We start from the raw sequence: 67056 nt of genomic DNA, 5'->3' as shown, positions 1-67056 counted from the left end.
ATGAGAAATGTTTTATAAATCTTATTACAGTTAGATTAGAAGAATTAGAATTGAATTAGAAGCAACTGCAAGAGTATGAAAATTATATTTTCTATATTCAATCATATATGAGCAGAATATAAGGAAAATCATGTCAGACTATTAATAAAATTGGAACAAGCATTAAATAATGTATAGGCTTTATTGTCTGATCTTCATTAACAGTGAAAAAGCTACATTTTTAAATTGAAATATGAATTAGGCCTATAATCAAAAATAATTACATATGTCTATTGTAATTAGTTACTTCAATCTGTAAATAATGGGGGAAAATCCCCTTACATGTTACATTCATTTTTATTAATTGTCATATTATTTGCTCTTCTTTAGCAACAATCAACGTTATTTATGCAGAATAAGCATTTAATGGTGTTAATAGCACTCCGTTAAATTGCCGTGATTGCAAAAATGAATCAATTTTCTTTGGCAGCGTTAAGTATTTGATGAAATTGTTTTTTTTACTCGCCCCCCCCACAAGCCTGGGGATTTAAAGCAAAAGGAGTCTTTGAACAAATTTCGCTTGTGTTGACTGGCAGCATTCAGACACTATAATGGTGCATTATTTGGCCGTTTTGAATACTATAATGCACATGTTGGTTGAAGCCTTTCTCTGGAAAATTGCTTTAACTTTTAAAGGGAAGATCATAGATGATTCACTTAACAGCAGGCCAGTCTTAAATTATTACCCCTGAATGTCTTAACAAGTTGTGGAACATGTTGCCTTTGTGTCACTGCGATCTTAAGAATTATTAGAAAGATAATATAAATCTAGGCCTACACAGACGAAATTAACTCTCTTTTTTATCATTTCCCCGCTTCAAGCAAATTGGAGAATTATTTTAACTCCAATTTCCCTCGCTGTTGAATCAGAACATTCCATACAGAGGTCTCTGAAACTTTTTCCTAAATAATTTATGGTCTTTAAAAATGACTGTCAGGTAAAGCAATCTGTCATTTTTAATTAACCCAACATCTCACCTCACTCCCACAACAGGCAAGCATGCATGAGGGAGTGCGTGCACCCACGCGCCCCAAAACACACACACACACACACACACACACACACACACACACGCACGCACGCACGCACGCACGCACGCACGCACACACACACACACACACACACACACACACACACACACACACACACACACACACACACACACACACACACACGCGCGCGCGCGCACGCAGGCATGCATGCAGTTAGGCAGTCACATGCAAGCACACACACACACACACACACACGCCAATGCGCGCATGCATTGAAACTGAAAGTAAGCTAAACGGCGTTATTAAAGCGTTGTTTTGTGTTGTTGTTGTTTTTTTGTCCCTTTCTAGCTGTCAAAAAATATCCCCAAACATCTTCTTCTGGTACAGATGGGAGATCTATAGGCCTTCCGTATTGTATGTAACAGTGTGTGAGGCTATAAACTTCCCATCACACCGATGGAAGTGCATCATAGCTGATATTCGGCAAGCCGAGCCTCGTGTCATGCCGTGACTAGCCAATTACACTAATACAAACAATCGTGGAATGTTTAAAAACACATTGTGTAAAAAATATTGCCTCGCATAATATAGGCTATACTGTAACCTAAATCGACCTAAATGTGCTTAGATCGACCGCAGTTGCTCAATGTCTTTCTCGGTGACGTAAGGTGTAGCCTATGATGTATGATCAGAATGTAAAGAATTAAATGACAGCCATATCAGTATACCATATAGTATGCCACATTCTCCTAAAATCTTAAAAAGTAATTTGCTTACCTTCTGGAGCACTAGGTGTTTGAACTCATTTCTATGAAAGAAGAAGACATTGAGCCTTCGTGTGAGAATACATAAAATGTATTTAAAAAAAATTACCCAAATCGTATCATGCTTGACAGTCAGAGGAGCAGAGCTACACAACAGATGATTGACGTGCGGGCGTTCGGCGTCTGTGTCCATGGGCGAGCCCTCTCATTGGTTGACTCCCATCGCCCAGCTTGGAATGCCGCCGTTAGATTGGCTGCGCGTCCGTGCCAGCTGTACTTCAAAGAACACGCTCTCTACAACTAGGTAGTGTGAGGAGCCTGCGAGAGCCAAGAGAGAAATTGCGTGGCTTGAGAAAAGCACAGTGTCTGAATCAACTTGGAAACCTACACTATTGCAATTGCGAACAATTTCATCATAGCACAGAGCCCTGGATATGGCTACGTCTATACTTGGGGTAAGTTGTGATTTTGTATTCGTGCGTAAAAAGTTACGCGTAAACTTAAAAGTTATCCCCCCCGCGATTTAGCCTATCCAGTAAAAGTAGAATGAAGCGTGTGGGGGTAGACTATACATTTTATTTCAAATATTTTAAAATCTACACTAGTTTCGCGGGATATTAATTATAATATCGCCAATTCTAAACGTTACCCCGTAGAATAGGCTAAATCTGACAGTCTATTTTACACATGGTCAACAAACTTTCGAGTCAATATTCTCGAGTTTCTGGATAGCCCTTCACTCACTAGGTCTATACTATAAGGCTACAAACTGACATTTCATAGCACCATTGCGTTATTGGCCAATTGTAAGTTATAATTAACTTTTGTTATAACATATATGCCATATAACATAACGTACCACGTATTACCATACACCACGAGCACTCAAAAAATAAAGCAATATAGTAGCTTGGAACAAAATGCCTATACACTGGCGTGTCTATTACTTTTAGAACACGTTGCACTAACGTTAACGTTAATCGTTTGTATAACGAATGAAAATGTCTGCAAGATAATCAGCCGGTCCTTCGGTTGTTAAACTGAGAGAACTTTCAGCAATAGGTGTGGTCTAACAAATGATTTTTGAGTAACCAATAACTTTTTTTTTCTCTCTTTCAGGAAGAGCCACGTTTTGGAACTACCCCTTTAGCGATGCTGGCGGCAACCTGCAACAAAATTGGTAACACCAGCCCTCTCACCACTTTACCCGATTCCAGTGCTTTCTCCAAAGGTGGATTTCATCCCTGGAAACGGTCCTCCGCTAGTTGTAACTTGGGTTCCAGCCTCCCCGGGTTCACAGTGGCAACGAGCCGCGCGTCCTCAGGACTCACATCAACCGGTGGCGGCAGCAACAGTGCGTTCTGCCTGGCGTCCACCTCCCCGACCTCGTCTGCGTTTTCCACAGACTACAGCGGTCTGTTTTCCAACTCCGCGAGTATCGCCTCTCAGGAGTCTGGACAATCAGCTTTCATCTCCAAAGTCCACACATCGGCAGAGACACTTTATCCAAGAGTCGGGATGGCTCATCCGTACGAGTCGTGGTACAAGTCCGGTTTCCATTCAACCATCGCTGGTGATGTTACTAACGGGGCGTCATCGTGGTGGGACGTTCACACCAACCCCGGGTCGTGGCTCGACGTGCAGAACCCAGCGAGCAGCCTCCAGACCTCCCTACACTCTGGGACGCCGCAAGCCATACATTCCCAGCTCAGTGGCTACAATCCAGATTTCTCCACATTGACCCACTCGGCGTTCAGCTCCACCGGCATAAGTCCCTCATCCCACCTGCTATCGACCGGTCAGCACCTTTTAACACAAGAGGGTTTCAAAACAGTCATCCCCACGTACACAGACGCATCGGCCGCCAACGCCATGATTTCAGGAGACAGGTCGGGAATAAGTAGTTCTTCGAGGTCATCCAGGAGGTATTCAGGCAGGGCAACATGTGACTGTCCAAACTGTCAGGAGGCTGAGCGGCTGGGGCCCGCAGGGGCCAGTCTCCGGAGGAAAGGACTGCATAGTTGCCACATTCCTGGCTGTGGCAAAGTGTATGGGAAAACATCTCACCTCAAAGCTCATTTGAGGTGGCACACTGGCGAGCGGCCTTTTGTCTGCAACTGGCTATTCTGTGGCAAACGATTCACGAGATCCGATGAACTCCAGAGACACCTTCGCACCCACACCGGCGAGAAGAGGTTTGCGTGCCCGGTATGCAACAAGCGCTTTATGAGGAGTGACCACTTGAGCAAACACATCAAAACGCACACTGCCGGTGGTGGAGGAAGCAAAAAGGGGAGCGACAGTGATACCGACACCAGTAACCTGGAGACCCCAAGGTCCGAGTCCCCTGAACTCATTTTAGACGGGGTACACCCCAGAATCACGTCTCCACCAGTCTCCCCACGACGAGCCCTAATAGAGTGAGAAATAAAAAATGCAACAATCTAATTGAAAGTGGCACAGTTTTGAAAACGGGTCTGATTAGAAAATGATTTCCAAGGAGGCATTTGCGAAGATAAAACATTGTTCTCCACAAGCATAACGAATGTTGATTCGTAACACCATACACAAATGGGACATAAATTAAAGAATGGCAGGCCTTGAACATTTTTTTTTAGACAACTTGAAAAGAAATGGCACGGTTAAGCGCTAAGGGTGCGCTAAACCTGTTGAACTTGGTTGGACAATGTGAGTTCATCTTGTATATGACGACAAAATGTGTTACTTTCATGTAAATGTAATGATTGTTTTATTCGTGTTTGGTATCCTGAAATCAGGGAGTTTACTTTCGACGCACTTTGTGGATATGTATGTACACAGCTTTTTAAACTTTAGTTAACCATTTTATTTCTTTGCTAAAATATATATATATAAATGTTTACCTGTATAAAGCCACACGTATAAGCCTTTCATTTTACCATAATTAAAAACATTTTAAAACATCCGAGGCTGAAATTGTGTGATGAACATTTTACAATTTGCCCAAATTATTTTCTTCAGGCCTAAATTTAGAAATGAAATTTTATTTGGACAAATATGGGGTGACATTCAGAATGCGTTTATTTTCTAAATTATATCAGGTAATCGCACCTTGACTTTGACTATTTTCTCTATGGAATAAATCAATGGTTAATGCCCCGGAAAAGACATTTCATGCCCAAATGAAAATCTTGTTAAATGGTATTAATTATGACTTGGAGCACATCACAGCCCCATGTGTCTTGTATTTGCGATTAGGGATTCGTGTCTTATCAAATATCTAATTAATCTCCGAGACATCTTTTGTTCAATTTCACTTTATCTGGCGGTTTCCAAGGGGGTTTGATGACAAAGGTCTCTGAATATTTATTCTAATTGTCCAAATTAACTGCCTTAATTTGCATACAAAACGGAGATGGTATAGCCCAAGAATAAGGCCCAGTCATCTTTCTCTTTGCTGGAAACCACTAGATGTTATGGGAACAGTTTTTTTTTTACTTTTGAAAAGAAGGGGCAAAAAGCCACATGCAAATGTTGAATTTAAAATGCTCTTTGCTCAGCGCAGTCAAATGGTGCCTGTGTGTATTTGAATATCAGTGGCCCCTTATTGAAAGGGTTCAAGGATGCTCTCTGCCTTCTTCTTTGTGCTTACCCACTGCAGCGTCCGACTCTCAAAGAGAAACCAGCCCGGGGAATAATTACAGCAGAGTCCAGGCCTGGGAATACGCATCTCATCCAGACACGCTCTTTTTACAAGGGGAAGTTAAATTGAGCAGAAGGCAATAGAGGGGAATTATTTTCATTTCCTTTTGTGCGACCGCCTTGACGGAAACGGTCAGATATAACCCAGTGAAAACTATTAAATTAGAATGACATTTTGAATTTCATCAATATAAAAATCAGAACTAGCGGCATTTCAATATAAAATGGTATAGGTTTAATTCCAATGTTGAATTCGCAGACATCAACATAAATATATCAATATATTAGGCCTGCCCTGTCCCCGTCTTGCTTTCAATTTAATTCTGAAACAAATAAAAAAGCTAATATGTAATGAATAATAATAATAAGGAAGAGAAATAATTCCCCTGTGATTTTAGATTTAATTTAATATTTTTAAATGAAATAAATGGTGTCACTTATTTCATGTCGCCCTTGGGCCAATAAAAAAAACGAACATTAGATTGCTTAAATTAAATGAACGACTTGATGAGATGGTTTCAACATGGATAGTAACTAAAGTCAATGATCTATAGTTTTTTATTTTTTAAATGCTAACTGTTGGATTTTTAAATATGATCCATGTTTTCAGCTCACAATAGGCAGATGCAAGAAGAGGAGCGCTCAAGAGACAGGACGAGAGGGACATTTTATTAAGGACTCACGCTGTTTTCCCGTCATTGATGATATGGCTACTGTATGATACAGTAGCCTATCATCAAGTCATACGTTAAGAATTGCTGTGGTGGTTATCCAGAGCATGTACCCGATGAAATCACAAATGAAATAGGCCTATTTAAAATTGATTTAGCTTCTTAGCTGAAAAGTATAATTTGATGATATCAACGAAAGATCGTTGGAATGACTAAAATTTACTAAAATTCAGCACAATACACGTGATCACTAACCGAATATGCCAAGTGTTTATTTTCATTAGACATTACACGCTGCTGATATCAATTTATAATGTATCATTGCCTAGAATAAAATACATGTGGAGGAATCCAGAACCTTCAGATATACAATTTTAACAATAATATAGGCAAAGCTGAGGAACAAATGAAAAAAAAATCAATCTAAACACACCACCAGTGGTCAAATTAACACGAAAACGAGTCTCCAACACTACAAAAAGGGCCACCGATGAAAAGCACTCATATACCACGAATCAATTAACCCATACAAGCCAATACAAAAGCGTTGTGGCCAGTTTGATGTTATTTGTAGTCCATGACTGCCATCTACTGGAAGAAAATCAGTCCCGCATATAATCTCTTATCTCACATGAAAATAAGGGACAGTCCATTCTTACATAGCTTTGTTTGTTATAATAATCATTAGCCAAAAAAAACAACTAAAAACAATAAAACAACATTGTAAACATTTAGTTTTGTGTCCAACAAATGTAAAAAAAAAAAAAAAAAAAACAGGACACACTCGTGCTTTCGCTCTGATCTGTGTTGATTCTTTTCTCTATTTTTCCAACTCCTTTCTTTCTTTCCCCCTTTCCCTGCTTCTGCTCCTCCCATTTACCACTCCATCCTTCCGTCTATCTGCACTGCTCCTGTTCCTATGGTCATCTGTACCGTGACGACCGTCTCTGCCTCCGTCGTCACTCTGGCTCCTCTCCGGACCAGACTTAGAGCTGCTGGGTCTCTGTCTGTCCCTGCTGTCGCGTCTCTGTCTGTCCCTGCTGTCGCGTCTCTGTCTGTCCCTGCTGTCGCGTCTCTGTCTGTCCCTGCTGTCGCGTCTCTGTCTGTCCCGGCTGTCACGTCTCTGTCTGTCCCTGCTGTCGCGTCTCGGTCTGTCCCCGCTGTCCTGTCTCGGTCTGTCCCCGCTGTCCTGTCTCGGTCTGTCCCCGCTGTCATGTCTTTGTTTATCTCTGCAGTCGGGTCTCTGTCTGAAGCTGCTGTTGCGCCTCTGTCTGTCCCTGCTGCCGTGTCTCTGTCTGTCAGTGCTGTCGCACCTAAGTGGTTCCTGACCTTCCTGCAGCTTGCTCTTCCTCTCTGGGCTGTGCGTTCGGCCCTCATCGCTTCCCCTTTCCATCCCTCTCCGTGTGCCATCTCCACGGCGAGGGCTCCGTGACCTGCTCCTGTGGGGAGACGAGTTGTTCTTACTCTCCGCGCCGGTATCTTGACGGGATTCATTGCTCTTGCTCTTCTTCTTCTTTCTCTTTTGGTTCTTAGATTTGCCGTGGCTGTTGGAGTCGGAGTCAGAGTCACTGTCACTGCTGCTGCTGGAACTGTCGCTACTTTCATGCTTTTTCTTGTGCTTCCTTTTGTTTTGCTTTTTCTGTTTATTGCTCTTCTTCTTCTCCTTCTTCTTCTTTTCCAGGCGATCAAGTTTCCTGGGGAATATGAAAAGTAATATTTAATGTACAATGCACAGCACTTCTGTCATAATAGTGTACTATGTTCTCAGACACACACTAACTATACGTTTCATTATTATTTTTATATATATATATATATATATATATATATATATATATATATATATATATGTTTTGTTTTTTATTATATAGACCCCACAGGTGAAAGTAAGCCAGTACAGACCAAAAGATTGGCAGTAGCGCAGTGCAGACAAATAATTCCCAGTTGTCAAGAAAATACAGTTTTAAATTATATTATCATCATATGAAATTTTGGTCCAACACAGATAACAGGCCTAACAAGTGACTTTCATGGATTGTTGTGACTGTGTAAACCCTTACTGCTGGTGTGTGTGTGTGTGTGTGTGTGCGCGAGCGTCTATGTGTGTAAAAAGTGTGTTTGATTTATTGTTACTGCTCTTGCTGAATTTTCCCGACATGACCATGCACTCCATCTATGTTGTTTGCATCGGACAAGAGCGGATGATAAATGATTGTACCAAAAGCCTTGTGACAAACTGGTCTGAATGTTTGACAAGCATTCCATACAAATGGGTGCACTCATTTAAGGATGCCCTGTAGGCAGCCAGTAAGTCAATGCTCCCGTCAAGAGTTCACCCACTTAAGGTAATGTGTCACATTTTGCTCCAATGTGTACAAAATTAAAACCCAAAACACAATTAAAAGGTTTGCCTTGCTGTCTTTGTATCCTATGTTTAGTCAATTGACTGGAAAAAAGAAAGAAAAAAAAAAATCACTCCTGTGGCGAGATCTCTGAACTAAATTATTATTATTATTACTACTATTATTTCCAATTCCAAGCTGGGCCTTAAGCATTACTACAGGAAGATAACAGTAATGTTGTTGTACTTACCTGAGGAGTTTCTGTTTTTGTTTGGTAGTTAGCGACTTCAAAAATTCCACTTCAGGATCCTGTTCTTCATCACTAGCTACATATTCCTACCAGAGAAAAACACAAGGACACAAAAATCTTTTTTTAAACAAAGAATACAAGCAATACCTAGGTAAATCTATATTGTTTTTGTCTTGTGGGAGTAAAACTATATCCCACTATGACTGCACAAATTGGTTTTGAACACCTTTTATCAAATCTTAACACATGACTAATCTTGCTTATAATGGAATAACACAGTGCTTAATGTAAATAATTGGCCACTTTATAGCAATCGCATGTAGAAAGAAGATAAAAGATACACCCAGGATGTTGGTCTTATGTCTAGACCTATGTGTGTGAAGATGGGGAGGGTGAGATTGACAATTACCTGCGATGGATCACAAACTGTAGCGTTTCTGTCAAGGACATGTTTTTTCAGGGCAAACCCACTGTTTCGCATCTCCGCCATTAACTCCGAGGGGTGCATTGACGGACCTGTTAGCACAAATCACAGCCTCAGAGTCCCATTGATGTCAGCCCATGCCAACCCACTACCTCCACAGTGGAAATTTCAGAGGTGGCTTTGTTAACAGAATAGGACACCAAATCAACTCACTCTACTTCCGGCTGAGCAAAATAATACAATATCATTTCGCCAAAGCAGCACTTATGGATAATCAGGAATATACAATAATTGCATTTTTCTCCGATCACAGGAGGGGCACCATTACTGCACTGCACCATCAACACTGCTGCACTGGACTCTTCCAGAGTAAACGCGTTACTTTAGTACTCAACTCCCTGATTGCAGGAGTGAGATTCAGCCTGAGACCCCCCCCCCCCCCAAAAAAAAAGCCAGCCAAAATACCAGAGGAATGCTGTTGTATGTTTCTTACAGCACTAACGGCTCAGACAAGAGACTCATGCTGGAAACATACAGTCAAACACAATTTTCATAGTGAATTCATGTTTACATTACAAAATATTATATTTTCTTGAAATGAATATCTGTATTAATTTTTAATCGACAATCAACATCAGTGATTAAATTAAAGAAGTGTAATTATAATTAAAAGGTTACCACCTACATCGCACCGCCGATCAGACCAATATGTCATAGTGTCGGGGGTTTTGTACACTTTTGACCACTTAGAGCCAAAAGGAACTGCAAGTAAAATTGTGTTTGTCAATGATATTGTTTATGAGGGTCAAAATGTAGGTTACCTGCTGGTTCCTCTGAAGTCGCAGAGGTGGCATTGATACCAGACAAGCCAAAGAGAGGACACTCTCTATCCGTGTTCACATGGCCCCATTTGTGACATTTGATGCATCTGACGTTGCGCACCTGAGAATTAAAAGGTCAGTAGACATAAATGTCTCTATTCCAACAATCTGTGAAGAGACACACGCAAAGTGCCGGATGTCAAGATAAAATCGAAGCTTATAGGGACATTTACTCATGAATTTAAAAAAAAATGTATAACGTGATAACTTTTAGGATCTATCAGACAGGGTCCATTTCAAAATATGAACGTATGTTATTCACAATTCATGATGGCATTGAGACAAATGAAAAAGTCCCACTATGACTTTAAACACCCACCTGGATCCCAAATGGCTGATCTCGAATAGTCATGTCATCCTTTGCATACCTATGTGGGGGAAAAAAGAAGTAAACATATAGCTAGGTCTTAATGCTGAAGGCCTACACATTCCGATGGTTAAAATGTGTGTGTAAAAATCGTATGTTTACTTCTCTCGAGGAGCCGTCTTTTGCCACTCAAACTTGCACTCTGACTCCCCCTCCTGAGGAAGAGAAAAACAGCATGAAGATATATAATATGTCAACTACCACACAATCATGTTTTACTTGGAGAATAAAACTTAAAAGGACCATACCAGTGTCATGTTTAGCCCCATTGACTACAACGACACACAATTTACTACATGGTATACTCTGACCTGACTTAAATTTTTGAGGAAGTCAATAGATGCCATTCATTTCAGTACAGTATGAAAATCAACTTGCAGAGACTTGAAACTTGCTTGAAATATAGTGAACATTATGGCACCTTTATGTTATTATCATTGCATTTTAACGTGACTGATCTGAAAAGTCTAGCTGAACAGTCCCTGGAGAAAATATTGATCTATGTCTATGACTTCTTACCTACACAATGAGGTTCACAGTCAACAGCCTCAATAATTCAGATAGATTTGGTAATGTTTTAAATGAATATGGAGAAAATGTGAACAAAGGCTAAACTTGAAAATGAAGCAGTTCAGTTGACAGGAAAATGGTCTATGTACAATACAATATATGGTCGAATCTGTGAATAGAAGACATTGTCTATCTTTATATGTACTATTCTAATATTAACCACATTAGGACATTAGTCTGAATAAAAAAATGCCACGTAAACACAATTTTCTTATCATCTTAATCCGCAAAACGGGTCTTCCAATCCCTGATTGGCAGACCAGGTCCATTGGCTTCACGGACATGTATGTCCTCAACACAACATCAGTTGTGTGGTAGTGGGTACCGCACTGTGTACTCTGAGAACAGGTACAACGGGTCCTCTAACAACAAATACAACGGGTCAGGTATAGCATAAACAGATAGAGTATGCAATGCATTCCCCAGTTGCATCGTTCCCGAGTAGGCCGGTGGCCGTGGGTACAGCACTAGGTAACAACCATAGAGTTAAAAATAATAGAGAGGGCACCCGAAATCTCCTCCCATCCACTTGCATTGAGTTGCTCACCCAGCGCATGGGCCTAAATCACCCCTTCTTCCGGGTTGGAAATTTGGTGGGCGCGGCCTATTTAGGGCCCAGTTCGTCACAGAAGTGACGCGTTTTGCGTCACAGAAGCGTGCAGCCCTGTGCGCAAGCACGTGCGCACGCTCGTGAGTCGAGCCCATTGGTCGAAACCGTTTTCGCTCGTTCATGTTGAGGCCCCAGGCCTGCAGTACCATGAATGGGCAGCATGTCCATTTGGCTTCAATGAAACCACTGGGTTCTGGGGGCTTGGTAACAACGGGTACAGCGAGTACTCTGACAACGGGTACAACAATATTGCACAACCGGGTGGGGCATGCATTCTAGAGTAGTCTATTTTAGAATAAAGCCAATAGTCGGATTATGGTAAATTTGTAACCCATGTAAATGTCAAGTCAATGACATGTACTGTATGGTGGTATGGTCCTTTAAAATTAGGTCATAACAGGTATATTGTACATATGTGCTGGTTGGCATGGCAATGTACTTTACCTCCTTTGTTTCCTCTTCAGCAAGGAGACAAATATGAAGGAGAAAAGAGAGAAGAGTTCAAATAAGTGCTATTAGTGATATTATAATAACATATAGGAGGATAATAATCATTCAATAACCATCAGCCTGTGGCGATAGTGATTACTAGTGAGTTACCTTTGTCTGCTCCGGGGGGAGCTTCATACATGAAATTGAGGCCATTTTTAACACGATCATCCCCCATCAACACTCTATGGTAGAAAGCAAATTATATCGATCAATGTCAGTACAAAGGTAGATAATAAGAGAAGCTTTTTAAGCTATGTATTATCTGACTGTCTCCTTAGCAAAAAAGCAGTGATCATGTGAAATGACCATCACGGTTATCTCTAATGCTGCAGTTTCATAAAACCTTGTTTAAATGATTCATGATCTGAAATTGCATAATTCCAAAAAGAAATTCAGTCAATTCAAAAAAGGATGCTGTTATTTAATAAAGAAATGTAGTTTATACAGAAGCAAGCAACTGTAACCTCACCTGTTGTTGTAGACATCCTGTTCTTTCATATAAGCATTCACAAGGTCTTCTTCCTTCTTCTTCTCGAAGGTCAATTTTTGTTCTGCTATCCATACCTGTAAAATAAAATAAAAACATACGAGATGCTTCATAATCTCAAGACATTTCTGGTCTGGGAAAAATATACATGGCCAAGTAATAACAATATTTTTGTGTTTCGAGAATTTCTTAAACGGTAACATGTTACTAGCTCTGGTCCATAGATAGCGTTATGAGTTCTCTTTAACGCTATGTGACTCTATTAAGGAATTTGTTTTCATACCACCGCCATTTCCATTGATCAGATCTGTAGGTGTCGCACTAGAGTAACTAAAACATTTTCCCGTCCGGTGGAATATTTTATTTTCTGGCCAAAAAGTGTACTTTAGACGGAAGGTGTGAGGGGCTGAGAGTGTACAACCGGTGAGAGTTGGCTTTCAACACCTTGAACCCGTCTTTGTTTTGGTGAGTAGCGAAAGTGTATTCTTTATTTATTACTGAAGTTAGTCGAGAGACTGCGATACCTCGGCTGTACATGAAACAAATACCTTGAGAGTCACATAGCACTGACCTGTTATTCAATATGTTAAGTTATGTCATTCGTATTTTGACTATAGCCTATAGATTTACAAGTGTCGTTTTAGTGTTATTATCGTTTCAACGTCTAATTCTGCGCTCTAATCAATGTTGCCTTAGCATTAGCTTAGCTAAATCCACGGTAAAGTAGGTTAGCATACAATTAGCATAGTTTAGAGGGCTATCCTGTGTGTAAAACTCTCACCTTTTTGATGTTTGACTTCGACGCAGGATGGAAATCTTTCTTGCACATGAAATTAGCAAACGACTTCCCCATGTTTGAATTATAACTGAAGCTTAATAGCCCCAAAACCTTGGTTCAAGTGAGTAAGTTGCTAACTTACTAGCTAGGGCTGACGCTCTGTGCTTCCGCAGCACACAAACTCTACTACCAGGGTTGCCAGATCTGCTTATTATAATTTGCCCGCAAGATTTTATTTGAAAATAGCCGATCTACAAGCTCACAACGCGTCACGATGCGACGCGTTGTGAGCTTGTAGATCTGCTATTTTCAAATAGCTGATGTATATGTTAAAGTGCCCATGTGGCCCATAGTTGCTTCTTTTTGGCTGGTTTTCCTAGATCTGGTTGCTTGTTTCTCTTACAGAATCTGGCAACACTGTCAACAACGTGTAAATAAATGTGTCACGTGACACGTCGTTTTCTTGGCCTTGCATACAGGCCAAGACATCTTTGATACAGTGGTGTAACAAAGTACATTTACTCAAGTACTGTACATAAGTACAATTTGAGGAATTTTTTAAAACTTAGTTTAGTAGTTTACTTAACTGGAGTATTTCCAATTGTTGTTTTACTTCTACTCCACTACATCTCAGAGGCAAATATTGTACTTTTACTCCACTACAATTATTTGAAAACTTTTGTTACTACTTTACTTTCCAGATATAAATTATTAGATTATATTAAAGTATATTTTGATGCCAATACTTTTGTACTTTTACTCAAGTAACATTTTGAACACAGGCCTTTTACTTGTATTACAGAGTATTTTTATGTTGTGGTAAGCCAATATAATAATTATTATGATGACAACAGTTAACTGCGCACTCGGTGGTTAACTGTATTGTTTCCGGAGCAAGCAGTCACGTGGCGTTCTGAGAGGAGGTGGATTATGTGGAATGGAAATAGAAAGTGAGTGTGAACATTGGTAAGAAAGAATATCTCTCACGATAGATATTAGGACCTGACGTGCAGATGTCTGAATATCACAAACAGAACTCAAGACTAATGGCTGTAGACCGTAGCTCTATAATGTATGGCTTTGATATTTGGCATAATATAGTGTTTGTATTTGTTGATGACATGTATTATTGTGTTAATTTCTTATGCTATATGTTGATTAATTGAACACATAGGACCACAATGGAAACAAGTCCCCAGGACTTTTGTTGTGTTATCCTTTTAATAGCCTTAATGTCTTACTGCACCATGTGCTGTTTACATTTCTGAATAATAAAGTATTCAATCAATCAAACAAACACGTTAGTTTATCCCTGAAAGTGTATACATTTTAACTAAATAATCCGCAAACGTAAGGGTCTTTAAAGGTACACTCTCAAGAGTTACAAATGGATGCATTAACAACAGAGAAGATTTAAATATGTACCTGAATGTTTCAGCTACCCTGTATATCTGACAATACCAGGAATGTAGAACAGGGGTCTTCAACGTTTTTCAGTCCAAAGGACCCCTTAGCTGAGAGAGGGATGAAGCAGGGACCCCCACTACATACTGTATAAAAAAATTGACGTAAACTTTTACATAGATTTCATTGATAGTTTCATAGACTTGTTTGTCAGCACTATCATCAGTGTTGTGAATTTTAACGCTATTTCTATTGATATATATGTTGGATTCATGTTAATGTGTACTTTCAGACAGTTAACCTTTTAAACCCTCATTACTTGGCTCTGTACTTGTCTGCTGTCTGCTCTTTCCCCTCTACACCAACCCTCAGAAAATAGCCGATCTACAAGCTCACAACGCCTCGCAGCACGAGGCGTTGTGAGCTTGTAGATCTGCTATTTTCGGGCTAATGTTCCCCATCACACAATGTTTTGGTGGACCCACTGTAGTCACTCTGAGGACCCCCTAGGGGTCACGGACCCCCCGTTGACATTCTACATTGTAGAAGTGTAGAATAACGGTTGTTCTTTCCTTTTATTGTCATAGTTATACCTGCCCCTGCCACGATGTACCCATCCTCTTGTGATACTTTCGTGGCCCTGCCCCCATCCACAGAAGGACAACATATTGTGTTTGGAAAGAACTCTGACAGGTAGGGCTGTCACAATTATTTATCAGGCGACATAATCGCCTGATGATTATTATTTATTATTTGAGGTCATCACAATTATTTTTGCATAATCATCGGAATCGTTTGCATTCATCTCTATAAATTCATCTTCAAAAATGTTCATACATTTACAAAATCTTCCAAAAATAGCTGAAATAGCAGATCTACAACATGATCTACAAGCTCACAACGTGCCATGATGTGACGCGTTGTGAGCTTGTACATCTGATTTTTTCCTAAAAAATCTGAAAGTAGGAAATTATTACAGTAAATATGACCCGTTTTGGCCATAGTACGTTATTCATTTTTTATTATTCGTACGAGATGGGCGAAAATACATTGAAAAGTATTTTGATACAAAATACAAATACTGGGTCAAACAATTTATCAAAATACAAAATATAAATACAGGTCAGAGAAATGTATTTGAGATACAAATACGTATTTTGTATTTTGAAAATACAAAATACGTATTTTGTATTTTGAAAATACAAAATACGTATTTTGTATTTTGAAAATACACAAAATACATTTCATAAAAAATTCTGAAATGATTAGTTATTTAATATATTGATTGCCAAATATTAAATCAATTGCCTGTCAGAATTTCTAAGAATAAATTTACCATACAAGCAGAGTGTTTTTGATGGTGTTTGGCTTTGGAGCATGCAGCCTAAATGTTTACCACTGTGTGTGAGAGCGCATGCCAGAGTTACCGTTATCATCAAAAACTAGACAATAACTATGGCATGAGACTGAATGCACAGCTGCCTCTACATCTGTACTTCAAAGCCTGCAAAACCGCTCTGCCAGCCTAATAATAATAATAATGATTAGGAGAAATTCTAAGCAAATCAAAGTGCTATAACTGTATCAAACATCCACCACCACCAAATTACATTGAAAAAAAGTGGCAATTATCTTTGAACTGCATGCTGTATATACATAGCATCACAAATAATATTAGGCTTCTCTGACCATTTGTGTTATGCAGTAATTTACAAAAGTAAACTATCTTTAATGCATAAGGAAACCAAACCTTGTGGCTGTGTTTGTCATATCCATGGACATGGTGAATAAACAAAGCTGCACTGCACAGATGCCACAACGTGAACTTTATTTAGTAGATTATTTAGTAATCAATTCACATCAAGTCAAAAACTGAAACTGACTCCACTATGCTGGCTTCAGTGGCTTGTGGGGGTCAGGTTTGTCAAAAATAAATAAAAAATTGGCATGGACATATAGGCCTAGCCCTAAATGTGTAGCCTACTAGTGGACAAACATATGTATTTCCGTACTCATTAAATCAGTGTCCTACCTATTCTGAAAAAAAAAAAAACCTGGACACTGGAATTTCAATTACTGGGTATTGTGGGAAACTGACTCCCGGTTATCTCTGGGGAATTGTCCACGAGGATTCATTTAGTTGATGCAACTTGGAGGTCTGATGTGAACTCTGTCTGTCTCAACTCAAGGCCCGCCCTACTCTGCCTCTCATTTGTGGTTCAATTTGAGGGTAAACCAATCAGAGGCGGAGTAAAAGTGACATCACACATTGTGTGTGTGTGTGTGTGTGTGTGTGTGTGTGTGTGTGTGTGTGTGTGTGTGTGTGTGTGTGTGTGTGTGTGTGTGTGTTTTCTCCTACAGATTAAACCTGTGTAAATGTTTAAAACGTGTCAATTTGTGGGGAAAAAAATAAAAGTATTTTATGTATTTCAAATACAGAAAATACTACATTTGAAAGTATTTCATTTTTTCCATCCCAGCCAAATACAAATTACAAAATACAAAAAAGTATTTCAAATACGTATTTCAAATACATGTATTGCAAATACTGCCCATAAAATAAAATAAAGTATTTTATGTATTTCAAATACAGAAAATACTATTTGAAAAGTATTTGAAAGTATTTTGATACAAATTACATTTCATTTTTTCCATCCCAGCCAAATACAAATTACAAAATACAAAAAAGTATTTCAAATACGTATTTCAAATACATGTATTTCAAATACTGCCCATCTCAGACGTTTCTGTGTATAAGTTATTTGTTTTTTTCTTTGATTGAGCTCTCTTCCCCCTTCTTCTTCCCTTTCTTTTTTTATGGAAATAACAACAATGGAGCTTGCACAAAAACGAATTTCACCCACTGTTTTACACCTGTAAACCTGTGATGTGACAATAAAGCTGATGCTGATTCTGATTCTATATCTGCTCTGTGAAGTTTTGTTTACAATGCCTAAAAGGCAAACAAATGTCATTTTGATTGATTGGTTCCAACGTTCAATGCCAAAAACACAAGTTGTTTATCGCAATGATTTGTATGACAATTAATCGTTAACTAAAATGTCATGATCGTGATGATAACTTTTGACAGGCCTTGTGATGAAGTGCAGGAGGTGGTTTACTTTCCTGCGAGAGACTATGAAGCTGGAGAGAAGGTTGAGGTAGGTATAGGAAAGGAAATCCTGACTTGTTTGATGTTTCGAAACTGTGATCTTTCAACATTGCTGAATTTATAATTCAAAGCTGCAATCTGTATGTTTAACCTGAGATTTGAACCCAGGTCTCCCACATGAGACCATATTTCAGCCAAGAAGTAGCCTGGGGTCAATACCATTTTCGGTCAGGCTTTCCTCCGCTGTGGAAAGCCTGATGACGCGAGGTTAGCCAAGAAGCAGTTCCCGCTTTAAGATATTATGAGCTTCAGGCAATACTACTTGTACTACTTGACAACCAATAGGTGTCACTAGCTACCCAACAGCTCTAACTTTCTCAATGGAAGAGCAGGGAGACCACTTCCAACTACTATACTGCAGATGTTCTAGTTATATTGTATCAAAATAAGTTCTGGATTGCAGGTTTAATTATATCCATTGACAGCTTTTGCTCTTCTTTGTTCTTCTTCAAAGTGCACGTACATAGAGATTGAGCAGGCCAGCCACACGTATGCTGTTGTGTTGAGCAGACCTGCTTGGCTGTGGGGGGCAGAAATGGGGGCAAATGAGCACCAGGTTTGTATTGGAAATGAAGCAGTTTGGGGCAGAGAGAATGCTGACGACGAGGAGGCTCTTCTTGGCATGGACCTGGTCAGGTAATAATTGCTCTCCAGATGGATCATTTATGCTTTTTGTACAACCATGTTGCTCGCGGTTTTTAATTATTCATTTTTGTAATCATTTATTTTCTTTCGGTGAGCAGCACAGTCGTAAAAAGTTTTAATTTGACTTTAAACATTACCATGCAATACATCACAACTATTATCAAGTTGCCCTTATTATTGCCCTTTATCGCCTTAAAATTGTAAATGCATAGTCATGCAAATATACATTCTTAACTGACATTTCCTATTAAACTATTATTCCTATTCCTATTAAACTACTATTATAAACAGAATTCACCGTGAGAAAAGATCACAGAAAAGGCAAAGCATGAATCTGTGTCTCTTAATCTTTCTAGACTTGGACTTGAGAGGGCGGACACTGCCGAGAGAGCTGTGGATGTCATTACAGAGCTGCTGGGAAAATATGGTCAGGGAGGATCTTGCATGGAGGATGAGAGTGGCTTCACCTACCATAACAGCTTCCTTATCTCAGACAGGAAGGAGGCATGGCTGCTGGAAACATCTGGGAAATACTGGGCGGCAGAGAAAGTGGAAGGTAATCACATGCAACATCTTCAACACAGCATACAAGACTGAGATCACAAAGCATGCCATCACATGCCCAACAAAATTCCAAAGTTAAGGCCATGGTTACGGTTTGTCATTAGGATCAACCATATGACCCTGCAGTCATGGGACATTCTCTGACTATCACACAAAGCAACTGAGTTGTCATCTAAAAGCACTGGTTCTCAACTTGGGGTCCTTGAGGGGGTTCCCCAGCTAAATGATTCATAGTTAGGAACCAAATGGATCCATTTCATTTGTACTCTCAGACAAATGGAATGGGAAAACAATTTTATTTTAATATAAATAACATACATTTGGAGTGGTTGGATTTTGGTCTCCCTTGACATTTCCTGTGTCTGTTTGACTCAATCTGGTTTTGAGAGGTACTGCCTGCAGGTCAAAATTCAATTTCTCCCTGGTATAAATGTCTGTGCTTTAAAAAGTTGGGAATCGCTGATCTAAATGGTATTATTGCATGTATAGTAGTAGTCTTAATCTCTTATGTTTATCATGTTTTACCCTGCTAGATGGATACCGTAACATCTCTAATCAATATGGCATAACAACCAAGATAGACAAGGAACATCCAGGAATGAGGGAATATGCCCGGAGCCAAGGCTGGTGGGATGGAAAGACACAGTTTAACTTTGCTCAAGTCTATAGCTTCTTGACTACAGCCAGAATCGAGGCTTCTGGCAGCCGATACTGTGAGGGAAAGAACTTGTTGGAAAAAAGCAATGGTCAGTCACACAATGCAATTCATTGTAATAGTAATAATAATGTTAATATTTGATGAAGAGATTGTTCATGTGACTAAAACCACCAAATACTTATATTTACTGAAGGCCACATCACTCCTGAGACGATGATGGATATCCTAAGAGATAAAGAAAGCGGTATCAACATGGAGGGGATGTTTATGACAACAGGAAGTATGGTGTCAGTGATACCCAAGGATCCTGCGTTGCCAGGGGTCCACTACTTCACTGCAACTCCTGACCCTGAAAGGTAGTTAGTACAGCAAAACCTTTTGGTTTAGAAGTAACGCATTATTTTATTATACATTTCATTCACTGAATGATCCTTTTCTGTGACAGGTCTGTTTTCAAACCTTTCGTCTTTGTGAATGACATTAAACAGTTGAAGCTGACAAGCTCTCCCAGCTATGGTCTTGATGATCCTGTGAAGAAGAAACCCCGCTTCCAGAGCAAGCCTGATCGCAAACATCCGTTGTTCATCAAACATGAAGTGGTGGCTGCCATCATTGAAACCACAAAGGTTAAAACCACTTAGTAAACCCTCTTAGTGAACTTGGTCCGGTCTCTTTTTTCCTTGAGACTACACCAAATCCCTTCGCCGAAAAGAGCCACATTTCGGTGAATGTTCCCCCTAGAATTGGGAAGTGACTTATGCCTTCAGACTTATGCCTGGGGTTAAAAATGCATTTATAATTCAGAATTCAGTTCTGTCGTTACACCATTTGTTTTATGGTAATCTCTGCTGACTACTTTCCTTCTGAAGATTTTCTACCTGCTTTATTTCCCTCAGGAAAGAGGAAAGAAGATTACAGAAAATATGAGGCAGCTGGAAAAAGACAAGATGGCTGAGATGGAGAACATTCTATCAAATGGTGTTCAAGACTCTACATTGGTGGTGAATCTGTTCACAAACTCTGTTCAGGAGGAGATGACTGTGTATAGCAAAAGTTGAGAATGGGTCAGGGGTCAGGGGTTCCCAAACCTTTTCAGCCCGAGACCCTAAGAGAAGTTTGGTATCTCCCCGGAACTCAAACTTAATAAAATACATTATGAATTCATCACTTAATAGTGAAGAACATAGCTGTTCGCATAGCCACTCACAACGTGTTGCATTGACACGCGTTGTGAGCTTGTAAGTTGGGCTAAGTTTTTCTGATTCTTTTGGGGAAAAAATAAACGATTTAAATTTCTTAAATAATTTCATTGAACATTTTTGAAAATCTTTTGAAATAATATAAAACTGTTAGGGAACCACTGACATGTCTCCCAAGTTGAAAGTTTGGCTCGATTAGACGGCATATACTGTTACTTCTCAGCCAAGCACAGACCACCAGATACGTACTCATAATTTGCACGAAGAAAGTATATTAAAATCACATTACAACAGGACATTGCATTAACTATATTAAAAACAGGCACTAAATTATGGTTTTATATATTGAACCTTTACATTGATTTATTAATGTAACTACAAAATCCTGTTAAGCTTGATGAGAGTATAAAATCAGAAATGGTCTGATAACCATGGTAAGTGTTCACAAATGTAATTTATTTTTTTAAACATGATCATAAATATGCAGCCCTTGGCATAAAATGCATACGCTTTTTTGTTTTACTAACTGACAAAACAAATAAACATTAAATTAGTGTACACAATTCTGTTCCATATTTCCAAAATACGTACAGCTGTCTTGTTAAGGCTAAAGCAACATTAATCTTTTTGTGACATTTTGTCCCAAGTATAGTTATTGACGTGGCATAGTTTATGTTTCCATATAAACTGAGCAACTTAATCACTTACAGTAGCTTGGCTAATACATTCCCCTAGGCATTCAATCCAAAACATTTACACATAAAATGCATTTACATTCCCTGAGTTCTGACTGACTTGCATTTATCAGGCATTCAGGAGGTTAAGAGCCCACACTACCATCATATGGTAATTATTCTTACGGTAATATACCTGGGCTATTATTTAAAAAAAGCAATAACAAAACCATAATGACAAAACCTTCTGGTTGAAACTATACAATGTGTGCAAATCCTAAAAAGCAGCAAAATGTTCAAGTCACTTCTAAATATTAGTATATTAGTTGCCTGTTAGCTCATTCATCACCCAGTGCCAGAGCAAGGCTTTTGAGATTGGTGAGAGTCATGCTTTTATGCTGTTGCATTTCCTTAAAGTAAAAGTCAATGTGGTTCACAGCTGGTTGCATTATGGTCTCATATGACACTTATTTCTTTAAATTATCTGCATTCAGAGTCCTATTAAATAATTACAGAGGCCTCACATTTTAACATACTGTGCCCTTGGATTGTTATCCATACTGAAAAGCAAATTGGCCACTTTAGAATAAATAAAAGAGAACCCTGAACTTTTATGTGGTGAAGCAGTAGTATAAGTTACTGTCTTGGAAGTCAGATTCCTGCTTGATGTGCTGGAGTACAACACCCCGCTGTAGCCGAGTCCCATAGAGCACTGCCTCACCACGGTCCTGTGCTAAGCCCACCTGTAGGAGCCACTCCACAAGATCACTGCCTTGAAATGTGTCCACCATAGTCCTCTTCCCACACCTGTGAGTCAAAGGAAGTATTCCCCCAAGGGCCAATTAAGTTGTCTTCATCGCTGCTAGGGGCAACGGTGAGTGGGTGAGTGGGAAGAGATTGCATAAAGGGAAGGCAAGAGAGGCATGCTCAGCACAATACATGCAACACAGCTGTAATAACTTATTTTACAGTGTCTAAAAATATGTTTATGTATTTTTCATATAATGTGTAATTATGTGCATGAAAGTGACTGTATTTTGAACAGTGAACATGTGGATTAAATAAGGCACATGTTACAGACAGCATTTTCTCAAGAGGTCTGCCTTGGCGAATATCACGGCCTTTGCAGTGCTGCGAGTCCTCACCTTCTCTTGTGGACAATGTCCTTAATACATTGGTCCTTATGGTATTTGTTGAACTGAGTGCATGTCATCCTGATATCCTCAGGTAAATCAGTCTCTGGTTGCTCTGCTCTCTCCTTCCCATACCACAGGCTGTATATCCTAAACATAATTAACAACAAACAAAAGTATCTTAAACCTCTGACAGTGCAGAGGAAATGTGGTATTGTGAAAAGAAACGAATTATTACCTTTTCTTGAATGGTAGTATAACCAAAGTTTTGTCAAGCCCAAAAAGTCCAAAAGAAATAAATCCCTGATGAGAGAATACATATTTTGTCAGAGAGACAGAGTGAATATTATTACCTGTAGTCACAATCATGTTGTTTTAGAGAAGACCTACCTGTCCAAAGTTAGCCACAACACAAAAGAACTGCAGCTCTAAGTAGAGTCTCCCAGGAACACGGTTAAAGAACAGCCACAGGTAGCTCGATAAATTCTACAAAAAGCAGTGAAAAAAAAAAAACAGGGATTATATATTAAGACACAGGACCAGTAGTATTTTTTTAAAGTTATTTAAAAAGGATTCACGACTTCAAGTACAAGGTACTAGTACTACTAGTGCTTGAGAGTGTAAAATGAAACCAAATGGACCGTTATGGGTCCATTTGGTTTCATTTTACATGCTAGTAAGTAGAGCATCAGGACATTAAGCTAGTGTCATGTTATCAACCACAGAAATGTGTGCCAAATTGACTTCCAAATGCTTTTGCAGCACTATAAACTTGTTGTGCTCTGTGGATGCAAGCCCTACCCTATACCTTGTAACTCCTGTTTTGGCGCTTTATAATAAAGTTTACATACGTACGTACGTACGTACGTACGTACGTACGTACGTACGTACGTACGTACGTACGTACGTACGTACGTACGTACGTACGTACTTACTATGTCTTCAAGTATCTACCCCTACCAGAAGCAAATTCCATATACAGTAGCATTAGGATTACTTAAATGAATGGAGAGGGTATTAGCGTTGGGTTACTCACAGCGAGCAGACTGACATTCAGAAGCAAACATAATAGTACATGACGCGGCAACTGTTTATCCTCATCCTGCTGGAACTGCTCCACTTGGACAAGTAGACAGTCTGATGACTCACAGCTATTCTCACACTGACCTGAGGGGGGCAGCACAACATAAGGTTTACATATTATTCACTCAATATAATCTGTGTTGAATGAACATCAAGATAAACTGAGATTGAATAATGAATTTGACATAAATTGCATAAGATTTTCCAGTAAATACAGGGCCAAATGCAAAGACACTCCTCAAGGTTACTCTGTTAAGTTGTTTCCATAAAGTAAAGTATTGAAAAGTACTTCTGTAATACATTCCCTATCAGTCAAACAGCATCACTGTCGGTGTCCAAAATGGTTACTTTCCAGGAAATGGAAAAAATAAACGTTGTTCCAATGGATTCAATGTAGTTATGAATTAGTCACACACTGGTTAATACTTGCCTTTGGTGAATATTTATAAAACCCACAGACACGCAAGCACTTTCAAAACTAGCATTTTTTTTTTGATTTTCTCTACTTTTGCTCAACACTCTTGTATGACGAAGTAGGGCATTAATTTATGAAAAAACATGAGAAGTTGAAATATGGACATACAAGGTTTCTACCCGGCAGCAATTAGATATGGCTGTTGCTGTGTGTTGAAGAAGAACAGTTAGGGGATGAACCATACAATACCTATATGTGTGGGTGGTGTGTCATTTATACTGATAATCATATCAGGCAGATCCAGGGGCTGGGCAGGGGCGCAGTCGCATATGAGGCACTCTGCCAACACAAACGAGTGAGTGATTTCCTGTTAAGAATTTACACACTGGACAAGAATGACCTACTGTATATTGACATAGTTTGATATTTATTTAGTTATTCAATAACTTCTCTCTGTCTGACTGAAGGAAAAAACAACTACAGTGATCTTAAAACAGCAGCCCTTCCCATGAATTGATCTTTCCGACTTCTGTTGTTGTTTCTACTCTGAAGGTGAGTCAGACTTGGAAAGCACAAAGCTGCTACACTGACACATCTCATGTCATGTTATGACATGTCATAATACTAAAGCGAACCATGGCCCAACAGCGTAGTTCAGCACAAGACACAGCATATTTGTTTTCTAAGCACCTTTTTTTTGTGCCATTGACCATGTTTACATGGCAGCCATTTAGCATTTATGTCATTCATCCCAAAGGTGCTACTGTACTATATATGACACCATGTGGCATTGAGTTGTGAACTTAACATCAGAAGAGTTTTACTATACTACAATTTGTTCTTTGCAAGCACTCAAATGCTGCATAAGGTACTGTATGCAGATTTGATTGATTTGCAGATCTCTCACCCACTGCCCCCATCTGATCCATGCATTTGATTGAAACAAGCTACTTAAAATGTTGCCTATCCTCAACTCTGATGAAGAAGACACAGTGGCATTGAGACACTTCTCTCTTCAGGCTACAGTAAAGGTTAAATAAATCTGTGCACTTCAGTTAATCATCAAGTTAAACACACTACGCCGCACACTTTCTTTTTCCAGCAATGTCAAGATAAGAGCTTCAAATAATTTTGAGAAAACATTAACTGTTGTTTGGTTACCTCCATTGATGCTTCCTGATGGAACAGCTGTCTCCAACACATTTTGGTCCCCTGGTTCATCTACAGGTCCCGGGTCCTCTGCAGTGCCAACAGAGACATCTCTCTCAAGGACTTGGTAATTTGAGTCCCAGCTCCCTCTACTGAGACACACCAGAGAGCCCCCTCCAAGCAGTATGCTGAGGCCAAGGACAATCGTGGTGCAGGTTATCTGGCCAAACCACATATACAGAAGGTTATTAGGCGACTCATTAAGTTCCTATAAGTATTACCATGTGACATCAGATAATATAGTCTGATGAACTGTACTCCATTGTACGATGGATAGCGAAAATAGACGTTTTTTTTACAAATAAATAATACTTTTTTTTTATGTTCGCCTAAAACTATGAGGGAGTGAGAAGTTTATTATTACCTGTAGTCTGCCGTAAAAGAAGGCCGAGTCAATTGTGTCTGGCAATTTCTCCCCAGAAATGAGCAGCACTGCAGAGGCAAAGGCCGGAACTCTAGAAACAGAGAAAAAATGCAAAACAGCAGAAATGTTGGCATATATTTTCTGGTGGCCATTTGCAAACAAAAGCAAAATGTGGACTAAACGGTGTGCCGAGGCACACTGGTGTGCCGTGAGACAAGTCCAGGTGTGCCATGGGATTTTGTGACATCTACACATTATTATTGCCATAAATACAACTATACAAAAAGTTATGAATCATTTTAGTACTTTGTGCGCACTCATTTATAGAAGCAAATATCTATGCCCTAAAACATATTGTAACCACTTTCAACGATGTGTCCCTACTTTAGGGTTAGGCATGTATAGGCAAAAATATTTTATTTAATTTTCACCATTTTTGATAATAGTGAAAATAGCCGATCTACAAGCTCACAAAGTATGGCAATACAAATCGTTGTGAGCCTGTAGATCAGCAGTTTTGTAGTTTGAAAACTACATTTTTCATAAAATAAAACTATCCTTACTGAGTCAGCATTCCTACAAAATATATATAACCTAGTGGTTAAGGCTTTTACTACATATAGGCTCTAATGCAGCCTGACAGCAAGTCACGGTCACAGGTTTGATCCCCAAGCCTGATAACCTTTGCTGCATGCCTGTCTCTCTCTCCTGTCTTAACTGTACAATCCGAATAAAGGCAGAAAAGCCCCAAAATATAAGAAAGAAAGAAGGTGAACTGGTGTGTCCACCCTTCCCAGTTGATAGATACAGTACATAAATTACTACGAAAGGAAGAAATATCTGCACAGTGAACAATGATCTCCCAATATTGAATTTGCTTTAGTCTCGGTTATATAGTCCTTGTTCAGGCATTTAGATTAGATGTCTGTCTAATGAGACAGGTCTAGAGTAAAGGGAACTCTGCTTTAGGCATGAATCCTCTTTTTAGGACACTAAAAAGACGATTTGCAACATATTTGTGTCATGTCCAGGGGGTGGGCTTATACATCAAGCTGCCTCACGGTTACGGCACAGGATATAGAATCCTGGCCTATGTGCCAGATGGCTTAGTCTACTATCTATTTGTGAACCAAGCATAACAAATTAGTTTCATTTCTCATTTCCAGTCATTTACTCACCCCCAGCCTACCATCACCAAGACAGCTGGTGATACCTTCAGTTCCTCACCATTCTTTGTTAGCACAAGAGTAAGCGCTATTAAGGCTAAAAATGAAATTATAAAAACAGAATTATACATAGACACATACTGCATTTATAAATAAACACTCTTAATTTATTTTAAACAAATGCAAAAGATGCATTGAATCTCTGCGGTGGGAACAACAGTAACTTCGAAGTTGTTCTACAAAAAAAGATTAGTGCTAGATCCCAGCTGGTGTAGGAACGGAGGAATGATAGACAGCTCCCCCGACCAATCAAATTGTGTTTAGTATTGTTTAATTAATTAACTTTAGCTAGGCTGGACAACATGCATAAAGTGTCCAACTGGAAGTACAGAAATGTAGCCCTGTATTTCCTGTACTTCCAGATAGACACTTCCGGCAGTAGTCCTTTTCCAGGCATTATCTCCTCGTGAGATGGTGATGACTCTGGGAAAGGGGTTCAGCTTTAGTTAAGTTTAGGCGTGTATCAGAATCAGAATCAGAATCATCTTTATTGTCACATCACAGGTTTAGGTGTTAAACAGTGGGTGAAATTTGTTTTTGTGCAAGCTCCATCGTTTTGATTGTTTCCAGAAAAGAGAAAGCAGAGAAGGGGGGTGGGGGGGGGGTGGGGGGGGGGGGGGGGGCAAGGGAAGAGACAACAACGTATCTACATATTTATTGAAATGGTTAAGGCTATGCCTCATTTGTCATTTATACTTGGTTATGTGCCGTGACACCCAGCATAACACTGGATCTGTCATTTTTGGTGCTCAACAAAGGGCACAACCAAGTATAAATCACTATTTAGGGTAAGAATTTGGGCGAGGTGTTCTGTGCTTACACTTCCTGGGATCTAGCACTAAACCTAACAGTACATAAATATGTAATCCCTGTCATTATAAAATATGGTAAGAGTAAGAGGAACATTGTAAACAGTATTTATGTTGGTAGGTAGCGGCCTGACTGTATACAGTACATACTGTAGATAGCATACCTGGCCATATATATGTACTGTAGAGCGAAGTATATAACAACGCAAACGTCAAAACCTGGCCAAAGAAGGAGTCTTCTCTAACAATGAAGTTCCATAGGATCATTCCAACACATGTTGAAAACTGGAAGCGAGGAGATGCAATGTTTTTATATTGACAAAGGTAGAACTGAAAAGTAGAAGTGAAAAATAATGTATTTTGGTGTTGCTATGAATGTACTACTTACCTGCGCCAAGAACAGGTTGAATGTAAACATGTGAGGTAGACTCTTAAATTTCTTACTGAGGAGCATGACAGCTGTTGTCCATACCTATTGCACAAACAGAGCATTTAGCATTAAAAAGTGATGAAATTGTATATTGCTCATTAATTGTGATGACACAAAGGGTGACACATGTATTATTTGTAACGGCTATAAACACTTTTGATTGTGTACAGGCATCAGTTAATTTACTGAGGAGGATGGTAGACATTTTAAAAAACACTGCAAAAGAAATTGGAACCTTAACTTAATTCGAGTATAATAAAACAAAAGGACTGACACACATTGTCTTCTTTACTTGCAATTTAAAAAATATTTAGTAGGAACATGTTTCAGTACAAAGTCCAAGGCCAGTCCACACCAATGCAACTCCTTGCAACATGCAACTGTTTGCAACTATTTGCAACCATTATCCCCAATGGCAGTTGCAAGGAGTTGCATTGGTGTGTACTGGCCTTAAAACTGTTTTGTTGCAAGGAGTTGGGACTAGTTGCATTTGTGCGGTCTGGCCTGCCCTGAGGATACCTTGATGCTATCTTGATGAAGATAACCTGATGAGGGACTTTGTACTAAAGGTCTTTAGAAACGTTCACAATAAATATTTTTTTAAATTGCAAGTGAAGAAGACAGTGTTGCAGGAAGTAGTGCACACCGTCTGCCCATGGTCTTCTCCAGCACACCTGTCAATCTACAGTTGTGCAAAAGTTCTTCTCTTTTCAAACAAGTATGATAAAGATGATGAAAACATGACTCATCTCAAATTTCTATTCATTGTTCTGTGTTTCTAGTTCCTTTTGTGTTGAAGGTCAGACAAAATGAGGAAGTAAGGTATCAGTTGCCCCCAAGGCAACATCCTGCTGGGGAACTCTGAACAGATACATTTTCATCCCCTGGCAGCAACTGTTTTTACCTTGTTAAACAAAGGTGCGTCTTACTAATATTGCAGCTACAGTACTTGGCTGAATGTGTCTGTGTGGTCTCTTGTTACAGTTTTACACAATAGTATTGTGTAAAACTGTGCCATCAGACATATAAAGTTCAGCTCCACAGCTAAATTCCCTGTAATTGTACTGCTATAGTGTGAATGGATTTAAGTGAAAAAGAGCATAGTAAACCATGCCTTGTTACTGTTAGTAAGTAATAATTTACTGAAATAAAGCATACAAAGCCAGTTACGAATAACAGCAGCTGTAGGTAATGATAGTCCTCATTTCATGAAGGTGCAGGCAGCTAATACTCACCAGGGCAACTAAGCTCACAATGCTTATGTTAAAGCTAACATTCTGCAGTGAATCCATCAACAGCTTAGGATCCATCCCAGGTATTGTAAGTAACCAGGCAGAGGCATACATTATTGGAGCTGAGAGAAATGTGCTTACAACCATCCCAGAAGTAACCTGTTGAATAGTAAAACACAAGAATCACACAACAACTTATCACAAGATGGAAACTACATGACACAACTATTATTAGGTAGTTAATTGAACTAATCAATTTAAATAAAATAACCACAAAGACATTGTGATGCAGAGCTTGCAGATCGGCTATGTTTGTTATCTTTGCAAGTATTAAATGGGGTGTGTGTATGTGTGAGATATATATATATATATATATACATATATATGAAATTATAATTAAAAAAAGATTAGCTAGCGACTTACAACTTCTAGCTCCATGTTATAGTGGGCAGCATAGATGGCCACACTGGGCGCAGTGGGGAAGACTCCATAAAGAAAGGCATAGTTAGAAAGGCTAGAATGGTTCAGAGAGGTGCTGTTACTATAATCCAACAGTTCCACCATGACTTTACAAAGTAGGGGCATCAACAACCTAAATAGGAAACAAAAGGAAAACAATTAAAAACACATCTTCAAAAACCGAGGGACTGCCAGTAGCCTTGAATTAAATTACCAAATACAGTTGTCGTCATATTACATGCCTCGGATTTCACAAAAGGATTACAGTTTTGCAAGAGGTCTGAGTCATCAAAAGCTGCAAGCAAAATAGCATGTTGTTGGTACAGTACACGCAGGCCTAACCCTTTGTGACTTGTATTACAGTAATAAGGAACAGCTAGTTAGAAATAGCCTAGATGAGATCATTTATGCCAGGGTCACCAAATCCTGTGATTATGAAAATTATTTCATACATGAATTAATTTTCATGTATGAAAGCAACAGAGTAACATACAAGAATGTTCTGAACGTTCTGCATAGTAGTGTATATTTGTATGTCTTCTTAAATGTCATCATGATTTGAGTGCACGGGGATCTAATTTTAAATAAGCCAAGTGCTTTTATGAGCGATCCAGGTTAGAGGACCTTGTATTGTGAATTGTACTTCCATGTACTTTTACCATGTCTTTCTAAATAAAGTATTCAATCAATCAATCAATGAAAAGAACCAGAAAGAAACTTGAAAAAACCTTGTTGAAACACACAACATTGGCCAAATATCTCTCAATAAAAGCATTAATCTCCATTTATTTTTTGTCCACAGTAAAGTACTTACAGTTTTGCAGTAACAAGCAGTATCAGAGAGACAACCGTGGACCTGGTTAGTTTACCCAACTGCCCGACCATGGTCAGACCCAGGTAGAACAGTGCTGCTCCACCAAACGAGTTAGCTAGGCCATCCACAAATTCAACCATGAAGGCCGGAATTCTCTGGCCCAGGATGAAGTGGGCAATGATGCCAATGACAACCATGAATACAATGGGGTTCTTTAGAACCTGCAAGACGACAATCCCAAGGATCATAAGCTTGCTCTGTTGACGGTCTCTTTGGTTTTTCCATTTTTGGATCTCACAGAAGGCAAAGCCAATGGGATTCAGCAGCATCAGGGACACAGGTGCCACCAGGTAGATGTATTGGAGGTACTCTGGATATGTGTTTCTGTACAGCGCCTCGACTGAGGAAAGAGAGTGAGAGGAATGACATAAAAACTGAGGCAAGAACAATGTAACACTAGAAAGTCTTGTTTGGTTTGTTAGTAACCTACTTTACAAAGTAGGGTACAGTTTGTAATTGACTTTATTTATTTCATTCCCGTTTTGCTTTTACTGTATGTCATAATTGGGGGGTGGGAAGCCCCACGGTTTCTCACACCTGCAAATATGACCTACTGTATGGTCAATGATGGCAAACAAGCTGATGATAAATCACTATCTTTCTTTTCCCATTGTTAACCTTGGTAGGCTTTAAGAGAAAGAAAAAAAGACATAGCTCGGTAATAATACTAATTCAATTTATGTTCACAGTATTTTACTCACCAATAGGGTATCCCAAAGCAAAATCATTGCTTTGAGTGGCAAATATAGAGAAGAGGCCAGCTTTACTAAGGCGACTGTCTGGACTGGAAACCACCAACGTCAGGACAAAGACGAGGAAAAACACAGACACTTTGGCAATGAGGATGCTCCACAGAAATGGCCAGATAACATTGCTGAAGTCCAACAGAACCATGTTCTTGAACAGCAGTGCTGGCAGGGCAAACTTTGAAACAAAGTTTCCCAGTCCTTTGGCTTGTGTGGATGTAATAATGTTCGCTCTCCCTGCAATGTATCCACACAGTATTATCCCAAAACACTCCAAGAGAGCAGGGAAGAGCTTGTCAATAGACATCATGGAGGGACTGGGAGTGGGAGTGGGAGTGGAATGCGGGTCTTCCACATATGACAAGGTGCTACTTCCGTTAGATTCCATGGTGCTGCTCGTTCCTCACATGTCAGCTCTTATGCTTGGTTTATGATCAACATACTGGAGTTGTTTACACATCATGGGCAGATAGTAAAGAGGCACAGAGGGCTGTGGTGAGGGAAGACATTTAGATAGTTAATGAAACAAAAAAGAATGATTAATAATAATAATTATTATTAATTTATAGGGTACTTTTAATAGAAAACATGCATCTCAAAGTGTTTTACATTAAAGGGTAAGACCACTTTGGTAGAGGTTTGGGTTGTGTAGTTACCTTGCCATGATGTAACTCCAAAGGTGGGCAAGAAATGAAAAATAATTGCTCCATTGATTAGAAATTGATAATTCAAAATATGCTCCTCATTGACTTACATTGTACGGTAAAACAGCTCTCAAAGTCACTCTTTTAGCACATAAACGAACGCAAACATAGCTGATTCAGACAATATAGAACATCACCAAACCCAGTACTGTTTTTTTTTTAAATAAAAATGTCAACTTCCTGTTGATTTTACTATTTGAAGATCTGGATCTGGATCCGGATCCACGGATCCAGTCCAGGTTTTCTACTTATTAAAAATGGCAAAATCTACAGGAAGTTGACATTTTTATAAAAAAACAAAACAGTACTGGGTTTGGTGATGTTCTATATTGTCTGAATCAACTTTGTTTGCGTTCGTTTATGTGCTAAAAGAGTGACTTTGAGAGCTGTTTTACCGTACAATGTAAGTCAATGAGGAGCATATTTTGAATTATCAATTTCTAATCAATGGAGCAATTATTTTTTATTTCTTGCCCACTTTTGGAGTTACATCATGGCAAGGTAACTACACAACCCAAACCTCTACCAAAGTGGTCTTGCCCTTTAAAGAGAAAAAAAGAGGAAACTGTTTGAAGCGAAGCGCTTTGCATAAAAACAAAACTTGACAAACTTGAAAAACTAAATCAAAATTAAATTTCTTAAATAAAGCACATAATCGATCAATAAAAAAGTTACATGGAAAATACAATGAAATAAAATGCCTTAAAATGTGCTTGTGCTACAGGTACAGGCTAGGTTAAAACAACATGTTTTAACGTGTTGTTTAAAGATTTCAATATAGCCTGCAGCCTCTTTATGTGTTCCATAATTTGGGTGCATAATTGAAGCAAAGTGACTCTTCAATTTTTCCATGTGCATTGAACTAGTCCAACCTATTTTAGATAAAACAAGCATTAATTACCTTTTAATTATTTTTGATATTTTTTCATGAGTTTTTGCTTTGTGGCCAATTATAACATTTCTGTTTTATAGTCTACTCATTTAATTTGAGAAAGTTATTAGCCTAATCCATTTATTGATTGCAGACATGCGGTCAGAGAGATTTAGGGCAGGCATCTGCATCATTTGGTTTGACAGATATGTAGCTACATTGTGAATAATTATTATGTTCTCCAATAACCTAAACTGAGAACAGAATATGCCCAAGGCAGGCAGCTCTTTGTGCAAATACCAAAAGATGACATTTAACTTATCTCCAAGACCAGGGGAACCAGTTTAGAAGGTAACAGGAGAGGTGGGCACTAGGGACATCTGGGCACCTCAATGTAAAATTGGCTATTTTGTCCAAAATGTAGAAAATGTTTGAAAAATGTTTTTAAGTATAAGTATTTATACTATATTATATAAAATAAGTATATGTATTTTAAGTATAGGCCTACATGATTAAAACATGCTTAAATATTCGACAATTAAGGTGTAATATTTCTACAATTGCTGCAAATTGCTACAAAACCTGTATATCCACTGTATCCAGTCATTTTGGGGCATAAACAAGAAGTTGAAGGATACAATTAAGTCTAAATAATGATGTGATGTGCATGTTCATATCATACTTCACATTACTTAAGACCATCTTTCAAATTTGCATTCTTAAATTTTTTTAAATTTGGGACAAAATAGCCAGATGTGCCCAGATGTCCCTATAGTGCCCACCTATCCTATATCCGTTTAGAACACATTTTGTATAATATATATATATATATGTATAACATAACGCTTAAATCAAGCACCAAATCAGATACCTTATTAGCATCAGCGCTAACTCACACATGATTTAGGGTGCGTTCGGAAATACAGCACTGAGCGCACTGGCCAATACAAACTGATAGGCGAGTGCGCTCCGGTGCGCAATATCCGAACGCACCCTTAGTGAGAGCAGTTTCTCTGCAGCTCTATTATCTCTGAAACCTGACTTTGTAATGACATGGTACGTAACGACCATTCTGTAAGCTCACTGCTGTTTAGTTTTAAGGTTATCGCTGATTTGATTAGTCTAGTAGTTATTTATAAACGTGACACTCGGCCTAGCTGTTCCGTCAGGTGATTTGTTGTGTAAGCTCCCTATGATCACACAAATATTAACCATCACGTTGTGTCAGTACTTACGATTGTTATTGTCAGTCACTGGGTCCATGTCCCAGACATACTGTTCACACAGTAACCAGGGTTGAGGTTCACCCCTACAACTTTCATTAGTGCTCTTTTGACGCAGGGAATCCGCCAATCACACGGTAGCAGAACGACAGAAGGGGGGAGCTTTGAGCATCTACCAATGCGCAAGCGTAACAATTTATACTCTGTAGTATGATAGCCTGGGATCGATACCATTTTCGGGTTTCTGATCCGGTTGGAGCGGAAATAACTTTACGTCATCAGGTCACCGGAGCAAGTGACCAGAACCTCTAGTGCCGTACACCTCGAAAATGATTCCCCTAGTTTAAAATGTGTTTAGTTTGGTATAATCGTTTCGTTTTTGTTGGCATAATGGTCGTTTGGTATGTCCATCTTTTATTCTAACTCGTGGTGCGAGTCGTGCGACTAGCGAGACTAAACTAATTGATTCGCATTATGTGGGGAAGAAAAACAATGCAACGCCAACCGGAAAGAACTACCGGAACACGATAGTTTTTTCCCCTTTTTTCTAAACCGGATCATACGGGCCATTTTGGAACGAATACCAGGCTTTCCTCCGAGGTGGAAAGTCTGGTGACGCGAGGTTAGTAGCTAGTAGAGTATTGTTTTATGTCAATTTTGGTAAGCTTTATTATGGTACGTTCTGATATATAACATCTGGTTGCCAGACTTGCCCACTAATAGCAATAACAATATGAGTAGCCCCTGACTGGAGAAACAGTGCCACCTACTGCTTATCTCTTGAGCCAAGTCCTAATATCTGCAATATTTGCACAACACTGGTGGATGGAAACATGTAGGTTAAATGTTGTATTGAACGGTGGGCTTTGGGCAGATGTGAACTGCCCAAATCTGTGGCCTTGGACACTGACTCAACATGTACAATGCTGTAGTACATATGAGTACTGTATTCAGAAGTGTCTCTTTCTCTTTCAAACAATTAACATTTGAGCCATTCAATCCATTGAGACTGCACATTTTTCTTCTTGTTTATTTAATATAGAGGCACACAAGTCATAACACAAACATTTTCAAGTCAAAAACAATGCAATATCAGCACAGCACAATTGCAAATCTTACAGCAACTGTGGAGGCTGCAGATGGTACAAGAAAACAGACACGACAAAGTTTATATGACAAAATAAAATGCCTCATCTAAGCAAATAACCAGAGAGTCTATGTTCGAGGCGTGTCCCAAATCTCTACATAATCTTATAACGAATTCACTCCGTGACTATGTCTACACTCTCTACTGTGGCACTAACACTATCAGTTATGTATACAGTACATACAGTTGATATCAGGCACTAGAGATGGTCACTCAATACCTGCTGTTAAATTGCTACGTTGTCCTTTAACCATGCCACTTTATCCATGCACATGAAAGTTTCATGATGAAACTGTGATTTTTATATAGCCTACCTGCTGCCATTTTTATACCGCTGGATATGTTTTCCACCAGCACAAGAAGCATTTCTGCCTTCCGTAGCGCCATTTATCCATTGCTATTTTCATGCACCTTGTGAACTTATTTGTATATTTGATGTGACTTTGCCTTCCTGTTATTTGACTGTTGCTTGTTGACTTCTGTGTTCTTTTCTTTCTATTCTCTCGTTCCCTATTCAAACTCTTCCTCTAACAATGTAGAAATGTTGACAGTTTGCACAAAATATAATTGCACTCACTATTTTACACCTGTAATCATGTGATGTGGCAATAAAGTTCTGATTCTGATGTATGTATTTCTAACTCAATGTGCTCTCCTTTATCAATATACTGCAGGCCTATGCATACAGCATGTCACAAGCATCGATCTGCTTTTTAGAACATCATGTTTTCAATCTACACCAATTCATATCCTGTCTTGCCTACTTCTGTATCAGTCATGACTCACCTAATTTTTGGTTACGTAATATGGCTTGTGTAATAAAAAAACTAACTTGGGGGTGCCAAAGTACCTGCCCAACACCACAGAGTCTAGGCCCTAGACTAGGGGTTCGAATCCACCGTGGTGCATCCATTTTGCCAGCGTCTATACGAACACAATTGGCCGTGTTCGGGGGAGGGAACTCATACCTCCTACGGGCTAGGGCGGCGCCTGTCAGTGGGGAATGTTGAACGGGAGGAGTAGGATGGAGCCGCTATGTCCTCCCGGTGGGGGCTCCTCACTGGCAGGTGAGCCAGTATAACAGCAGTGGCAAGCAGTGGGAGGAAATAGTTTGCCAATTTTGGAGAAATAGGGGTAAACATAATTGGCTACTCTAAATTTAGAAAGGGAAAGAAAAAGTTAAAAACTAAAAACTAAAAGAAACCCTCAGCACAGTGTTCTGCCTTTGGTGTCATCTTGTTCTCAGAGCTTGCGCTTGCTTACAGATTAGTAACTCACCTGAATGACCAGTCATCAACTTTAACCTCTTAAACACAAACTTAGTTGACCGTTTTTCAAAGGGCTCTGTAGTAGGCCTCCCCTAAATAAAGTTGATTCTGAATTATTCTGATTCTCTCCTGTTTTCGCTCTACAATCTGAAAATAGCCGATTTACAAGCTCACATGCTTGTAGATCAGCTATTTTCACAGAATGTTCCCCAGAATAAGGATGCTAGGGTTCATGTGTTTAAAAGTGGATCACAACAACAGAGGATTGTAAATTCCCACAATCAACTTGGAGAAAAACATTCAAGTATCTAAAGTCTACTTAGCTCAATGAGGCGGCCTGCAAACACGCCTAATGTACCAATGAGACATACTGCCATGAACACACACAGCAGAATGTGATCCAGAACCATTGCCACAAACTTCCACTCCTCAGCAGCCTGTGGAGAAAAAGGAAAGAAAATGTGTTACTCACAGTGACAAGAGACAACAAAGAACAACATTCCTGCTTCCCTTCCTTAGAATGAGAAACCTCACATTGTTGGACTCCTCATCTGATCTCATGGTTTCTGCGATGTACTTCACCCCTTCAATGGCACTGCGAACATCAGGATTCTTGGTGATAGGTGACTGGTAGGGGACACCAGCAGGGACAGGCTTTCCAGAGATGTCTGAGATGTCAAAATCAGTATTATAGATGACTTTGTCTGGCTTTGTTTCCTGACTTGGGCGCTTCATGGTTGAGAAGAACATGAGGTTGGGAATGGTTTCAATAAACACCTGGAATGGAAAATACAAATTAAAAATAATAATACTCAATGTCAAAGTACCACCATGACAGCTAGTAGCTATTGACAGGAGAAGCTATTGATAAAAAACAACAAAATGCAATTAATCCTACTGCCACTAGATGGCTATAGAGTGCAAAGAATACCTAGACTGATTCTTTTTTTTTCACACTTGGAAATCAAATTGATTTCAGAGAGCCATACAACTGTCAATCTAAATCCATTTTACAACAGTATAACCCCACCTGGCGAACCCAGTCGGGCATGGTGTGAGTACTTGGGGAGCGGTGGTGGGTGTTGATGACAATGACAGTGATGATGATGGAGGCAATGACGAAGACCATGGTGAAGAGCATGTACTTCCCAATGAGTGGCACAGCACTGGAGGTGGAAGGGATGAGCTCCACAATGACCAACAGGAAGACAGTAAGGGACAGCAGAACAGAGATACTGAGGGTCATCTTTTCACCTATAGGGACACATGGTCAAGTCAAGTCAATTTGATTTATAAAGCACTTTTAAAAACAACCGAAGTTGACCCAAGTGCTGTACATCATAATACAACAGCTGTTTTAATGTTGTTACTGTCTGTTAAAAAAAGTTTAACAGACAGTAACAACATTAAAACAAGATAATTAAATCAATGGCAGAAGGAATTGGAAAGGTAGATAAAAAGGAGGGCATGGGCGAGATGGAAAACAGTTTAGGCTAGGGAGAAGAGGTGAGTCTTTAGTCTTGATTTTAGTGTCGAGGGAAAGGGCAGATCGGACAAGAAGTGGTAGGCTGTTCCATAGTTTTGGACCAGCCACAGAGAAGGCTCGATTGACCTTCAGTTTGTCACAGGTCACAGCAGGTCATCCTCACTAATAGCCTGGCCCTTATATCCAGTGGTGGACAACTCCAGTACTTGAGTCAAAGTATAGATACTCCTGGTCAAATATTACTCAACGTGAAAGTTGCTCTGCCAAATTTGTACTTGAGTTAAAGTGGAGTACTGGAGTACCTGCTTTTAAAAATAGGCCTACTTAATTATTCAAAAGTACATGCTTTGAAAAGTACAAATGACAAACTACACTTTCTTTTTAATATCAATGCATTGCTGCGATGAAAGTTAGACAATTTTCCAAAAAATCCTGAAATTTCCAAAAATCTTTGCACGGACCGTTTTTGGCACTCAATGTGTTAAATAATAGTGAAAATAGCAGATCTACAAACTCACAATGCTTTTTGAGCTTGTAGATCTTCTATTTAAATTATAGTTGAAACATGGCTTAAGTGGCACTTCTTCTCTTTCTAGAAATGTAGGGGGGGGGGGGGGAGTACAATATTTGTCTTTGAAATGTAGTGAAGTGAAAGTCATAAGTATCCAAAAATGTCCAATAATAAAACATTATTATTACATTAATAATAATAATAATAATAATAATAATAATTATTATTATTATTATTATTATTATTGTATTATTATTATTATATTTTTGTCATTTTGTTTCAATGCTGTTTGTTGTTCTGTTGTACTGCTGAAAGCATCAATCCACAGGGAAGACTCTTTGGCATCCTTCACAGTATCATGTCAGCAGCCATATTAAAAACAGCCATCTAGTGATGTATAATACATGAAAGCAAAGGCCTGCTTGCAGACATGACAGCACAGAGGGACGCTGGGTAATGAGGCAGGCTTCCACACTGGGAACCCGGCCAGATGTGCACTGGAGCACTGCAGTTTCAATAACTTAACACCTTATAAGCTGACATTCAACATGGAGGACAAGCTCTTGGCAAACAAAAGTATTCGCTCAAACTGTACAGGAGATACACCTAATTTGAATTATCAGTGTTAGAACTATAGATAATTACTTATATTCTAATACGCACCTTACAGTAATTGCCTTTGTTTGTCTTTCTATTCCTCTAAGATCTGCACACATGGTATGTACCACTCCACAGACTTTGAACATAGTAGCACACAATACAGTGCCCTAAGTATCATTTTGGGGATTAGACCCTTGCTTAAGGCCATTTAACCAATGATAGCAGCCATCACAGGAGTAATATCACCACTCTACATTCAACAACCCACAGCGGAAACACACGCACGCACGCACGCACGCGCGTGCGTGTGTGTGTATTCTATATACTGTAATATGATGATTCTCCTGCGAACTCATTCATTCCATGTGTGAACACTGAGATGAATTGGAAACAAGTGTCAACGTACCAGAGTCTGTAGGCAGATAGAAGACGAGGCCAGTCAAGAAGGAAAAGAGCATGCAGGGGATGATGACATTAACAATGAAGTAGAGGGGCAGACGGAGCATAAGGAAATGATAGGTAATGTCCAGGTAAGGTGTGTCAGGGCAACAGGCATAGTACACCCAGTGCTTCCAGCCTCGAAAGTCCTTCATCACCCACTCTCCACTTTCCATGAAGTTACTCAGGTCAGGGCGGTCACTGTCCTGGTGAAGAGAAACAGTCAGGAAGACATTTAACGATATTTAAACTAGGGCAGTCCTTAGTTCTTAGTCAACTAATATTCATAGGAATTTGTCAATCAATTCGATTAGTTAATCGACGAATCTGTGAAATTGGTTTTCAGGCTGGTGAGGCTGAGAAGAACTGAACATTCTAACATTCACAATGGCTACTGGCTATTGGCCTATAGACTTGGTAGAATTTAAGCGTTATATCGACTGTTTACAAGAGATGTGCGCATTATTTTTCAAAAATAATTACTTCATCATGGAAAAATTATAACAAATGACTACAACAAAGTGACCAAACAAACTGATTAATCAATTATTCGACTATGAGGGGACATCGATACTGAAATTCTAATTCAAGTGTCGAGCTGTTGGTTTTGATCAGTTTCCACACTCACTGTGTGATGTAGTATGCTTTATCAGTACTAATATGGGGTTATTCTACGACTATAATAACTTAAGCCCTATATGTAGGCCTACTTCCGTACATGTAGCCTACAAGTCTTTCTTTCTTTCTATCTATATTTTTCTTCCCTTTCCAGGAAATTACAAATGACTAGCAGAAATAGGCACTATAAGCTCATAATGCATCGCAGTACGACACGTTGTGAGCTTGTAGATCTGCTATTTTAGAAAATGAGGGGGTTGATGTTTGAATAGTATGGATCATTGGTATTACTGGGTTGACGACGACCAAGTTCCCATCATAGGTCCAGGTGCCCAGCTTCATACTACAGTTCTGGAGGTCAAACGGGAAGTGCAGCACAATAATTTCACAGTAGCTCTTAAAGATGGCAGGCGGGTTCCATGTGATCATCCCGGTGTGTTCCAGTAGCACTTTGGTCTCATGAACAATTGCAAAGTCTCCATCAGCACTGTGGGCACAAATAAGCACACAGGGAAATCCTCAGTAATTTATTATAATTTATGTAACTCTGGGCCTCCAGCTGAATGATTGATAGTTAGGAACCAAATGGACCATTACAGGTCTGTAACTCTGAGAGTGTACAAATGCAACCAAATGGACCCATACGGTGGTTGAGGTGCTATAGCATGCACCGCTTCCATACCTACAGCTCCTATATAGTGCTATATGACAAAGGTGCTATCAACTTTAGAAAGAGGGTCCCCTATGATTACTAGCCAATTAACCACTTTTAGTGCTATTTAGCATCATTTTTGTTTAGTGTGTGTGTGTATAGGCAGCATGAGCGTGGCAGGAGATAATGTTAACACGGGGGGACATCAGTGCCTGGGGGTTTGGCAACGTCTGGCCAGCACTGCAGTCAAACAGCCCAACCAACCAGCACAGAGCCTGGCTGGCACAGGTTGTTGTGGCAGTGGAGGCTGGTTGTCAGGGAAAAAACAGCAGTGTGTGTCAGACACAGCATATGGTATGGAGAGAACCTGCGATACCAGGGGCCAGATTTAGCCTGATGCAATCTGAGCCTTCTCCACTCAACACTACGGAGTAAAGCAAAACGTGACTCGACAACATCGTTCTGAAGTTGTTTTGAGTAGGGCTGCTACTATTGATAATTTTCATGTTTTTTTAAAATATTTATTTAATGTATTTTTTGTATATCAGTGAATCAATAGGAAAACTGTGTCGTACAACTGTGTCATGCAAAATAGGAAAAATGCTGATCTACAAGCTCGATGCGAAGTGTAGATCGGCTATTTTCTCTACTTTTGAAAATGTTTGGTGCCGTTTTAAAATTACAAAAGGAAAGAAAAGGGGAAAAGGAGAAAAAACAAACAAACTAAAAAACTAAATTTCCCCAAACCTTTCCCCAAATATTTTATTAAAATCGATAATCTTTTAGTTCGATTAACTGTTGCATGCCTAGTTTTGAGTCATTGTGTCAGACTGGATGGATAGGAGAGCTTACTTGTTGTAGAGAACCAGATCGGGCCGCCAAATGTCAGTGGATGGAACTCTTATCTTTTTGATTCCGCCATAATCGTCTGGGTTCCAATGCAAATTTATATCTTTCCATACCTGAGTAAATGAACATAGAAAGGGCATCAGGTTATGCCAAATATATTTCTGACCAACTTTCTGTTGGAAATGGACATTATTTCCAGGATTTTACATATTTCTTTACATTGTGTATTTCATTTGTACTATTTGAAAGGTAAATTATGGGCAAAGGTTTTATTTTAATGACACTTAATTCTTTGCATTCATTGAAGGAGGCCTTACACAGCAAGAAACATTGTAATGTGTCTTTAGGCCACAAAACGTCTACTGTATATAATATTGCATTTACAGAGTTAATATGAGCTCAGTGAGCTATTCTAACAACATTCACTATAACCTTTCACAATAACATTAAGTAGCAGGTGTCCCTCTGTTGTGATTAGAAACAATTATTAAACATGTTAAAACAAACCTGTTTTAATCGCACATTGCTGCTGACAATCTGGTTGACCTCATCCTGCATATGGAGATATGGAGAATTATTCAATAATTTAGATTCTTGATTACAACGAGCCTTAGAGGTGAGGCGATATGGGATGGCTTAATCTCTCACCACACTGATGAGCTGGATTAGCTGAAGTCCAACAGTAACCACAACCGGGTCCTTGAAGTGAGTGACAGGACGAACAATCTTGTTGTAACCAGTGAAAATGGTTTTAACCAAGCGCGTTTCATCCTCAGAAGCCCAGGCAATACCTACAACGATCACAGAGATCATGCATACAGGATTCAGACTAGCTTTGTTTAGAGTATCCAATGATGATACCAATGTGTCAGTGAAATGCGTTCTTACTATGAGGGGATTTTTGCACACATTTCTCTGTATGGTTCATAAATAGTCAGGCATGACATTTGGGTGTGTGTGAATACACTGCAGTGATGCCACTAAAATCCTAATTCTAATACACATAATTGAACTATTCAGCCTTGTTTTGTTCATGGTGGAACATGAAATCCTATCTGTTCATGAACAGAATTAGAAGTTGTCGTCACTACTGGAGACTACACAGGTCAACCAGGGTCACTTTCCTGGGTCTCAAGGAGACTGTCCCAGTAGCACCAGTGGTGCTGATGTCTGTGTAATATCAGATTTAGTGTGTGAAAACCAGATTGTATTTCCAGAGGGCTATGTAGCCTACTTCTTCTATAGAAATAATTTGGACATCTATACATTGTAATAAAAGTAATAAAAAAAAGTAATAAAAACAACAATAACAACAACAACAACAGCAACAACAACATACAGATTACATTCGGCATGCTGTAGCCTGGTGCATAATTTGTTGGAGATGAGAGGCGTGTAAGGGTCACTTGATAGAGATAGTGTTTCATTTCTACTTCCAGGATTTCTGTTACACATTTGACACAGGCCAGAGCAGTATCCCATTTCACTTTCCACATGACCTTGGAGGGAAGGCTGTATTAAAGCAACATGAACCATAGAATGATTCTTGACACATTTAGCTCACTAAACCCAGGACCCGTCCATACTTAACTATGGAGGTTGCCTCGTGAAACATAGAAGCGACAGCCGTACGTAGTAAAGCAACACACAAATGCTCTTGTCAATCAAAGCATGTTATAGCTGGACAAGACGAACAAGTAAAAAGTAAAATACATTTAGTTATCATTTATGTTGTTCCAACAACACAAAATGACCAAACTACTGTCATATAGTAGGCCTACATTATTCATGGAAGGGTGGTTCAATAAACTATACTTAAAGTTAAAATGTAACTTAATGTAATGTGAACACAACATATCAGTTAAGTAACACTTTTGTTTCTCTGGTTTACCAGCATGGACGCATTTCAGTGTCCATTCCTTACCTGTTAGAAATATTAGATGAAAACTGAAAAATAAAAGCTTCATTCTTGCCAAAGCTTTCTTGTAAATCCAAAATGAAGACTCAACTTCAAGTTGTTGCCTGCTGGCCCATAGGAGAATGAAAAAGTATCTCCCTGCTTAGAGGATTCTTACAGCACTGGCGCCCAATAACTTACAGCCGAGTTTTCCCGTTAACAGTATTGTTTTTCTCTGACACCGTATGTGTATGACTGCCAGCGTTTGTCATTTGAGAGCCACATTCTTTGTCATCTGTTATAAGCTCAACATGCCACAGTAATCTACCACTGAAATATCCCATCGTGAAACAGCCCACACAGAACATAACAGGTGCAATGACAACCCCTGGCTGCTTTTAAAGGAATGGCATTTGCAGTTTAGATAAACATTGAGGAGAATCGGAACAAACAAATTGGACTCTTTTGACCTTAAAATATGTAACAATAAAGCTACCTTGAACCTTGTTCCATTATTGTTGTTGATGTACTGTATGTTGATCAATAGTTGAAAACAATTGTGCTTATGAAGACATTTTCACAACCATTGTTGAATTTAGATTGAGGATTAATTTAAAATGTTCTTGTTAAGTTTTGTCAGTGTGTCCCTTTGTGTAAAGCTACAGAGGAAAAAAAACAATCGTCCTAATACTTATTTTGTCCAGTCGCACACTTTGAATACATTATTAGTCATTGACTTAATTGAATAATTCTCAAAACGTCTACTGAATGTTGCAACAGCCATGTGTTTCCAGATGGCCGGGCATATTACACCCATGTGGGCCCTCTACACCTGCCCAACCCTGCTGAGCCAGTGATGGGTCGGGCAACTCAATTTCCTCACAGCACCAATCTGTTCAATCAGCCAGTCACTCAACAACTAGTCTCATTCATCTCACTTAAGGACAAATGACCATTTTGGCAATGTCTGAATTAAGAGAGATTTGTCTCTCAACCCCCTTCTGCAGTTCACCCACCCCTTTTCCCTATCACTCAGACCACCTGAGTTCACACACTGCTCTGCCTCGCCTCAGCACTGCCATGTAAGCAAGGACAAATCATCATTGAATCGGCTCAGTCAACCCCAGTGTGTCAGTGGTGCTCCGATGTTTTACATAAGTAAAAGGTCTGTATTGAATTATTATTTGACTACACCACTACTGGTCACTTCTCGTATAGGAAGGATACTGACCAGTACACTACTGGTTCCAGTAACAGCTCTGAAGGAGACCAGTATTTTTAGCTCTATCCTGCATGTTATGAAAATGGTCATGGAATACATGAATGGTGATACCACTGCAGGGGTTGGATGAACAATGGACAGCATGCTGGATGTTGTGGAAGATTATACGGATTAGGGTTTCCATAGATAGTATTAAGTGCATTATAACCATGATTATATTATATATATATATATATATATATATATATATATATATATATATATATATATATATATATATATATATATATATTATCCATGGGTGTCAGTGTGTGTGTGCGTTTGAGTGCGCACAGCATATAAATGTATATCTATCTATCTATCTATCTGTCCAGAATGTAATTTTTCAGTAAGTACAAAGTAAGCAAAGAAGCACTGATTGTGAGATGTGTCATTCAAATTTTAAGAAATCTAATCACACAGTTGTATGTGCCTACAAGAGGTGACGCTATACACAGGCAAAGATATTGACATTTGGATTAACTGAACATCTTAGAATTTTGAAACTGGTCCGGGCACCTACAGTAGGCTTCAATGTAGCCTGACAGCGCGTCGCGGGTTTGAGTCCCGATCCCGACGGCCTTTGCCTACCTACTGTACTATCAAGAAAGGCATAAAGAAATATAATAATAATTTTGATACTTAGGTCAGCTCTCTCTGTGGGAGGAAATCAACAGACAGTAGCATGTAATCAACAAAGAAGAAAGGTCACTTATCTCATGGATCACAGACACTGTCACATTTAGACTCATTACTGTGAATAAGGCACAGCCATCACACAATAGAATTGGCAAACATTATTGGATGTGCATGAGGAGACTACTGTCATGGAGTCATCACAGCAGATGTCTAATCGGTGCATAGCTTCCGTGGTTTGGTCTATTGCCTTTTGCACCCAGTCAGTGCCTAATGTAGACGAATGTATAATATATTTGAAAAATGGCTGATTATAGCTGGTGGAAAGCCATACAGCTGGAAGACGAATTTCCATTTTGTATACAGCCAACAAAGGTAGGTATGAATCCGTCACACAATAATTTGATGTGATGCGGTCACAAAAACCTAGTGATTAAATGTCAAGTGAGGACAGCTTCTGAATTGCAATGCAGGCAATGTCGCAGGCCATGTTTAAAAAGAACATAGACTAGGGTATCGATGGGTGAACAATAGCTGAATGAAGTCATAGAAGATCACATTTTACTGCTTTTAATATTAAGTCAGGCAGTTAGCACTGTGAACAACCACTTAATAGGATTTACTTGTAATTAAGAGACAGCTGTGTCCTTCATTGAGGACAACTGTACTGTATCTGTACCAACAGACACAAACAGAGAATAGTTGCTAGCAAACACTATGGCAGCTTGGCTGAGTATAACAATCTGGTTAGCCTTTAAGCCTAGTTATCACTTGGTAGGGAAAGTAATAATGCCTTGATGTTTGCCCAGGGGAAAAACATGTTTGTTAAGCGGTTAGAACAATTTAACTCAAATAATTCAACACTCCCATCAAACTGAAATGTCCACCTAGTCAAGAAGCCAATGTCGGTATTCAAATCACTCCGCAAAACTAAATGCCCCATGTATTTTAAAAATGTGAATACAAATATATGTATATAAAAACAAAAAAGCCCTTTCAAACTGCAAAAATATAACCAAAACATTGCAGTAAGAAAAACAATCCATTAATGACCCACCAAACCCATGGTCATCTTTCTTGTACATTCCTCTTGACCAATGAGAAGCCTAATCCACAATGAAGAATCATAGAGCAATCATTCAGAGATGGTATAAATCACTTACTCCAAACTAGTCAATTCTGCCCCGTCTCCCTGCAATATCTGGTGAAAAAAATGTATGCCGACCAGTATTTCTTTATGTAGTAAATGGCATAGAGGGGAAAGCATTGTAAAATGGATGCAAGGCTGTGATTATAAACAATTATCACATAGATGCATGTTAAAGTATTTTTTTAGGCTTTTCTGCCTTTATTGATAGTATATTGTAAAGAATGACAGGAAACGAAGGGAGAGACGGGGAGTAACACGCAGCAAAGGTCGTCGGGGACGGGATTCGAGCCTGTGAGTGTGACACGCTGTCAGGCTGGATTATATACCATATGTGGCATTTGCCTTGACCGCTAGGCCAGCGGGCGCCCCACAAAGATGCATTTTAATTCACATTTGTGACAGCACCATACTAGTTCAAGATAAAGCAATACATATTTAGAACCTGCCTTTGTTGTGCAAGCCAAAACAGTGGTAACACTTTGATCTCATAATGAGCTGCCAATGAGCTCACTCCGGCATGGCTGGTTTCTGGAAATTACATGGAAAGATTGCTTGTGGATAATTAACCCTAAAATGCATAAATCCCAAGTGAGGTTGTTTGCATATATATCTAGCAATTAAAAATCTCATGGATGCACAGAGGCGCAATGCCTAAGGTACTGTGGGTTTTGATTTAATCTCACAGTGAATGACTGTGATTGACGTGTTCCCAGAGGGGTTGCTGTACAATCATATGTGGCATCGAGCATTACCCGTCACGCCGGATATGCAGATTTAAAGAAAAATGGCCCCATTTGCCTGGGTCATCTTGGAAGGTCAAATAAAATGTAGTATGTCATTAAATGACTACTTCCCCTTTTGTCAACCATTTCCTGCAATTAAAATGTACCTTACGTGATGCTCATTCTAGAGCTTAATTGAACACATTTAAATTCAGATGAGTCGTGACGTTTCTGCATTTCTCAGAGAAAGGTTTAATAAATTAAAGTGTTCATGCACAAATTATGTACAAAAGCATTACAGTAAAAAAAAACAGCACAAATAATCCTCTTTGAACAAGAAAAGATTTTTTTAAATTCAGGCAAATATAACAAAGCACACATTGACTGGTTGCTTTCTGTGAGGAAAGGCTCAAATGGTAACTTGGTAAGAACTGTAGGTTACATAAAAAGAGATAAGGAGGTAAAAATACAATGTCATAAAGGTGCTCCTCAGTACGTCAGTAGGTTTTTTCATCCAGCTATATTATGTTTCACAGAAAGAAATAATTGCACAATAGGTAGCTAGGGATCTGGACTGTAAAATCCCCAGTGTTAACTCAGAGGGTAAAGGGGGCTACATGGTCCATGCGATGTCCGAATTCTTCAGACAGGGTACGTTATAACTACAAAATTATGTCATTCAGAACTTCGGATGGGCAGTCTCAGAACTTCTTTTAGACACCCCTGCACCCCTAGATGTTCTGACTGTCCAAAAACTGTTTAGACAGTGTGATTGGTCAAGAGATGTGCGATTGCGGACATCTCCTGACCATGTGCGGTGGGTGCGATTTATTTAGTTTCGTTTCCGCAATCAGCCCAAGGCTTCATTCTGATGCCAGCCAAGGGTGCTGCACTGCGGTCTAGAAGTCGCACGTTTTTATATCAACGTCTTTAACAAGCATGTAAAATCAGTGAAGATTGTGAAACTACACGGCATATTTAATGTCTAAAATGTATAAATCATTTACAAACAAGCTGCCGTAGGCGAGCTTGGAGTGGCTGCCTATGTTCGCCTGACTGTGTTCTTGTTGCTGCGGCTCTCTGGCACCGCTACAAATCTCACGATACAAGCCAGCATCCAGGTGGTACCAACACCTCTGTAATCATCCTCTGAGTGACCATAAACACATCCTATCACAAGAAACTGCAAAACCTCCCTACCTCCGAAACACATTTCCCACAGCACGCCGGAGGCGATATCCATTTATTAAAATAACCGCTTCCAGCACTGGCTGTACACTGCTTCAGGGGTTCGAGCGGAGTGTTGCGAGGCAGAATCATTGATCAGATTACTGAGTTGGCAGAGTCTGGCGTTCAGAACACACACATTTGTGGTGCTAGTATGAATGGGCACTTGTCTGTCCAAAGTTTCTTCGGACAGGCCACCCGAAAAACGTTTGCCGATCGGATGGAGCATGTAGGCCCCTTCAGAGTTAAATGAATCAACATTGAGGTTTTACTGTGTAACTACTACAGGACAAACAAAATCAAAGTCAAAAGGTTTCACAATCTTTAACACATGCTGGGTTACTGCTATACAGCTACACAAAAACAAAGAACCTGCACAATTCATACTACTGGCCCATCAGCTTTAAGAAAAGCCCCGACAAAAATGGGGAGACATACAGTACATACAAGTGTAAGGTACATCGTCCACACCCGATACAGGGGAGGAAGAATGTTAGGTTCAGCACTGGTCCATAAAGAGGGCATAGAAAAAAAAATGTATTACACAATGTAATACAAAAGATTTGTTCAAGTCTTTACACAAAAAAATAATTATTATCAAATGGCTGTTCTGCAACAAGCAGTCCTTCCTCATCTGCTTTCAGAAGAGCACATCACAGTTTTTAATGAGCACCTCCACCACTTGTCTTTGATGGCGGATGTCATTGAGTGCTGTCATGGCGTCCAAGTTTGAGGCTCGCATGAGGGTGGGCCCAAACACAATGCCGAGGTTCTCTGCATTCATCAGGTTGTCTTTTGCATTTAGTGTCACCCTGCAAAAAGTTAAATCGTTTAGAAACATACACACACTGGAAGCAACTGATTTTAACTTATGTGGGTTTACAATGGATCACTCACCTTTTTAAGTGTGCCATGAGGTATTTCAGAGTTTCACTGTGTGATGGGGGCAACAGTGCCAGAGCTTCACGGAAAGCTTCAAGTTTCTTTTCAGGGTCTGCCACTTCTGGAACGTAGTGATAAAACATGCTATTATATGAGCCACTTGATCTGCAGATACTCAGACCTCTCTAATCATGTCACTGAGATTATTTGTACTATTCGGTAATCCTGTAAAGATGTATCAGTTGCTGTGAGGAAATGACTACACAAATCTGAATGGTAAAGTACTGTATTCAAGACTTTTAGCTGTGGCGGACCTGGGATGGAGTTATGACATTTTTCTACTGTACCATTCATCCTAGGATACCATAAGATCATAGAAAAGGTAAGAAAACCGTGGTCCAACATTCCCCTTTAAGCATGCTCTGACATTAGCCTCACGTTGCAAAAGTGCGACTGTGGTCAGAACTGTTGGTTTAACAAAAATAGAAAAGTAAAGAACAGACATTTCCATTTATCAAAATGCTGCTGGAAATAATGAAACCGTGGGGGCCTTTGTGATGTCTTCTTGACGCACAATCATTCTGTATGCCATGCCGGTTCCTGTATCAATAACAATAAGCATAATTGGGTCCCCCAGCAAAGTAGGTGGCTGTAAACACGGAGGTAGGGCACTAATGACTTAGCTTTACTAACTGCAGTACATACATTACTGGACCAGCTAATTGTTTGTGGAGGAAATGACCAAACTAACTCTTTTGATTCCCTCAACAACCACCATTAAAAATACCCACAGGCAAAGATTATGACTGTGGATCTGTTAAGCCTAATTTATACTTTGTCCTATACTTGACAATGTGGACCGAAAATAGCCAACATATAAGCTCATGACACATTGAATTCTTGACGCGTTGTAAGATTATAAATTGGTCCAAATCAAAATAGTACAATGGAGCATAAATTAGCCATGAGTCACCATCATTAATCTAGGCAATGTGGGCAGAGCATTACTGAAAAAGCGCTTGCATGCTCAGCAAAAGAATCACATGGGTATGTAAAGGGTAAAAAAAAAGAAATGTATTAAATAGTTTGACAAAACTACAGTTTGACTTACTTGCAGCCTCAATAAACCTGGGGTAGGCATCATACGAGATGATTGGAACAGGCAGATCCCTCAGATAGAGTTTCAGTGCACCCGTGATGATATTGATGTCTTCATAAGAATCCACCGAGATGTCCGTCTTCTCACCATCTGTGAGGACACATAATAGCATGATGGAGGGAACACAAAATGTGAGCTTGAAAATGAAAAAAACTTTCCTCATCAGAAGATTATGCTTATGTCTCAGAATAAAGTGAGGCAGAGATTGTGTAAGCCTCGAGGGGGGTTAAATCTAAACTATTAGTCTGAATACAAAGTGGCTTCTATCACTCGCCTGAACTGTTTTATTCTGACGTTGTCTTCATTTATGCATGGTATTCAGTGTAGGCCATGGCCTAATTCTACTGGGCGGTCTGAACATCACAGTGCTGTGAGCTGGAATGACACTCTGTCATGGGTGATCTCCCAAATGCAGCTAAGACTTTACTTTAGCCTATAGCTGCAGGGTTTTCCTACAGTTAAAAGTCACGCTGCACTGGGCCAGGATAGACTCATTGTCACCCACCGCCTCTAATAATGGAACACCATTTCTCAACCGGTGGTCCATGGACCAGTAATGTTCCATGGCATAATTACAGGTGATCCATGGGGAAATGTTTTCAAAATGTTCAACAAATGTAATTTATATTGTACCCTTGTTTTTTTCAGTGTGCAAAACCGGCGAGCAACTTATCCAGCTTTAAGATCATTAATGAAAATATTAATATTAAAATAAAATAAAATAAAATAGAAATGGCTGTGTTATGCCTTCTTATATACAAAATATATGCATATTGTTGTGGGAGGTGCAGTGGGGTGGTTGTTGAGGATTGTCGAAATATTCTAGTGGTCCAGAGGTCTAAAAGATTGAGAATCACTGTACTGTAGAATCTCAACGCAGCAATGAATGGGTTTCTCCTGTAACCTTTCTCCTGACCCCTGACCCCTCACTGTAATGCTCCGCGTTGAGTAAACCATGTCAGGATATGGTCCACTTTCCCAGATTGACATTAATCCCTAACAAATTGCGTCACTTTTTGCTTAATCTGAAATGTTCTCAGAGCCTTACATAAACACATCATAATGTTAGCATGTCACATCAGCAGTTGTGTTGAGTGCTGATATGGATCTATAGGACATTCTGTCGATGAGAAACCACTGGCCTAATCCATAGCAAAACAGATAATGGACAGTCAACATGCCTCGGTCAAACGCCGCCTTGACATCCTCCACTGAATCGCTGAATCCAGACACTCTGTAGAGCCCTTCTGACTTAAGACCTAGAGAGACAACGACAAATAGGTTTCATTCATCATGTCACGTGGAATTCTTTCCACCTAGTACACGCAAGTCGATTTACCTTCATAAGACTTCCCAGGTCATATGGCCACAAAATGCTCTTAAATATGCATAAGAAATTAGCGGCCAAACGTCAGTGCAGTATCACATAGGGGAATATAGCATGGACAGATGCAAATAGTTTTCTGCATCAGTGAACAAAATAATAAAGACATAAATCAAACTTAGAGCTGGTTACGCACATGTATTAGACACCAGACAATGAGGGAGAGATGAGGGTTCCTACATAGTTGAATGATTTAACTGAAATGCAATCTACTTCGGCAGCAGGAAACAAGAGTAATCTATTCCTCATTACACAAGTACAATTACCAGCACTCTCACCAGCCCCCTTAATCATTACTACATAAGACCAACTCTACAGTCATTAATAGAAATCCACAGCTTTCCACCATCTTCACCAAAGCAGGGGGATTGATTAAGATGCAAGGAGATATCAATATTAAAAAAACACCCACAAATTAGGGTTTTATCTTGGACCACAAAGGACAACTGCACTACTATGATATGTAAATTAAGTATTGCTTCTCAACATGGGGTCCTTGAGGGGGGTTCTATGGGATCCCCATCCAAATGATTGATAGTTAGCAACCAAATGGACCCTTACGGGTCTGCAACTCTGAGAGTGTATACAAATGGAACAATCTGTACACTGTCAGAGTTAACTTAACACTGGGGATTTTACAGTGTTGTTTGGCATACCAGAGATTAAAATGGTATCCGTGCCATGATGCGTATCAAACTGGGGGTCCTTGAAATGAAAAAGGTTGAGGATCACTGGTTTACGGCAGAGGTAAACAATACTCTATTTACAGTGGTTCCCAACCCGTTTTTCCTTGGAGCCCCCCTTTCTTACATCCGACGAAAGCTAAGACTCCCCAAACGTGCACATTTGTGTTTTTCAAACCTGTTAACCACATTGTGAGCTTGTAGATCTACTATTTTCAATATTTTCTAAACCCAAAAATGCAATGTTATGATTTTCTGTAACATGTTTAACCCATTTAGACCCGAGGCCAAAGTGACGCGCTGTGAGCTTGTACATCTGCTATTTTTGAATATCCAACATATAAATCTAAGGTGAAATAGATGCTTTCCCAGTTTTAACAGGTTAAAATGTTGTACTACCTCCAAAACAGACAAGCCCCAGTTTGTCAGTTTGGGAAACACTATTATAATAAAGTATTGGATTGTGCACCCCACCCCCCCGAACTAACCTCGTGACTCTATTTCTCGTATACACATGTCCACCACCATGGGTCGCGCTGTATTGTGAGCTTTCACCAGGGTCGTGAGGTCACAGCTGTAGACTTTACGGACGTGTTTCAGGTCTGGCTTGCAGTCGTTTGGTACGATAGTTGAGCAGTGTTTGTGGACATTCATACCACAATCTATAGAGAGGTACAGAAAGTAGAGCAAGAGGCATAACAGTGTTATAAGGTAAATAACACAATCAAATCCTGTGTAAAAAGTTACCCTTGTTGTAATAATGCAAAGTTAATATTATTACGTCGTATAACCCTGTGAAATTTGCAAAAAAATATCTTGAAAACATGAAGCAACAAAAACAAATACTGTAGTGATTTTTATTTTATTTCATAAAAAAAAAACGAAGAGGTACCAAATTAACATTCAGCTCATGTTTTGTCTTTCATTGGATGGTTTAATTGGTGTTTTCGCTTGCTTAGGTCTAAATCCCCTTAATCAATATTTGCTGTCAAAATGTCACAGGAACACTGGACAACTACTGTCAGCAGCTGGTGACATCACTCTGGTCAGCTGCCAGGCGTGTCATTGGGGTCACCTTGAGCACTAGAGTGGAACGCAGCTCCACAAACAACCAGTCATTTATAAATAAATAAATAATTAATCAAAAAAGCTAATCAAGGAATAGAAAAACACCACAAATGTCAGATTTCAGGACAGTGCATTAACCCAATATGTTGCCGTTCTATTGAAAGCCCACAATTTGCCCTTTTTGTTTTTTATTACTATTTGTAAAAGCTCAGGGCTATACTTTAGTGTACTAATTTGCTAATTCAAATGAATGGACAATGACATTTGATAATTCTTAGATGGCTGCAGTATGTGTGGGGATTCCCTCATTTCAATGAAATCTGTGGCATCACAGTATCCATCTCTGTGGAATTTCAAACAGTATATTAGTCATAATGATCATTTGGTTCTCCCACGTTGCGTTTTGCCTTCAGTGTTAAAGCAAATTTGTGCTCCGGCGCATGACAGTGTTTTTGCATGGCGAAAATAGCAGACCTACAAGCTCATAACGCGTCGCATCCGCGATACGTTGTGAGCTTGTAGGTTGGCTCTCTCAGTATGAATTAGGCTTTGGTGAGCACACAGCTGTTCCAGGGCAGGTTTCACCTTGTAGGGAGCTCAGCAGCCCACAGCGTGCCAATGTAGAGACTGACTCCAGCACTGCTTTGTAGCAGAGGCTCTTAGAGGGAATTAGAGGCTCAGTGGAAACAATGTGGCCTGCAGCAGGGACAGTCAGCCCTACTGCATGCTCCATTCTCTTCCAAATCTGGGCTCGCACACAATGGCTGTGGAAGAAGCAATTCAGACGCTGCGGGCTACACTAGACCTAGTTTCCCACACGAAAATGGGGGCAGCCTCTCCAAGCTCCCTGAGCATTCTCCAAGTTCTGAAAGGGATTTCTTCATTTCCTGACAAAGTGCTTTGTGCTTTTGATTCAAAAAAAAATCTCAAAATGTGTTAATTTTGCTCATCGGGATGATTCTTGTTTTTCTCCTCTCTTTTCTTTTTATTTTATTGGATCAATAAGAAGAAAAAGATCTCCTATAAACGTAGACTGCTGTTCTCAGCATATAATTTCACATTCTGATTAATATGGACCCCCTGAGAAATTTGCACAGCCTGTATTTATATGCATTGATGCAGAAATGTAATTACTTTTAAGAGATGATTCTCTTAAGGATATGAGACAGGCAGCGTAATAGAGGGCACTCTGTCATCAGACACAGGTCTGGTGTTGTCCATGTGTGAGCACACTGATGGCCCTGGGGTCCCAGGTGGGGTGGGTGAGGGAGAAACAATGGCCCCAGGGACACCCTGAGCCTGCAGACAGAGGAGGCTGCACAGTAAAAAAAATCCTCAGCGATGATTTAACTCTGAGAGCATAAAAATAGATGCAAACGGACTCGTAAGGGTGCATTTTTATGCTCTTGGAGCTAAATGAAGACTGATGACTGTTACAGTGTTCTTTTTTTACTGCACTGTCAGCTCTATCTCTGTCGCCATGGTGAGAAGCATCCACAGCGGATCTGCTCGGCTGTTTTTTGGGCTAAAAGGTTCTAATGCTGATGAGAAGTGGTTGGAGGAGGTCGTGGTGGGGGCTGCTATTGGCTTATCACCACATTATCACTATATCTCACATCTACTATGCTTAGGACCCCATAATGCCGGGTAGTCTACCAACCCATTATTGCGTCTGTCTCTGGCTGGAACGGCAGCTGCCTGACTGTTTTTATTCTATTTCTTTTAGATAATTTGTTTTTCCAACAAGAACTGAAGCTGAATTGAGGTTGAGCTATGGGTGACCTAGCTCTTTGGTTGAAGCTGCTGAATTTTAATGCATGTGGAAATGGAGCTCCTTCCCCATGCTCCGAGCCCCGCTCCTCATTAAAGAGACATGCCAGCTTTGTTTTCCTTCACAGGCATGATGGGATGAGAGGCTGGGGGGGCTACTCCGATGAGGAAATGTGGCACAACAAGCAGTGGCAGAAGCTGGCTTCCTGGCACTCGGCCAAAAACAGTTCACACGTACAAAAAAGGAAAAAAAGAGGAAAAAAAGGAGGGGGGAGGGAGAACATTTTTTGAATGCAAATTCAAAGCATCATCTGAGACTTTATTGCCCCAGTTTCAAGTAGGCTAGCTATGGTTGAGTCTGGAGGAATGACAAAATAAAAAATATAAACGAATACTCCAGAAGAAAAGAAAGAGCTTTTCCTTTGACTGTCGTCTGCTTTCCAAACCAATAACACATCAATAATTAATGTGAGAGCTCCCACAGATATATGTGTGGCTCACTTTGTTCCATCAATAAAACATCATCACACATCAACCCACATTAAAGTGCTATTCGTGATGAAAACACATTTCTCGCAAGCGTCTGCTGCAAAATGGAAGTCTCAGTTATTGACAGGCAATGAGAAAAATATATAATAAATCACACTGAAATAAAATTCCAATAGGTAAATAAAATTGAATACATATAGCCACATCATATCAAGGAAATAAAATAATAAAGGGAGTTTCATGATGTTATTTTTCCCACCGATGAATAGGAATAAAAACAAAGGACCACTGCATGACTGTATCTTCGAAAGATGGGTGAATGTGTGTTATAGCATGGTGACTGCTAAGCGAATGAATGCAGAGAGAGAGAGTATTCAGCCAAACACCGCCGCCTTGCCTAAATGTCAGTCCTATGGTAAGCTAGCTACTGTAGCTTCGTAGCCAACCAACTAAGCTACGGTGGGGGTGGTATTTCAGCTCCCCCCAACTGAAACCAGACAAGTAGAAGCAGAGAAATCGCTCTCATTGTGTCTGTATAATAATTATGACAAAATGGCAGAATAGAGATGTCCTGACCACAATAAAGCAAAGCAAAAAAAACAATGACTCCACTGCTTCAGCAAAGTGTAGTTATTTTAACATTTTAAAATTGTATCAGTTCACTAATGCTGACAACAAAAGTGAGCATATACTTTGCACTGAATCTTGTATTCAGCAGTCAAATGAGAAGCAAGCAGGTCAAAAGCCAAGCATTAATATTACTTTCAATTATCTATTACATCACAGTAAATCCACAGTAGGCCTTCATCTTAATTTCACTATGTTATACAACCTTTCTAATCTATGGGGCCTGGTGGGATTTTTAGATTAACACTTAATAATACAGTTCTACTCGCAGTACAAACTCCCATATGCAGTAATAAGAACTTTAGAATCCATGATTACATACACTAAGTACAGAAAATTAAGTAACCCAGAGCTTACATTTGCACAAACACAGGAAAATCTGGAGTAATAATTAGAAGATTAAAAATAACACTCTGGATTTAACTGTGCATATATGTACACTGTACTTGCAGCCTATGTTTTAATGTTAGAGAACAAAATGTACCTGCACATTTGACCCCTTGAGCCATCAATCCCCACATAAAGTTGGCACAATGTTCACACCAGTGAGGACCTCGAAATGTGTGCACCTGGAAAAGGGTGTGAGAGAGAGAAAGAGAGAGAGTTATCAGGTTACTGATGCAGTGAAAGCAAAAGACAGACTTACATCCCACCTACAGACAGTAGACTTGTCGATGTTAACGTATTGAATGAGGCAGATCAGGATGATTAAATCTGTATAGGAAACAATGGTTGTTTGAACAGACTCTAAAACTGATGGGAGAAGAAACGGCATTGCAGTTATTGCACAGTGCGATATGACAGACACCAAAGCAATGTAAAGGTGCAAGTTGTCATGGAAATCTGCTATGGAAACAGTAGGACGCTACCTTGCTAAGGGAGCCCACACTCTACCAGGTAACAACAGGCCAGCCAATCAGGAAAGCCCCGACGAGACATCAGGGGGTGACAGTGGGCCACCTCCCTGCTAGGTGTTTTTTTACATGACGACAACAGTGGTTACAATACACAAGCTCATTAAATCCCACAAGAAAGGCTGAGGCCTGGAACCAATATGTCACTTTGGCACAGCAGCTGTAGGTTTTGGCAAGCATGGCCCTGTGCAGGTTCTTGGACAGTCAGCTACCATTACAGGCTGCCCCAAGAATGGGATCTTTCTATTTGTTTGTTTTTGAGTCTGAAGCTAATTACACTTGCCTTATTAAATACATAAATATACCTGCTTGTAGCCAATTTTCAATAGAGTGAATAGGCCCAAATATCAGTGATGACTAACTTTGTAGGAGTAGCTAATGTTTGAGGTTGGCGGATTGGTTGTCAGATCATGGAGATTGTGCTGGTCTGCTGGAAATGGGGAAATGTCTCAATTTGAAATATAGCTGTCATTGGTCTACAGTTCTACGCAAATTTAACAGCAAGCAAAAAATAGATTCATTAGCAAAAGAAAGTGTTCAAACGCTCTCTGTGATTAAATGAGAGTAGCTTCAAACTGTTTAGGGGGAATTAATCTCATCAATGTAAACCAAATTATTTGCAGACTATGGTGATAACAGCTAATCATTGTGTCAATGAGTGAGAGAGTTAGTTAATTAGTTTCAAGAGATTATTATTCTATCTATATGAAAGATTATACTGATACAGTAAATTCCAATCATTTGATTTCATACAAAGTAAAAAAAAAAAAGAGTATAACTCTTGAGAGAAATGGAACCTGTTCCATTTGGAAACTCCCAGAGTTAAAGTAACACTCAGGATTATCCAGTGTGGGGGCAGTAAACATGGATGCTAAATGTGTAGGTAAAAGTGGGTGTTCAGCAGTATGCAGGAGAAGCCTGGTGAGCATCAGCACTTTGAAAGCCTTTAAGGCAACATTTTCCTCATGGGACTCCTTTCCATTAACAAACCAAGATAGGAAACCAAATGTAGGACTGCTGACACAGGCCAATATGGGGAAAACCCTCCTCTCCATGGTTCTCGCTTCCCATCACCCTAATCTCTCCATCTGGTGTCCAAACCAACAACAGAGGTCCACAGGCCACTAAACAGATTTTCCTTTGAAAAAAAAAAAGCTCAACGGACAGATCCAAAACATTCTTTCCCCCTATTTTTTAAGCCGCTCTCCCACTCAACAGCAGACCTGCCTCCTGTTCCCATCCGGCAGAAGGAGACTCAAACCCCTGCCTTCTGGTCATGACACAACACGAAATACACAGGCACAACATTTTGGAGATGTATCTGAACAATAACTCTCTCCTGCCTCACCTTGAAGTTGTGGACTTTCTCAGATTTGGGGGTCCGGTCGCTCTCCTTCAGTGTGGCTCTGCGTACCAGCGAGGTGAGCTGCGAATAGGCAAACAGTTTGAGAGGCTGCCAGATGGTGGCTGGAGGTTTCTGTGGTCCCATCCTCATCGCCAGCGCTGCCGCCAAAATATCCTCTTGGTTGGCCTCTCGCTTGGCCTTTTGCACCAGGGACTTCTCTCCCTTGTGAAGCTCGTAGCACTCCCTAGATGGCATCTCAGTGGCGACGTCTACCGAAACAGACCCAGTAGAGTCCAAAAAGTTACTGGGTCATAAAATTAAAAAATGTAAACTCTCTGATGCTCAAAGAAAGTCTACAGAATGCAGGGTTACTTTCATTGCTCCAGTCAAACACAACATACAATAGCAGTAATAAACATGCAAATCGAAACTGTGAAGAGTCTAAAAAAAGAATAAGAAAATAAGTCCAAAAGGGGGAAAATGTGTCTTCTGTTAAATCCTCTCTCAACAGTGACAAGGAGATTAAATAGTGCTTCGGTTTTGAGAGTGTCAAGTCCTGTGATGGCTAGATACAAAAGAGGTACAGCCCTGGGTGCTCATGTGGTTGCCTGGGAATGTGCATGCAGATGAGATGAGTGGTTGCGCTAATCCTCTCCTCCCTGTACAGAGCTGATATCCTCCCTGGAACAGAGACAGCACACAGTAGTGTATGGATGCTGCCAGGGCTGTTGGAGTGGGGGGGAGGAGCACAGGGGCGTACCCTGTTGTAGTCACCAGCGGATTAAATGGTTCGCACTGGCCAATCATAGCGCAGCCCCACATGCTTTATAGTTGATACTACCCCGCCCCCACACAGACGCCTCTATCAGATATCCAAGCAGGGGTGCCTTGGTGGGATGAAATGAGTGTGGGTTGATGATAATGAGCAATGAGTGAGTCATGCATCATCAGTGGGATGCTGTTTGCAGAACTACCAACAGCAGTTGGCTGTTGGAACGAGGGGCTATTTTCAAAAATCATGTTGCCACAGTAACTGGACATGCCTCGACTACAATGACCTGTGCAGTAACAATTCATGCCCAGTCGAACCACATATAAAAGCATCTTTATCATGAGTGTAAGTAAACAAAGCAGCTGTGGTTTTTGTTTTCCCCCCAAACAAAGAGAAAATAACAATATGATTTAAACATGTTAAGAATAGACAAAAAAGAATATCTAAAAAAGCGACTTATCAGAGATGATGCAATAGTTTCTATGTAAAGGCCTGCGGTTCACCAGATGGACGGAGCTCTGATGTGCATTAACTACAATTAAAATCACCTAAATGAAAGATTTAGCTGTTGTTATGCTCCATGACTTCAAATCCATAAAGGGGATTAAGTCAAATGCCAATGCTCAGAGATAGAAAGCTGACCTAATTCTACCAATGAACACGGCTGAGATTAAAGAGTCGGCATACAATTTGCACAGTATAGAATTATAATATATAACCCCCCCACCCCCCAAAAAATAAAATAAAATATCCATTCCTTTAGATTTTATGTATAACATCCAGAATGGACTATTGAATGTAATTTAACAGATGCTAGGTTGATTATTTACCTGATAACATAGTTTCAATGTACAGCTTGTTATTTATATTGTTGTTGTATATTATTGTTGTTGACAGATGCTAGGTTCTTGGTTTACCTGGGATCCTAGTTTCTTGAGGCATGCACTACACTTGTCTCTTGGATACTCTGGATAAGAGTGATATAGTGTCTGGTAAATGCCTAAATTGTAATTGTATTGAATATCCAGACCAGGTACTACCACATTTTTGCCAGACAATGCAGAAGATTGCATAACAGAATTTTTGTATAGCATCTAATTATATGTTTGAATGTTCAATTCCTATTCAGGCTTCCACTGATGCAAGCATTGCGGGTATGCAAATTTGGCCTCAAACACAGGACCATGATAGCACTGTGTCAGAAAGGATCTGTAACCTGCTTTAATTCACACTCCAACAAGTCAAATGTGAATACAAATCCCACATCTCAGAGCTCAATTTAGCCTTTAGCTGTCTTCACACCTCTTGAAAAAGCTGATTCTGAAGGGAGAAATGAAGTACTGTAGAACAGACCAGAGTGAATGACTGCGCACAGAGATTCTCCTTCAGAAATCAATAAGGACTATTTTATTATTGACAGTAGTGTGCTCCCCCCAACCTCAGCAGAGGGGTGGCGAAATGAAAGTCTGGTCGGTAGAGAGGAACAAACGATGGCTTTGAAGATCAGTGTAGGTGCGCACAATAGCATCCCAAACTGCAGTGTCTGTTTGCTGACAGGGACTGAAGCTCCACATGAAAGTTGATATTTTTTTCTTTTTGAAGTTCTTCTAAAGGAACTATCTCTGCCGTGCTCAGTGCAAGTCTCTGCTCAGAGGGGGCACCAGAACTTGCTGGATAAAAGGCAGCAAAGTCCTTTTATGTATATGCATCAGGCACCCTCCCAGACCCCGAGCACTTTGGAAGGCTTTGCAGTATAATTGCATTGCCTGCTGTTAAGTGCAGAGCGAGCATCTGACTCCCAGGATGTGGCTTACTTTGAACGCAGCTCTAATTGACACTGATTGATTTGCTTGTTTCCCAAACATGTCTCAAGTTGGGGCTCTGGTGTAAAGAAGGACGTAGGGCTGTTACCTTTTATTTCTCCTCCAACAACTATCCATCAGTATCCATGGTGAACAACAGCTTTTTTTTGCCTACAAAATACTGTGTGCCAATTTAACCCTGACAGTGTAAAAATGGACCTGTAACTTTCAGAGGTAAATTAGAACTCACACTTTTGCAGTGTATAAGTAACCTGCCTCACTTCTAATGTGTTCTCAACAATAATAACAGTACTAACAGCACCAGTCCCCATCCAGAAACTAGAACAAAGGTTATACTGTGTCAAAAGATTTTCAGTTGTCATTTGATACTTCTGGGTTTATGCTGTGTTCCATTATCTGCCCACAGTACGCAAGCAAGCCATTAGAGCGGTAGTGGAAGCACTGACATCGTTTATGGAGTAGAGAGGTTGTTACATAAGGAAATGTACTTCTAATGCGCTGCTGACCTAGCATCAACATTAAGAGCCACTAAGTGAACAGCAGAATTCTCTGTATTGATCTGATCATAAAATATAACTGAGAATGTATAATCTCTAGAAGAAATACTTATTAATAATGTATTGTTTATCAACAAACACTATCACACTAACCAGCATTATGCATAATACAATGTTATCAAAACTGAGAATTGCATGTTTTAAGCTGGTAAAGCTTTGAGGCTATTTCTTGCACGAGCAACTTTGCCAATAAAGGAAAGCTGGAAATGGCGTTGGTGGTGTGAGGTGACATCAGGTGAGTGAACGAAGTGAAAGGCAGCTATGTGTCTGAGGGAACATTGGACTACAGCCTCAGCCTTGAGCAGAACCATGGATCAGAACATTACATAATATTATATAACCTGGCATGGATATAACCCTGCTGCAATCAAGAAACATGAGAAGTAGGACATTATATAGAGAACACAGAGAAAACAAGACCATTGAATAACAAACTCTGAACTGGGGCACTGTTCTATTGACACAGCAGCTAAATGGCTTCCTAATGTCCGAGGTATATGCACTTTGACTACTTCTATCTATAACAGACAGTAGTGTGTTACTACCGGCTTTTCTGTATCCGTCCTGTGTTTCATAACTGAGGTACTGCCATGACAACTGAATTCCCCTCGCTGGATCAATAAAGGTCTATCTAGGTAACCATAACGGTGTTATTTTCGATCAGTCTATGCATCTAGACACTCACGTCAAATCAGTTACCCGGACATGTTTCTTCCACCTTAGGAACATAGCAAAACTCAGGTTAATTGTCTCCCTCCCAGAACTTGAGATGATTATCCACGAATTTGTCTCCTCACGGTTAGATTATTGCAACTCACTCTTCACCTGCCTCAATAAATCAACCATGAACCGCATCCAGCAAATTCAGAATGCTGCTGCCAGACTGTTGACCAGGTCCAGCAGAAGGTGCCACATCACCCCAGTCCTGGCCTCTTTACACTGGCTTCCTGTACATTTTAGGGTCCATTTCAAGGTCCTGGTGCTCACCTACAGAGCATTGCATGGTCAGGCCCCGAAATACCTAACCGACCTGGTCCCACGTTATGTGCCAGGGAGGGCCCTTAGGTCTGCTGAAGAGGGTCTCTTAATAGTGCCCAACACAAATTTATTAACAAAAGGTGACAGAGCCTTTCGGGCTGTAGCTGTCAAGCTTTGGAATACTCTTCCACTTGCCTTGAGAACTGCAGCCTCTGTTGACATTTTTAAAAACAATCTTAAAACGCTATTATTTGAACAAGCTTTTGCAAATGTTATTTGATTTTATGTCCACGTTGTATCATTATTTTGCTGTATACTTGAGATTATTGTACAGGCTTTTTTCTGTTCTACCTATTCTAATACCCTGTTTTGTTTTTAATCTCTATGTTTGTGAAGCACTTTGTGAGCCATCTCTGTGAGAAGTCCTATATAAATAAAATGTACTTACTTACTTACTTACACAATAAATCCTAATCTACTAGTATAGGGCAGGTCTTCACCACTCTGTGAGGGGAGTGGTATTGGCCATACATTGAGCAGCTCAGAAGAAAATATATGACTCCTACTTAAACCTGTCTATGATATATAATGCATATTTGGTATGAAACTAGAAAAAAGCTATGCATCAAAACAAATAAGATTAAATAAGTCTAGCTTACACAACAGCTAAAGTATGCCTATAGCACATATGGTTGAGCTCCCACTGCCAAGCAGAATCCTATAAGAGCCAGAATGTGGGGGGAAATCACTGCCTTTTTGCTAGCGTTGCAAGGAAGCTGGAACAAATTACACCACATTTTACCAGGACAAAATAGATTACCCGACTGTGGCTGGTGGCGTCTGTGCTGTGACAGTGATGTATGGGAGGACCGCTATCGCGCTTTGCTATCGAAAGAGCAAGGTCGCAATACAGGACATACTGTTTATAATGCATAGGTGCAATATTGTGTGTATTATAGTAACTTCGGCTGCATCTTAACTGGTGATTTGGATTCAATTTGATTTCCTGTGGTTTCATTTAAAAAAAAAAGAAGGCAATACGGTGGCAAAAAATAAGCTGCTTATTCTTGGTTGGTCTGAAGAAAAATATATTTGCTCAACCGGCATGGCCTAGTATGACCTTGATTGTTCCAAAAGGAAAATGTTGAATGAATGAAGAAATGAAGTATATATTAATATAAATAACTACTAGAAATCTTACTGCATCTTATGGCATACTCCTTACTTGCAATCCGCTGTTATACAGCATAATACGGATACTCAATATAGTCCTGATTTAAGTATACATGTAGAACCTTGGAACAAAATGGGAAGAAATCCATAGTTCACAATCAAAATAATCACAACGACAACAATTCTAGAGCAAGAAATGATGTAATGGAGCACCATTTGATGCTACATGTAGACCACAGAACCGCCAAGGAAGCATGTACTTCCACATGGAACCACTAATTACTATATGGAAACAATAATGATTCTGAAGAACTGAGACGACATTCTAAAACGAAATTGTGATTTAGCAGTAGCCAACATTGAGTAAATAAATAAAACATGTAATAGAAACAAAACATTTAAAGAAAATCATAGATTAAATTGTTTTTTTATGGCATGTGCCTTGGGGACGAGCCATGAAAAGAGGGTCTCTCTCTCCGTCTGTCTGTTCGTCCCGCAGCTAATCTTGCAAACCACTACGCCGATCAGCATCACATTTCTTGTCCACGCTACCAGTAGGCCAAGGACATATTGTGGCCATTTTCTTTTGTGTGAATATTTTTCACCGTTTGGGAATTCATGATGTCAGATGCACGATCCCGCCGTCCCTCCATATTTGGGCAAGACTGACGTCATCAATATGAGATCCACAGAAGCCATGCCTTCATTAGACCCCATGTTGTTTTTGTATGCTTTTTAGGAATTGAGAAAATGAAGTCCATAAATGTACTCCCTGATATTTTATAAAAAATTAACCTCTAGCAACGAGATGCTTGGGGAGATGAAGATTGATCTACTTTCTGGTTGCATAGGAATGGTTTTGGGAATTTACATCGAAATAGGAATTAAATTAATCTTGTGGGATAATGATGCAAAATTTACAGAATAAAGGAGAGATGGATTGTTTCCCCATCAGAGTGAACAATTAACATGAACATTTCTGATGTTAGTAACCTGGAAGATAAGAGGCAAGTGAGACAGTGTCCAATCAACGTGACCAGGGCAGGAATTCCACGGAGGCTTCGAAGGCCATGGCTGTGGTTGCCCCTCAGTTTGGCCTTGTGCCCCTCAAAAAAATTGCCCTGAGGCTACAGTGGCCTTAACTCATTGGCCGCCAATCGCCAATCGATGACCAGGATCGCATTAATGCGATCTATGGTCTTTATTGATCTTTATGCTCTGATCACGCTATTCTGTTATGAATCAGGCTAAGTTTCAGGTTCCACTTACTTCAACCATTGGCCGCCAATCGCCAATCGATGACCAGGATCGCATTAATGCGATCTATGGTCTTTATTGATCTTTATGCTCTGATCACGCTATTCTGTTATGAATCAGGCTAAGTTTCAGGTTCCACTTACTTCAACCACCACTGCATCCGGTTCCATGACTTGGGTTCCGTTTTCGGTTTTACATTTTTCCCCCCAGTCATTTTCGACCATAATAGGGAAACAAACGGTTTTTCACACGCTATGAAAAACGATCGGAGACCTCCCCTCCTATAATCTATGGTCTGGGTGACGAACAGTCATCCCCGTTGTGTATCACAAAGTAATTTTCGCCGATCACAGAATCTGAGACATTTCACTTCCGGTTCATGTGTTTCACTGTGTGAGTGGGTCTGGGAGGGGGCGAGTGTGTCAGCGAGCCGATCAAGCTTGGTATGTGCTGCTCTCTAGTGGTGGAACGATCAAAACGATTCAAGTGTCAAGCTAGACTTTCTATATGTTAATTAAATAACAAAATAACGAAACAAAAAAACACGAAAATCGCTGGCAAGGGCTGCTATGAACGAGGTTTTAACTCTGGCAGTCAATGAGTTAATGCCCCAGCTGACTGTACCACTTTCTCCTCTGTCTCTCCTTGTCAATATGTAGACAACAGTGTCTCTTTCTTGTCATGTAGACACCAGTGTCTTTTGTTGAGATTCTGAATTCTTAACTCCCCTGAGTCCCCATCTTTAAACCAATCCAGTGACTTTGATTGGTGCAGGGCTGAGCATGGATCAGATTGTAAATACCATAATTTATTTATTTGACTGCAGATAGTCTACATTTTAAATCTAAAATCATCCTCATTCACTGCCAAGAACAACTTTTTTTTCCAAAAGGCCCACACTGCCATGGACGATTTTTATAACTTTTTGTTTGTGGTGTTTCTGTTACAGGGAAATTGGTATTCCAGGAAAATTGAAAGAGGAGCGCTTGTTTTTACCACCCACCCAGGCAATTCTGTAGAACCAACGCTAGAGGGCAATGAAGCCACACGCATGCACATCCGTGTGCGTGTGTGTGTGTGCGCACACGTGTGCGTGTGTGCATGCGCACACACACACACACACACACACACACACACACACACACACACACACACACACATGCACACATGTGTGTCGTCGTGGATAGTAACCCATAAAAAGATCTATCTCCCCCTATCGGGTTACAACTCGGACGGCGCTGATTCGACTAGCAGACCTTCGGCCGGTCGG

The 67056-nt window shown here is 39.8% G+C and overlaps 6 protein-coding genes across 11 annotated transcripts; 2 read left to right on the top strand and 4 right to left on the bottom strand.

The window, feature by feature from the left end:
* Positions 1-2160: 2160 nt before the first annotated feature.
* Positions 2161-4212, top strand: sp9 (sp9 transcription factor; the record flags this gene model as incomplete). The annotated part of the gene is given in 3 exon segments (XM_080457198.1): positions 2161-2251; positions 2916-4180; positions 4182-4212. Coding segments are annotated over 3 exon segments (1317 nt in total). The 5' UTR covers positions 2161-2230.
* Positions 4213-6395: 2183 nt separating this feature from the next.
* cirsr (corepressor of RBPJ and splicing regulator) lies at positions 6396-13520 on the bottom strand. 2 transcript variants are annotated; one of them, XM_080456525.1, is made up of 11 exons: positions 13353-13520; positions 12554-12648; positions 12193-12266; positions 12037-12050; positions 10515-10567; positions 10365-10413; positions 9986-10106; positions 9150-9256; positions 8741-8826; positions 7462-7842; positions 6396-7413 (listed from the first exon to the last, which is right to left on the bottom strand). In XM_080456525.1, exons 1-11 carry the CDS (start codon positions 13422-13424, stop codon positions 6969-6971), a joined length of 1497 nt encoding a protein of 498 aa, XP_080312651.1. In that variant the 5' UTR covers positions 13425-13520; the 3' UTR covers positions 6396-6968. The 2 variants fall into 2 exon arrangements, with proteins under 2 accessions (XP_080312651.1, XP_080312650.1); XM_080456524.1 differs by having other exon boundaries at positions 6396-7842.
* scrn3 (secernin 3) lies at positions 12909-21318 on the top strand. Of its 4 annotated transcripts, XM_080456526.1 has the most exons (10): positions 12979-13036; positions 14251-14299; positions 15341-15446; positions 17845-17914; positions 18380-18561; positions 18927-19126; positions 19668-19880; positions 19986-20148; positions 20238-20418; positions 20689-21318. In XM_080456526.1, the coding sequence occupies exons 2-10, from the start codon at positions 14287-14289 to the stop codon at positions 20848-20850; spliced, it is 1290 nt and encodes a 429-aa protein (XP_080312652.1). In that variant the 5' UTR covers positions 12979-13036; positions 14251-14286; the 3' UTR covers positions 20851-21318. The 4 variants fall into 4 exon arrangements, with proteins under 4 accessions (XP_080312653.1, XP_080312652.1, XP_080312654.1 ...); XM_080456527.1 differs by lacking the exon at positions 14251-14299 and having other exon boundaries at positions 12909-13036; positions 20689-21317; XM_080456528.1 differs by lacking the exon at positions 12979-13036 and having other exon boundaries at positions 14268-14315.
* A 111-nt stretch (positions 21319-21429) lies between these two features.
* On the bottom strand, positions 21430-34577 carry gpr155a (G protein-coupled receptor 155a). 2 transcript variants are annotated; one of them, XM_080456522.1, is made up of 16 exons: positions 34456-34577; positions 31601-32135; positions 30840-31239; positions 29990-30158; positions 29570-29725; positions 28293-28376; positions 28069-28189; positions 27048-27132; positions 25870-25960; positions 25458-25665; positions 24546-24635; positions 23835-23965; positions 23189-23284; positions 23037-23101; positions 22811-22948; positions 21430-22472 (listed from the first exon to the last, which is right to left on the bottom strand). In XM_080456522.1, the coding sequence occupies exons 2-16, from the start codon at positions 32031-32033 to the stop codon at positions 22277-22279; spliced, it is 2463 nt and encodes an 820-aa protein (XP_080312648.1). In that variant the 5' UTR covers positions 32034-32135; positions 34456-34577; the 3' UTR covers positions 21430-22276. The 2 variants fall into 2 exon arrangements, with proteins under 2 accessions (XP_080312648.1, XP_080312649.1); XM_080456523.1 differs by having other exon boundaries at positions 22296-22524.
* Positions 34578-35457: 880 nt separating this feature from the next.
* Positions 35458-44168, bottom strand: LOC308073835 (acetylcholine receptor subunit alpha-like). The gene is made up of 9 exons (XM_080413016.1): positions 43937-44168; positions 42661-42803; positions 42520-42564; positions 42016-42125; positions 40803-40998; positions 39862-40099; positions 37889-38112; positions 37393-37635; positions 35458-37295 (listed from the first exon to the last, which is right to left on the bottom strand). Exons 1-9 carry the CDS (start codon positions 43977-43979, stop codon positions 37167-37169), a joined length of 1371 nt encoding a protein of 456 aa, XP_080269142.1. The 5' UTR covers positions 43980-44168; the 3' UTR covers positions 35458-37166.
* Positions 44169-49425: 5257 nt separating this feature from the next.
* On the bottom strand, positions 49426-59481 carry chn1 (chimerin 1; the record flags this gene model as incomplete). The annotated part of the gene is made up of 7 exons (XM_080457050.1): positions 49426-49717; positions 49803-49908; positions 50899-51036; positions 52128-52205; positions 53502-53675; positions 57452-57536; positions 59230-59481. The coding sequence occupies 7 exons, from the start codon at positions 59479-59481 to the stop codon at positions 49546-49548; spliced, it is 1005 nt and encodes a 334-aa protein (XP_080313176.1). The 3' UTR covers positions 49426-49545.
* Positions 59482-67056: the final 7575 nt, after the last annotated feature.

The sequence above is a fragment of the Gymnoscopelus braueri genome (assembly GCF_963280865.1).
Source record: "Gymnoscopelus braueri genome assembly, chromosome: 18".
Classification (NCBI taxonomy): domain Eukaryota; kingdom Metazoa; phylum Chordata; class Actinopteri; order Myctophiformes; family Myctophidae; genus Gymnoscopelus; species Gymnoscopelus braueri.
Note: the sequence above shows the minus strand (reverse complement) of the source record. Positions and strands in the feature narration are given on the sequence as shown.

Coding starts and splice junctions, on each gene's coding strand:
- cirsr (XM_080456524.1), bottom strand. CDS start 13,424: ATGGGGAAGTCGTTTGCTAATTTCATGTGCAAGAAAGATTTCCATCCT. Junction 12,649..13,352: donor CGAAGTCAAACATCAAAAAG/GTGAGAGTTTTA, acceptor TTTATTTTACAG/GTATGGATAGCAGAACAAAA. Junction 10,414..10,514: donor AAGACGGCTCCTCGAGAGAA/GTAAACATACGA, acceptor TCCCCCACATAG/GTATGCAAAGGATGACATGA.
- scrn3 (XM_080456526.1), top strand. Junction 19,127..19,667: donor GGCGGCAGAGAAAGTGGAAG/GTAATCACATGC, acceptor TTACCCTGCTAG/ATGGATACCGTAACATCTCT. Junction 20,419..20,688: donor CCATCATTGAAACCACAAAG/GTTAAAACCACT, acceptor TATTTCCCTCAG/GAAAGAGGAAAGAAGATTAC.
- gpr155a (XM_080456522.1), bottom strand. CDS start 32,033: ATGGAATCTAACGGAAGTAGCACCTTGTCATATGTGGAAGACCCGCAT. Junction 25,961..27,047: donor TTGGTGATGGTAGGCTGGGG/GTGAGTAAATGA, acceptor CTCTGTTTCTAG/AGTTCCGGCCTTTGCCTCTG. Junction 23,285..23,834: donor TGAATGTCAGTCTGCTCGCT/GTGAGTAACCCA, acceptor TGCTTTTTGTAG/AATTTATCGAGCTACCTGTG.
- LOC308073835 (XM_080413016.1), bottom strand. CDS start 43,979: ATGAAGCTTTTATTTTTCAGTTTTCATCTAATATTTCTAACAG. Junction 40,100..40,802: donor ACTTGGTCGTCGTCAACCCA/GTAATACCAATG, acceptor TCTCTTCACCAG/GACAGTGACCGCCCTGACCT. Junction 38,113..39,861: donor CTATCTGCCTACAGACTCTG/GTACGTTGACAC, acceptor GTGTCCCTATAG/GTGAAAAGATGACCCTCAGT.